Source organism: Bidens hawaiensis, unplaced genomic scaffold (genome assembly GCF_021521415.1).
Source record: "Bidens hawaiensis isolate Kalapana, Puna unplaced genomic scaffold, B.hawaiensis_p1.1 tig00034174_1, whole genome shotgun sequence".
NCBI classification, from domain to species: Eukaryota; Viridiplantae; Streptophyta; class Magnoliopsida; order Asterales; family Asteraceae; genus Bidens; species Bidens hawaiensis.
This window is the reverse complement of record NW_027495889.1, coordinates 46,702-118,790: the sequence shown is the minus strand read 5'-3', so window position 1 is coordinate 118,790 and position 72,089 is coordinate 46,702. Positions and strand designations below refer to the sequence as shown.

Below are 72,089 nucleotides of genomic sequence, written 5' to 3'. Positions count from 1 at the left end.
CAGTAGTCACATGAAGGAATGAGCAAGGCGGGAACAATCCCGCCTAAATGAGCCAGTCTGTATGATTCTGAAAGATCTTTTGTACTATACCTACCAAGGTATGGATAGGACAGACGATCTGACCAGAACAGCCCATGAGCCAATCACAGGGTGACAGCTCACCGACAACAGTGCGAGGAGGAGCACCCTCTAGTACTGTTTGTCACTATTAGCCGCTGCCTACTCACCAACCCTTACTGTGGGGCATGCGCAGCCTACAGTTGGTGGAATAGTGTTACTGTTGGCCGTAACCTATTCACCAACCAGCATGGCCTGCGTACAATCCACAGTAGGTGGGACGTGCATAGTCTACAGTTGGTGGAATAGTGCAGCCGACTTTGTTACTGTTGGCCGTAACCTACCCACCAACCAGTATGGCCTGTGCATAGTCCACTGTTGGTAGAACAGGAATACTATTCAGCCGGCTGTACCTTCTAGGAAACCTACCTTCGGCTATAAATACTCCAACACCTTGGAATGGTAAGACCATCTGCTATCCAGTTATCTAGCAATCTCTTAATATACACTTATATTCAGAGCAACCTAGTCTGATTCTCACGCCGGAGGGTGGTCACAAGGAGGAACCCCCCCCCTTCTCAGTGACGAGCTTACGGTGTTTGTTTTGCAGGTCTCCTGAAGAACAGCCTTCTCAGCTAGATCTCATCCGTGGGAAACATTACTTAACCCCCAGATTATCTATAATCTGTACCGGGTCACTTAGTGTTTCTTCATATGTAATGAAGAATTGGAAGATTACATCATCTTAAAGTGCTTCCAGTGCAAGTTTGCCCGTCATGATGTGTGTTGGTGTGCATGATAAAGTTGTCCAACTTGGTTGCTTTATCATAGTTTGTTAAAGAAACACAAATAGATGTGCTTGTACACACCTTCTAGTAATTGTTCCTTCTTTTTTGTTTCTTTGAATTGAAAAGTAAAGGGGCTAGTGCATGTGATTGGTCAATATGATAAACCAAATAAGGCATTCAATCTAACTTATTTTTCACTGTAAATCTATCTCATAATCTTATTTCTCTATATGAAGTTTCAACCTCTAACTTCCGAATGCGATGGCTAGATTAATTTGGTTTTTGTTTTTGTTTTTATTTTTATTTTCTTGTGACATACATGTTATATGAGTCGATACATTATGCTGAGAAGTGATTATTCCCACCTTGCAAGTAAAAATCAATATATAAACTATTGCATGAACTTTATTTGTTATGTATAATGGACTGTTAAAATATGTATTTTTACCACACAAAAATAAAAAAGAAATTTGTATAACACTATCATAAAAAAATAAGCTAATCACAATTATGTTTTTTTTATGTTACCAACATCAATATGTAATATTGATTAAAATAGCTTGGATAAAAAAAGCAACCTACGCCTTTAGGTCGGAGATTTTTTTTGGGAGAAACTTGCCATCCTTGGATAAAAAAATGCAACGTACATCAATAGTGATAAAAGATTGATCTTTTTTCCTGTTTACTTATTGTATTTGTTAAAAAATATGTCTTTGTAATAACCAAAGTTAGGAAAAGAAAATAAGAAAGTAATTAAAAATTGAACTATATATTTATAACTACCTATTTCAGATAACATAAAATCAAACCATCAAGAAAATTGACATACCACTTTATTACAATAATGGAATTGTTTTATATGCATGTGTTTAGGTTAAAGTATCAATATGCAAAAATAAAAAAAAAATTATTGAGGTTAAACACATCTTGTTCATGTCAGCACACGAGTTCGTGTCGTGTTCGAGCACATATTTCTGTCACATTTTTCAGGTTCGTGTTGTGTTTGTGTAAGGTTATCCGTGCCAGCCCGCGATATCATCTGTAAAAAGCAAGGCTGTTACTTCTGCATTCCATTTTCCGTTGTGAAGTACCTAATATATCATTTGTTCACTTTGTCAATTTCATATATAGAACATGTTAAAGGTAACTCCAATGACCCGTTCGAGGATCTGACCCGTGTAGGGACGCGTTGAGATCATGAAAAAGCCTATAACTATCATAATCTTTGCATTCTTGACTCAGTACCTAATCAGCAAATCATTTTAAAGTTCACATAGATCTACGCTTGCTCAATTTTTAATGTTAATGCTACCATATCATTTCAGGTTGATATAGGTCACGATTTATTGCCTAACGGGTCAAAGAAAATTTTAAAAAGAGTTGAAAGGGAAACAGGCTGGCGTAATTTAAAATGTGCATCTTGTATTAGTTTATCTTGAATTAATGTGAATTTACTATTGCAATTACATTTTAACTGATTAACTATTATTGAGAATTGACCAAAAAGTGTGCATATCAACCAAATCATACCGACCCGCACTAAAGCAAGTTGTTCACCTAGACTGGTTACCCACCCATTTTGGCACACTTGAGCCAGGATTGTTTTAATTTTTTTCTGGCCTAAAAGTTTGAAGCCAAAACGGCAAAACCGATAGTGGACGGATTTCAAAATTCGACCCATTCACACCCCTAAAGTAGTTTTAGGGAAAGAAATAACCGTTGAAATTACCGAGTCTAGAAGGTAGACAAACTCTTCCCTTGGCCTATAATTTGTATTGCTTTTCCCTCTTAACAATTTATAATGCAGCAATTCCAAAACTGTAAACGTCTGGTTTATCCGTCAAGTACCCTCCGATTGCATATTCTGGAGCCATGTACCATTTACAAACTTACACCATAAAGTTCTCATGCTTAAATAATAAAAGTAATTCGATAAGTTACTATATATTAAAAAAAAAACTCACATTGTTCATGCTATCTTGTGCTGATATGAGTATCCTTTCCATCATCCAATTTTGCTAAACCAAAGTCTGATAATTTAGCATTAATATCCTTGTCTAGAAGCACATTAGTGGCTTTTATGTCTTGATGAGTCATGAACAATTTTTAATCATAATTCCTCATGAAGATAGGCTAAACCACAAGCTATTCCCATGCATATCTCTTTTCTTCTAGACCAATTCAGTTTATATATAGATAAAATAACATAAGCTAATTATTCCCTTTAAAATGCTTAAAACCGAGGGGCGTGTTCAATATAAAAACAATTTTAATTACAAAACTGCAAGAACTGTATAATACACTTGTATATAGCGGATACATAATTGTCTTATGTATCATAGTTAACACAAAGGATAAATGTTTATGTGAGTTCTCTAATTAAAGTTGAGTATATATTGAACATCATCTGGTGAGATACTTACCAAAAAGGGAACGTGCAAGACAGTTATTTTCCAGTATTCATATATCAGCAATAACTCTTTTCTTTCAATGCAACATCCATAAAGTTTAACAAGTTTTGGATGTTGTAAAGTGGATATGATGCCTATATTAAGTGACAAATTCACGGTTCCCTGTTTAGATCTGGCGCATAATGGCTTAACAACAATTTCAGAACCATCTGAGAGTACACCCTGAAAATTTAATGGAAAAAATCATTCATTTAGTCACCTACAATTTATAAAAGAAAAAAATAGACAACATATGCTTTTTTACATTGTAAACTGGTCCAAAGCCTCCTTCACCAATCTTGTTTGCAGAATCAAAGTTATGTGTAGCGGATCCGATTTGTTGTAGACTAAAATAACCTATTTGTAATTCAAGCGCACGAAGTTCTTTGACAAAAATAACAATTTTAGCAGTTAATATTACAAAAGTATGGTTGAAAGCCAAATCATGTACACAATCTTTATATACTGTTTTACCTTTATCTTCTTTATCTCCACCTAAATACCTTTCTTCCAAAGTACAACTAAAATTAGCCCAACAAATGTGCATGAGCCAATCGCAATACCAGGCTATTACCAGCTCTAGCTACAATAGGAGAGTCCTAATTCTGTGTTGACGTCATACTCTGCAATAAAGAAGAATAAGTAGGCAAGTTTTTGTAATCCCATTTCAGCATCAAATTACATGAGTATAACAGCATATACTAACTTGGTGTTATTGCAATAGCGGATAAAACAGGCCCGGATACACCTGTATCTGGAATTGCAGCAGTCCCCTTCCCTGCCCAGTACAAGTGGATCTCCACTCTAACCATAATATTATCAAAATCGACGAATATACCCCTACCGACACCGTTGGCTTTTTCTACAATGCTGATGCCCTTCACTCGCAAAACGCCCTATCAAAAATAAACCCAAATTAGTATTAAACTAATATAGTTTTTAAACATATTTGACACACAAATGGTTTATAAAAACATAGATTTTTCTAACCTAACTCTCATATCTATGTTTGAGACCTTAACTACCAACCGACTTTCTAGTTTTTGACGACTGACTGCCTGATGGTGGTTATAGGTGTTAGATTATAAACCTAGTGTCACATTACATCATTATATAGTAACTTCATTGTAAATATGTTATTTTCACTGTACTATTTTCATACCGGTGAGTAATATAAGAAACCATAAGTTTGGAGATTTCCAATATACGTAACAACAACTGTAATAAATCTATTTAAGAGATTAAAATGTGTCTAAAATAATCTTTGGAAGAATTTCGGGCCATTCCCTTTATAGCTGCACTTTTAAATTTGACTCATTTGAGTAAAAACGTAAGCCACATTGACCTGTTCATAAGTAAACGGGTCAAACCTTAGACCTCTAATTCTCTAATTCTATATCATGATGTAGACAATATAGATTATTCTGTCCCGTATAATTACAACATTTTTAAGTGTAAGCGAGCCACACGCACGTAAGCTGCTAGAGATTGGCTCGCTAAAAGCTTGAATTGACCCGATTTAAACGAGCTCGAGCTTAAAATTAAACCACGAGCTTCACTTATCAAGCTTGAAATAACTCGAGTTATAAAATTTTTCTATAATCCACTAAATATATGTTTATATAATAATAATTATTATTCTACAGAAAATTATGATAAAATTAAGTAGTGATATATATTATGCTGTATATAAAAACTTTAAATATATATTAGAATAGATAATTAAAATAGTTATATATGTTATGCTAGATACTGGAAATAACAATTAGTAAAATAAATAATGATATATATTGTGCAACGTATAAAAATTGTAATCATAAATAAATATAATTAATTATAAACGTATAAAAATTAGTTAATAAATAAAAAATGAGCCGAGCTCAGGTTGAAAAACTACTCACGAGCTGAGCTCGAGCTTTAGAAATAGAGCTTGAAACGACGCAAGTTCGAGTTCTTATAAGTTGAACAAGCCGAGCTCGAGCTTAGGATCAAAAACATATAAAAGGGTAAAATGATATTAATTAGTTGAATAACCTGGCACCCTTATATATACCTCATGTTCTATTGTATTACTTGTTGTATCATACATTATTGATAGTGCTAAAGCCACTCTTTTTTTATCCCTCCAGAGTCAGATGGCATCCGGTCCTCAACTTCCTGCCAGCAGTCAACCAACTTTACAATAAAGTCCCAAATTAATGAATTCCACAGTAAACATTTCATCAAAGTCTATATAATTTCACATAAATGGTCAAAATTCCACGGTTTAATTCACCTTTAACCCAACTGCAGCCAATGATTCCGCAACAGGTTCTTTAATTTCATGGTCTAAGAGCATGCACAAAGATTATAATTACTTGTTAGTACAGGGAATTTACAAAAGGAAACCAGTGTTTTTTCGAATCGTTAGAATCAAAAAGTGACCAACTTTGATATATCTGAGATGTCCTAATCATTGAATAAAATCAAAAATAACAATTTTTATTTAATGTTTATTACCCAAAAAAACTATAAGATTAGTGAGTACTACATGGAGGCTGGAGCCATGTTCATTTCAAGAGAATTGCACATTAGCATAATTGTATTGTTTTTACTACCCAGTACATAAACAAACTGATTATACAATGTCATATAAAATATGAAATGGGTCAAAACAAGATTAGGTAAAAAAATGTATTAAACAAGTAAAACTACTTGAGAAGCCGATTAACGAACACTCGTCATATTAAATGAAATGCAGGTCACATAGACATAAATCAAGTTCTTAATTCAACAAACATATTTATATAGTAATCCAGTGCATATCTCATACCTAGGGTAACTAATTCTTTCATCTTATGAAGCCTGCAAATTGAAACAATGTCATTGTCTGCCAAAAAGAAAGAATTTTATTAAGTCTCCTATCCTACAGATAGAGTGAGTCTTAGCAACATATCAATAAATTAAGGACATAAAATTGTTATCGGTCAAGATTAGTGCGGCTAGCCTTCAAGATTGCTGATCAAACACCATCAATATCCTAAAACAACAAAAAGTACATGGTTAATTGAGATGAAATTTGAAACCTGAATAATCTAGAGTTCTTCCACAATCGGACCCAAATTTAAAAATTCATGAACCCTAAAATTTAAAAGAATTTAATCAGAGATGAAATTGAAACTTGAAAAACAATAGAAAACGAAATTGAAACCTAAACCTCAGAGATGCAAATTGATACCTGAATAATTTACGTAGGTGTTCCCAATTGGATGGGGGTGGAAGAGTTGGAAGCATTCAATTGAAACACAGGGTTCGAATAAATAATTGAATATGAAACGGACACCAATTAAAGGAGAAGGTGAGGGAACCTTGCCTAGGTTGGAGACTTAAACCAATGTAGCCGGACTTTTAAAGTTCGCCGGAAGTCATAAAGAAGTAATAAATAATACGGCGTCTTAAGAGAGAGAAGGAAGGGAGTTAAAGGGGTTGTCTATCTCTATTATAATGTAATATAGATATAGATAATATAGATATAGATATAGATTAGAACATGAACTATCAGTGTTTCTTTTTACACAACAATCATGCTCAATCAAAACACCATCACTTCAATTCGCTTCTCTACAAAAACAAGAGTATTATCATCTAGTAAACAAACTGAGGATCCAACTCTGCAATATCAACTGATCCCGATTCAATCGGTTTCATCAGGTACGCAGCCAACAGCTCTGAGACCAAAGCAGCAATATGTGGAATTCTCTTCAAATTCTTCACCAATGGAATGTCATCAGTCTCACCAATTGCTACAATCTTGGAGTTAATATCAGCCATTCGGTCCAGTTTCCTCTTGAACTCAGGGTTCTCTACATCCAGTACAGCTGGGAAGATCCTTGCTGTCGTACGGTTCGTCTGCAATACCACAACCAAAATGTAAAACCCTGAAACAGCCCAATAACTCGTGTACCCAAACGGGTCGATTTGGATAGACTCATGTTTTAAGATTACAATGTTTCAGGTTTAACCTGTTTACCCAAACGGGTCAATTTGAAAAGATTCATGTTTCAGGTTGACCTGTTAACACAAACGGGCAATTTTGATAGACTCGTGGTTCAAAATCACAATGTTGCAGGTTGACCCGTTTACCCAAACGAACCAATTTGGATAGACTCACGTTTCGAGAATCAAGATTATGAAGTTTCAGATTAACCCATTTACCCAAACGGGTTAATTTGGATAGACTCACGTTTCAAGATTACAATGTCGCATATTGACCCGTTTGGAATAGACTTGCGTTTCAAGATTACAATGTTGTAGTAAACACAAACCTCAATGATGACATGCATGTCAAACTCCTTTGTGTCCAGCCCAATACCTTCATAGAAAGCAGTTCTTTGCGTATCATTAAGATACATGGTAACATACACCTGCAACCCCAACACAAAATCAATAACAAAATCCTTTCGGGCTTTATTAAAAAACCAATAATTTAATAAAAGAAAAGGGCATACAGATAAGCAGAAGAATCTAGCCCAAAGTTTAGCTTTCCAGTCATTGAGAAACTGAGGCTGGGCCTTCATGAGTGCAGAAAAGAAGTCACCGTGTCTGTTTTCATCTTGACACCAGTTCTCAAAGTACTTGAAAATAGGGTAGCATTGGTACTCAGGGTTGGCTTTTAGGTGCCTGTATATGGTAATGTATCTCCAGTATCCGATCTTTTCCGACAGATATGTCGCGTAGAATATGAACTTGGGCTTGAAAAAGGTGTATTTTCTTGCTTTTGTCAAGAACCCTAAGTCCAATGCCAGGTTGAAGTCAGATAATCCCTTGTTTAGAAATCTGCAACAATTTATGCATTGTTAGAGTTTATATCAAATCTAAAAACGGGCCATGTTAGGTTTGGTTGACCCGTAAACACATTTCTGTACTTTTTCAATAATGTGTTAATTGTGTTTACAACATCATGCTAATAATAATCTAAATCTTTGTTTAACCGTTAAAAGTTGACTTTACGTGACTTTCAACCTGTTTGACCCGTTTGAGATAAAGAAAAACCCAAATAGCTCGTTTATAGGTAAACAGGTCGAAACTGCCGCATAAAGTTTTCGACTTTTCATTCACATTTAGTCGTTTACACACCCAGCATGACGAGCTTCATCTCTTGACATGAGGGAGAAGATCTCTGCAACCACCGGGTTTGTTTTCTGCATATCAAAACAAGATTTCGTTGTTAGTCTTGGATAAACATGCTTGACCCATTATAGATAAAACAAAACCCCAAATAACCCGTTTGAACCCACAAGTCCACAACTACCAAGAACAAATCTTGACTACCTTAGACACCAGTCAACACACAAACAATGAGATCAACTATGGTCAACCACAGCCTTTGATCCTAAAGCTATAAACTTTAAGCCATTTTCATCTCCTACATCTGGTAATCCATACTCTTTGTTCTACATATCAATGCAAATTGCAAGCATAAAAAATTTCTAAATAATAACAAAAATGCCAATAACTTAGAAGTCAACAATGATGGTCAACTACAGTCTTTAACCCTAAAGCCACAAACTTTATCCCAATTTCACCTCCTACATCTAGCAATCCACACTCATTGTTCCACAAATCAACACATACATCAAAATTTCAAAAACAATAACAAAAATTCCAATAATCTTGAAGTCAACACAAAAACCATGAGATCAACTATGGTCAACAACAGTCTTTAACCCTAAAGCTACAAACTTTATACCAATTTCACCTCCTACATCTAGCAATCCACACTCATTGTTCCACAAATCAACACATACATCAAGATTTCAAAAACAATAACAAAAATTCCAATAATCTTGAAGTCAACACACAAACCATGAGATCAACTATGGTCAACAACAGTCTTTAACCCTAAAGCTACAAACTTTATACCAATTTCACCTCCTACATCTAGCAATCCACACTCATTGTTCCAAATATCAACACATGCATCAAACTTTTCAAACCAATAACAAAAATCCCAACAATTTTGACAAGTCAAAATAACCAAAAAGTCAAAATAATAAGTTACCTTAAGTCTTCTACCAAGCTCCTTGTAAAGCAAAAAGCCAGAGAACTCAGCAGTACAAGACCTTTCAAGAAACTCAACAAAGATCTGTCTGAGAGGACCTTGAATCTCATCAGCAGCTTCTTTAAACTCCTTATTCCTCACAAAATGTGTCTGGTTATAATCAGTCTTGAACTCCTGCAACAGAGCCTCAAACTCAGCTTCATTCAGGTTCTTGTTCATCTCCACATTAAACAACTGCTCCATTTCATCGAAATCTGTTGTGTAGAACCTTGGCGCCAAAAGGGTTTCCTTAATAGCCTTCTTATTCTTCCCACCGCCGGTTTTCTTGGTGGGTGTGGTGGTGGTGGTGGTGGTGGTGGTGGTGGTGGACATGCGGATGGTGGTGGTGGTGGTGGTGAGGCGCCGTGGGAGGGTGGTGCGGGTGGTGGAGATGGTGGTGTGGTAGGTGGGTTTGAGTAGTGCCATTGTGGTGGTTAATGGTGGTGGTGTGAATAATAATATGATATATGATATATGATATATGATATATGATATTATGAATATTAATGTTTGTTTGTATAGAGATATGAAGGAAGTGAAAGTGAAGGTGATATGAAATCTCATCCAATGAAATCCAGGGTTATGAATGGAAAGGTGACACGTTGGATGGGTGAAGATGAAGCTGAGATTATTAGTTGTTCTTTGGTTTTCAAATAAATTTATAAATTTAATGATTACTATATTATGCGGCTGAGAAGTATTCAGTTATTTTCATGGCCCATTATTTCTTGGCAACATAAATAGTTTTAAAACCACTTGTTTTATACCTATGCCACGTAAACAGGGTCGGTTAAATGTTTTTAAAGGTCTAAAAGTGAGAAAATTACCCAAATAGACAAGTTTGAATAAAAATTTATCAAAATAGACATGTCTATTTAGCCTACGTCTCTCCAATTATTGGTTTTTTAACCAATAAACAACTGTCACGTCACTGAAGCCGGCTAAGGCGGCTAAGCCTTAGCCTCCACTTTATGGGCACAGGAATTTTATAAAAAGTAAACGGGTCCCACCTTTAACCAATAAAAATTCGACACGTGTCAAAGGCGGCTAAACTTAGCCTACATCTATGGTTATTTAGCCGGCATCTTTGACTCTTAGCCGGCTTCGGGATACATGTCTATTTAGTTAGGCGGCTCCAAAGATTCCTTCTTAGCCGGCTCCAACTCGGCTTGTAGGCTAAGGTTTCACTTAGCCGCCTTCAATCTTTTTATTTAGCCGTCTAATTTTAGCCGCCAAAATTAAATATTTTACCAACCTTATTAAATATTTAGCCGGCTTCACTTAGCCGTCTTCTTAGCCGGTGTAAATTTAACCGCCAAAATTGAATATTTTACCAACTTACCAACTCTATTAAATATTTAGCCGGCTTCACTTAGCCCTTTTCTTAGTCGGTGTAAATTTAGCCCCTAAAATTAAATATTTTACCTACTCACTTAATTATTTAGCCGGCTTCGCTTAGCCCCAATTTTTTTTCTCTTAGCCGGCACGTTTTAGCCATCAGCAATAAATACTTAACTACCCAAATTTAATTTTTAACCAACCATTTTTATAAAACTAACAACCACATTCCTTGCATATTATAAAACCATCTTCACCCTCTCAAAAGATACTCATTTTTTTAAAAAATATGTTTGTTGATAATATTACATCTAGCCTGTATAAAATTAGACAAATATTACATCCTTCTTTTTGTTGATAATATTATATCTAGTCTGTATAAAATTTCATCCTTCTTTTTTCTCTCGTCTTCCACAAATTCCTAAAAAAAGATAAGTGTCACACCCTCAAAATCCACTAACGGAGTTTTACCGTCAGAGGGTGTGAACTAACAGGATCGGAATAATTAGTTATAATCAAACCATAAAAGCGTTTAAATGAAAATAAGTGCGGAAGCGTAAAAAAACACCAAAAGACAAAAGTTGCGTCACGCATGACGACTTAAAACCCAATGACAACAGTTTAAAATCAGTTTGCATAAACAAAAGCGTTTCAACCAATGCATGATCCTATACCGCGCGCCCGCCTCGGCTACCTGAGAATAACATACTAAAAGTGTCAACACGAGGTTGGTGAGTTCACAAGTTTATATAAAATAAAGCGTTTAGCGTTTTGCGTTTAGCGTTTACCAGATAGTGTTAAATCAATTATATATCTATAGGTAGCTAGCCTATAAAGCAAGTATTACTTAGTGTTCGACACCGAAGCTGACTGTTTATCAAGTGCCTTGCCACCAGGTCATCCAGACCATGGTAATTTGTTAGCCAAAATTACACCCACTCGACCTCCAGTCGAGTTTAGCGTTGGGTGGGGTTTGTCAAACCCAGTAGTACTACTCAACAGTGACTCGCTATTTTCCAATACTAAACGGTTCGATGTGTAGGACTTCAATTGTTTCGTTTGCCACTTAGCCTTTACAAGTGATATATAATTTACTAACAAAATCTTAAAAGCGTTTTCGGAGTATGTTATCTCCCCCAAGTGAAAATGTGTTTAAAGAGTTTAAAAGGGTTAAGTGAAACTCACTGTTTGCGAAGAATTCCCAAAAACAAGTCACCAAGTGATGCGCGTCACAGAAAACTCTCACTAGCGTTCTATAACAACAAGGAGATTTTCTAAGTATCGGAACTATTATCGAGTCTCTAGACCCGGCGCATAATTCCTAAGCACAAGATACGTTTCGTGTTTCGTTTGTGAATCGTGTGTGAATTAACAAGTATATTTGTGATACGTTACACGTGTAAACAACTTCTCAAGCATCGAGTATAAACATAGCATACTTCTAGTAATGATCTAACACAAGGGTATTTTGGTCAAACACGTAGCAATTATCGATTATCAACATATTTCATGTACTTTCGCCTAACTCAGCAACTAGCTTTACCGAGACAGATTACTACTAGTAGAGATTACTCTAATTCACAGATTACAACTCATCAATTAATTCATCAAAAATCACCACAAGAGCATACATGTGTTAGGTTTCCAGAACATATTTTATTATATTTTTATTCCACATAGATTTCTCACAATGATCAAAACATTACAGCAAACTCATAACAGTCAAATTCATGCGCAACAGAATGTTATTTGTAATTCCCGTTAAATGAAAAATCCAATTAATGCAAGACCAATTGGGTTTGGTTCTTAACTCAACAAGTTAACTTCCAGAAGTGGAACCAACCCATTTGGTCTTGTAGTTCATGAGATATAATATTTGCAAAACAACCTAACAGCAGGTCTCACAATTCAGATTTGCACAACGTTTTTGTAAAATCATAAAAGTTAACCTTTACTTGTCCAAAAATTACAAGTTTATATTCCTTAGAAACTAGACTCAACCTAGTACACTGTAATATTAATAATCTCGACCAATTCTCAAATTCACACCCCGTTACAGTCAATTGAATATCAACAACACAATCTGTCCAGAAACTGTTTGCATCCAAACTCAAAATATTAACCGTCTATAGACCACAATCCGTTCATATGACATTCTAGACACCATAATTACTATCAATGCACATCAATTACACACCACATACATGATTAGGGTTTTACTTGAACTCAAAATCAAAGAAACAAGCGATTAACATGCAATAACATCGATTCTAGTTATCAAATCAACAACCAATACATAATTAAACATCATCTAATCAAAACAAAGCATATGAGCACCATATATATAATTTTCGGAATATAGGGTTTTAGATTAACCCATTCAAAATCAAAATTAAGCATAAAGGATGCATAGAATAGTTGTTTATACCTTCATAGCACCATAATCTTCAACAAAAAGCTTGAAATTGATTGTGTGTATGCCGACGGCAGCCAAGGGAGCCAGGGGGGGCGATCGGTCTTGAGGGAGAGAGGGGGAGTGTTAGGGTTTAGGTTAATATTATTATTTATAGTAACATGTTACATCTAGGTCCCTCAACCTCTAAATATTACTTATCTAGCTTAAACTAACTTGTTTACATCTTGAGTTAGTGTTTTAACCAATATTATCACATAACACATAAGTCTAACACATAATTATCACATAATTATTGTTTTGACGTTTTTCGTTTATTCACCAATGGTTAGCGTCAACTCGTTTGCGTTTCGGTGCGATTCCCGAAAGACTACACATGTAGTAATTGTCAAGCGTCATTTAAAACCTTAGTTTAAATGTAATGAGATGTGCGTTAAAGATCCAGTGATCTTAAGTTTGAATTGACGGAGTTTGAGTTAACGGAGTTAACCTGAAATTGACGAGTGTCACAATAAGCATACAAAATAATAAGCAAAATTTAAAGTAATATTAACCAAAGTATTAGAGTTATTTAATAAATAAATAAATAAATTTTACTGTTATTTTTCTTTGGTTTGCAATAAGATCATTCAATAATTTGAAGACTTTAGTAGATTTTGGCAATTTTTTATCGAGTGTCTTACCCTTTTTCTCCTGGACAGGCTGCTCAACGAGTTTGGAATGTATTTTAATGTACGGGTTCAGAATGTGGCTCATCTACAGGTTTTAAAAAACATATTTTTTTAAAAAATGAGTATCTTTTGAGAGGGTGAAGATGGTTTTATAATATGTAGGGAATGTGGTTGTTAGTTTTATAAAAATGGTTGGTGAAAAATTAAATTTGGGTAGTTAAGTATTTATTGCTGATGGCTAAAACGTGCCGGCTAAGAGAAAAAAAATTGACGGCTAAGCGAAGCCGGCTAAATAATTAAGTGAGTAGGTAAAATATTTAATTTTAGGGGCTAAATTTACACCGACTAAGAAAACGGCTAAGTGAAGCCGGCTAAATATTTAATAGAGGGGAAAATTACCAAAATAAACATGTTTGACCAAGAATTTACCAAACTAGACATGTCTATTTTAGCCTACATCTCTCCAATCATTGGTTTTTTGACAAATAAACAACTGACATGTCACCGAAGCCGACTAAGACGACTAAGCCTTAGCCTCCACTTTATGGACACGGAATTTTATGAAAAGTAAACGAGGTCCACCTTTAGCCAATAACAATTTGACACATGTCAAAGGCGGCTAAACTTAACATACATCTATGTTTATTTAGCCGGCATCTTTGACTCTTAGCCGGCTAAGTAAATAGACACGTATCCCGAAGCCGGCTAAGAGTCAAAGATGCTGGCTAAATAACCATAGATGTAGGCTAAGTTCAGCCGTCTTTGACACGTGTCGAATTCTTATTGGCTAAAGGTGGACCCCGCTTACTTTTTATAAAATTTTGTGCCCATAAAGTGGAGGCTAAGGCTTAGCCACCTTAGCCGGCTTCGGTGACATGTCAGTTTTTTATTGGTCAAAAAACCAATGATTGGAGAGATGTAGGCTAAAATAGACATGTATAGTTTGGTAAATTTTTAGTCAAACATGTTTATTTTGGTAATTTTCCCTAATATATAACCCCTATTTAAGAGAGGCCTTATAAACCGGAGGCCTATAGTCGTGGCCGCATTTAGCTTACCTACGAGACAGCCATGGACGGCTGGACGTAAACGTAACGGAAACTTGGTCAGCATCGTTTTGATTTGTTATGGGTTTTTGGTTCATACGATATTAAAAACATTGTTGGGTTGTTTATGTAACTTACTGGAACTTGAGGTGTATCATATTAAAAAGTTGTGGAATTGTGTAATTAATGAAAGTTGATTATTAGTTTATTACCGTATTAAAAAGTCGTGGGGTTAATTGTGTAACTAAATGAAAATTATAGTGAGTAGTAAATGGGTATGTGGGTTGATTGTGTAACTAAATGAAAGTTGGGGTACCATATGTAAATAGGTGTGCGGGATCGTTTATGTAATTATATGGAACTTTGGTTCCATATCAGCGTTAATATATCATAACGTGCCCTTTCGGTCTTATAAAGAAAAGCGTAAAATATTCCATACTGTATGCAACTGACTTGAAAACTCGCCGTAACAAGTCTCAAATCACACATTGAACAATGTTGGTGTGGTTTGGTTTCCAGGCAAGGTTCGGTTCAATTTTGAACAATGTATAACCGACCGAAACTGGATACAAGAAACTCGAATGACAGACCCTATAAACAGATTTCAGAATCATATAAAACAATTAAATCACAAGAAGATCATCATCCGTTTATACACAACTCAAACCAAAAACACTACTAGCCTATCTTTACATAACAAAAAAAATAAACAAAACATTACCACAACCAGACCAGACCACTTTAAAGTAGTACAACTCATTAAAACAGATTTCATGTCCATCTCATCTCTGAAACATTTTACCTAAATTCAATCACAGTTGGTTGATGATACAATAATAATAATAAATTAACAAACCCCCACAACAAAAGCTAATTTTCATGTATATATACCTATGTTCTCAACAAAATATACCACACAAAATTTATCCTTTTGTCGATCATTTCACCGTTCAGTTATTACCATTTTCTACTTACTTTCACCTTCACCCGACCACCTCCTTCCCGTTCTCATGGAGATGTCTTTTTAACCTTCTGATCCATATCTCATAATCCATAGGGTAAGGGGTCCCACATAAACTATCCACATAATCAGCAAACGCTTTCAAAACCGCAGATATGTCCCCGAGCTTCTGCTGAATCACCCGTTTTGACCAGAAACTATCTCTCCATTCCAACGCCCCTTCAACCGAATCCAATTCGGGTAACTTACCGCCCGATGAATAATAAAGCAAATAAACGAGACTTTCCGCATCCGACGCAGAACATAGCTTTCCTTCTTGAAGCGCGTATGTGGATGAAAAATGAAGATTCATAGCGGGCCGGTCCCGTTCCTCCAAAATGGCGTGGCCCCACCCGACTAACACAAAGTAAGGCTGATGGGATATGCCCGATGTCACATGAATAATATTCTCGGGTCTGATATCCCCGTGTCGAATGCCGGCAGTGCCAGCTGTCAACAGAGCCGATAAGCAATCGTGACAACATTTAATCGCTTCGTCTGACCCGAACTGACCCAACCGGACCATGTCGGCTACGGTTTTCCCAACCGGGCTCGTCACGAGCACCGGCGTCCCACACCACGGGTTCTCACAGTTCCCATTTGGACTCGGTTTTCGACACGGTCCCGGGTGAATAATCTTACCTGACATGATTAATTGTGGTAAATACTTGCTGGATAAACCGTTTTGTTTCATAACCGAAAACACTTTAGTTTGTCTTTGTACTTGATACCATAATTTCATATCTTCCCACGCGGGTTCAATCTGAGACGGGTGTGACCCGACATATAAAAACAAACTTTTTCCAGGGTCTTCGATTAAAGAAACGACATAGTACGGTGTTTCACCCCCGCTTAAAACTTCAATAATCTGATAGCTTTTTTGATAATGTGAATCTTCGACTGACAAAACAGACCCCACTTCTAGTTTAACCGGTTTTCGAGGCCCGGTGTTAACGGGTTCATCTTGTACTTCAACGATTTCTGATGAAACACGTTGGAGTTTAAATAACCCGTTCCCGTTTGTTCCAATCTCTAGTTCTCCCAACCGTCTTTCGGTTCTTCTTGCTTGAAGACGGGAACTATGATCAGCAGCTAAATCTTCAATCGAGTTTCGGGGCATTCCCACGTATTGCACCATTGTGTTAAAAGTAGCGAACAGCACCTGTAACGCACCAATATCCGCCCAATTTGCATTCCCGAGCTTATTCCAGATTCTATCAAACGGGGTCACCGAAATCCGTGAATAATTCATGATCCATTCAGCAGCGCACTGATAAATATTACTAATGTCAAAGTCAAACTTTGTCAAATCCCCTTCGATTTTCACAACACCACCATACTGACAATCGGTTAGAATAACGAAAACCGAATCCAAAACCGAAGGGTTTCTCGATCTTCGAAGACTTCTCGATAACAATATTCGTAATCCGTAAAACAGAGCTTCACCCAATGCAGACAGGGACGGAAATGTAATTTCGCCTTCCGTTGTAAGGCTTCCGATCTCGGGCCTTAAAAGTGCTATTTCAAGAATATCATGCCATTTACCGTGTGGGTGTCTCGGGTTGTTGACCATGACTGCAGTGGCACAAAGACCGCCAAGTTTTCCATTAGCAATGGCTTTTTCGGCTTGATAGAATTTGAAATTTGCGTCATAAAGACTTGCGACATTTAATGGCATGGGTTCATTTGGGTCCCAAAATGCATCCCATAATGCTTTTACACTCGCGTGTAGGAAATCTTCTAATGCAAGAAACGCGGTTGCTTCTATGGTGCTTGATGGTGATGTGTAAGCAGCATTGGGCATTCGAATTAGCTGCTGAAACGAAACGCTTTCTAATGCATAATCAAACTTTTGGAGATTGATTAAGTCAAAGGGAACATCAAAGTCATATGAGTTTTCTGATAAAGTTTGAAACCAGTCTTCAAGATTTGCAGAAAAGATCTGACTGTCGGTGAATCTATGAAGGAATTGTTCCCGAGCTCTACCGCCTGAAGAAACACTAGACTTTTTCGTCCCTGAGACTACTGATTCATGGTCCGTTGACCCACCTGCAAATGAGAGACTTGGTCAAATTTTCACATTTTGACTATCTGCTTATAGAATATCATTTTTCAAAAGACTTTGGTTAACCTCAAATTCAACAGAAACCCCACAATATAACCAAATATACAGTCAGACCAAAAATTGGACCTAAACCTAACCTCATTTAGCAGTTGACCTCAGTTTGTCGTTTGGTTGTAGGTTAACCTCTCTGAGGCAAAACATAAAGAATATATAACTGTATTGATTTCAAAATCATCAACGGCATTCACTAATCAACTTCCACGTCTAAAAAATGATAATATGATATTATATTTGGATTGAGTAAAGCAGAGCAAACAAACTTGATGGGAGCTTCAGGATTTGTTGCAAGAAAAATGAGTTGTGCCTCGAGCCGTAAAATAAAGGTCAGGATCACTTTAATTCATCAGAAAATTGATTGTTGTAATAAGCCATAAAAAATCATTAGTAATAAGAAATTAATACAACAAACATCACCCAGGGCCCACCTTGGAATCCTGGACTACTAGCATCATATACTTTTAAATCAAATGAGCATATAAGACGGATGTTAAAAAAATGATGCCTTGATACTTGCAAAAGACAACGGGTATTTTTTTTATTTTTTGTTTCACGAGACATGACCCAAAACTCGGTTAATGACCTAGTTTCAATATGGCCATCAATCTCAAAATTCTATTTTGTAATTAAGAGGAGAGCATAGCATAGTGCTTAGAGGTGTAAGCGAGCCAGGGCGCTTGCCTCGCTAAAAGCTCAATTCAAGTCGGGCTTAGATGAGCCTAAGCCTAAAGATAAGCTTGTTTAACAAATGAGCCCAAGCTACCCTTATCGAGCTCGAGCTAGTTCGAGAGCTTGAACGAGCCAATTACTTATATTGTTTTTATTTAATACTTTAAATATATATTATTACCTTTACTTTTACTAGGCATCTTCTGCTAGTGGTAGCTTCCTAAATCTGCAGTTTGGCGGCACTACCGCCACGCTAGTGCTACATATTTTGGTACTTTGCTTGGTATGCAGGTCTTATCTAGAGCCAAGGGTTTCACTAGAAGCAACCTTTATATCCCTTGGGATAGAGGTATGGTTTGCCTACATCCCACCCTCCTTAGACCCTACCAATAGTTTTTTCTATGAGTGTGATTTACTGGGTGAGTATGGTTGTTGTTGTTGTTGTATATAAAATCGATAAAAATAACTAAATAATATATGTTATGTTATATAAAAATTAAAATTGTAATTATAAATATACATAAAAAGTAAGTAATAAATGATAAATGAGCCAAGCCCTAGCGGAGTTCGAGCTTGAAAACCTACTCACGAGTCACGGCCTATGCTCAATCTTTAAAAATTAGCTCAAAAAATCATTAATTGTGACTCGGGTAATCTATTAAGACATAACTCCATGTGTTGAGTTTTCTAGCAACCCAGAGAGTAGTTCCAAAAGGCACAGTTGAGCTTGTTCATGAGCGGAGTCTGCGGGTCCTAATATCATTCTTGACAATTTAGTGGACCAAGTCCTAATAACATATCAAGGTTTGTTAATGGGCCAACTCTAGTGGCCTATTAAGCCGGTTGACAAACAAGGGAGAGAACACAAAATAAGCAACACAAAGTACAAAACTGGTTCGACTTTTCATCGCCATTTAGTTACAAAGCATGTTTGGCCTAAACTAACAACAAACTGTCTTTAAATGGAGCAATTTACTTGTAACTTAAATGAGACAAATGTTGGTCCTTGCAGACTTTCTAAGAAATTCAATTGTGTTATATGTTAATCGCTGTATCTTGTAAAGTATTTTTCCACATCCTTTGAACTCAAGGTTGGGCTTTCTCCAAACTCAAGTTGTAGAATTTTAATTATGTCTTGTTATTAATATCATCTTCCTATTAAAGTTTGTTTCAGTTAAGATACACCTATGAAATATGGGGTACTAACTACTAATATTAGAGAAAATCACGAACGTAATCATTTTTTCCAAGTGTGTTGTACCTCTGTAGTCATGTCAGAACAAACTCACATCTATAGCCACGACATATGTGGCTTTATATTCATGTATCTATTTATACCCACGTATCATTTTCAGTCCTAAAATTGTACATAAACCATGAGTTACTCAGCACACATCTCCCTTGCATATCATTTATCATGGGATATGAAAAGGCATAATTCAGGGATACACGAGTACAAAGGGCAAATACTTGAATTTGATTCCCATAGAATATGATTTTTTGTGTTATTTGTCGGATGTAAAAGCTGATACAGAACCAAAGATTCGCGTCTAGCATGCCTATATGCGTGAAACTGTTGGCATGACCATCAAGGTTAAAGGTTTAGCAAACTCAGAAAAATGGCTTCTTTTTTATTCTCTCTTAATATATGACAATAGTTAGCCATCATAAGAGCTAGAGAAACTTAGGTATGTGTTTGATTGTTGACTGATCAAGAATGTGTAAACATATATAAGAGCCTCATGTGCTTTTTCTCCTAAATTTATAACCATAGTAGCTACTAGCTAGTGACTAGTGTACAGCAAACAAGAAGAAATTCTAAAGGTATTCCTATGAAAGAGTGCAGGTGTCTGCTGCACACCCGATTGCAACATCTATTTCATGCCTTATAAAGTGTTTGGCTAATTGTTTGGTCTAGGTCAAGATTTGTTCTTATGTTTGTATCTAATCATGAAACAATTTGCTTTTATGCAACAGGGTAAACCTAATTTATGGATCTGTGTTTTCATACACATGGAACCAATAACACTTACAGAACATAAAAGAAGCCTAAATTCAGTTAGCTCACACAAAACTAACAAAAATCTTCAAACCTGTAAACAATTCAGCTTATTCAAAGATAACATAATTCATCAACTTAAGAATATACTAATTCTACACCGTCACACCATTTGCAGTCAAATTAAGTCAAGGAATTTTACTCTAATTGTCCGTGTTCATGAACCGTTCGCGAACAAGAAATTCCATTCGTGAACCATTTGCTTGTCCAATAAAAGCTTAATGGACGAAATGAACAAGGCCTTGTTCAGTTCGTTTCGGTTCGGTTTGTTCACAGCCCTAATATTCCTATTCAGCATAGTAAACCTAATCTATGGATCTATGTTGTCTTACACACGGAACCAAGAACACTTGCAGAACATAAAAAAAACCCCAATTTCAATTAACTCGAAAACAAAATCAATAAAATTCACCAAACCCAGAAACAATTCAGCTTATTCGAACACAACATAACCCACCAATTAAACAATTCAGAAAACCCTACGCTGTCAACGCACTAGCAGTCAAATTAGGTCAACAAGAATCACCCAAAAGTTAAATCGAGTAAAAGGGCAACCCCAATTTCGACCAAGAAACAGAAATTGAAAAGAAATTAAAGAGCTTTAAGGAATCTTGAAGTCAATTGGGTGTGTATATATAATAAATGGTGTACCTGCTTCCATGATGTGTAATAAATTGGGAATTGAGTTGATTTGCAGCAGCTGCAGTAGATGTTGGTGTGTGAAGAAGAAAATGCAGCATTACTTCGGTCCACCATCAAGCACGCCAAGATCGCACTGCTCTCGTCTGCTCCATCAATATTATTATTATTATTGTTTTTTTCTTTGTTTTTTTCTATGTATTTATGAAATGAGATGAAGATATGGTTGCGTTGTCAAATTGATTATTGTTTTGTTTTGGTTTTTTACTTTTTTTAAATTTATGTTTAGTGTATTTATTTTTTTACTTAAAACACTCTTTGATGATTTGTAGCAAGTTATGTTAATTTGACTAAAATGAATATCATATCTCACTTAATAAAAATAGAAAATTTTGAAAAGAAAAAAGAATCATATAAATCCTCTTTTTTTCACGTTATTAAATTAAATTGTGTGATACTCAATCATCTATCAGTCATTCATCTTCGTAGTTTTCGTCTTTTATGTCTACGTCAAGAAAGACTCATTCAGTCATTCATTCTGGTGATGGCTGGGTGTGGTAGTAGCAAATTGTTGATCGATTATCTTTTTTGTTTTCCTTATATGTAAGGTTTCATCTTTTTGGTTTATGGTTTTCATCTAATCACGGTTTTGTCTTCTTTGTTTTCATGATCAGCTAATAATCACGTTTATGTTAAAGTTTTAAATCGTAATGGACTAAAGTAATGCTTTGAAAATCTTCAACTCTGTATGTGACATGTAAATTCAACAAATGTCATGTACTCGAGTTATGGGTGTAACAGAGTAATCATGAAAGTGTCTCTTTTGAAAAATAATCAAAGTTTTACTAAACACTCGTTCATAAGTGCGTGTCAAATAATAAAAAATTCAAACCATATAAAGATTCATCTAAACCTAGATGATTACAAAAGTTTAGCTACTCATAGCGAAAATTAAAGTAAACTTAACCACGTCCATTACTAATAAGAGAGACCTAATGTCAAACCAAGTCGGGTAAACCTAAAGTCAAACCAAGTCGGGTAACACATTTAAACATTAACCTCGTTTATCTTCACTCAATCTTCAAAAGTCTTTTGTTATGTTCCCAAAACCCTCCAAAGTTATCCTATGACTTCTATTATTTATAGAGTTTCCCAAAGGTCTAGAAACACAGTCAATATACAGATCGTATTCCATTAATAATACATATGGTATTCTATCAATGTGTATCGTATTGGCTTGTTGAAAGGCGGTCGTCAACCATGTCGGCCCTTATGGTCATCAGCTATCAGTAGTTAACTAGCATGTGAAGTTATGAATATGGATCATATCTCCTCATGCTGACAATATAACATGTCGGCACTTATGGTCACCAGCTATCAATAGTCAACTAGTATATGATGTTATGAATATGGATTGTATCTCCTCATGATGACAGTATAACCTTCTTCTACAATTATCTTCTTTAACTCTTTATGCATCTTAGCTTCAAGTCGTCATTTATATCATCTTATATTATAGCATTCATTCTAAACCTAAAATTGAATAAGATACGCAATTGAGCATCAATTTATAATAAACTAAATAAAAAAACAATTCAAATTGTGAGAAAATGTTTGTTAATTATATATGTAATCTATTCTACATCATCAATCATGTGCCCTTTATAGTAAAACCGTCCAAAGTTTGGAAAAAAAGTTTGGCATGTCCTCTCCTCAGAAAGCGGTATTAGAATGTCTTCAGGCTCCTCATGCTCAATACTTTTTGACTGTCACCCCCATCGAAGGGTTAGGGCAGCACATGTCGGCAGTGCAGTACCGAGCAATTCTTAAATTTCGTTTAATGATTCCCCTATTCCCAGTCGATGAGCCATGCCATGTCTGTCGTAAGACGTGTTTAGATAATTTTGATGAACATGCGATTCATTGCAAAGAACTCCCGGGGTTTAAATATAGACATGATCTGGTCAGGGATCAGAGACGGAACTAGAGGGGGGTCAGGAGGGTCCGTTGACCCTCCGGCGGCCAAATATTCGGTTTAATAGTGATGTTGTTAGTGTACTTACACTGAAAAGAAGGGTAAAAACAAATTGATCAGACTAGATTCAATGCAAAATTTTTGCAATGAGGAGAGGTTTTTGAGCTTTTGGTTTGTAGAAGAAGGATAAGGTTTGTAGAGGAAGAAGATAAAATACAGATAGTAGGTGGGTCTTGTGAGTAAAAAGAGAATATTATTTAATTACTATTATTAGAAGGGTATTAAAATTAGATAAAAAAAAATAAATAATATCGTAATTTACATAAGTTTTATTGTTTTTAACTTTTATGTACTAATATTATGTAGTTTTGATTTTGATATATTTATTTATTTTAATTTAATTTTAATATATAGCATATTGTATAACTTTCATTTATTTGAAAATTTATCAATCTTATTTACCATTAATATGGTTATTTATATAACTACGCAACACCTTTTTGTCATGTTAAGAGAGTTCGTATCATAGGTTCGGACATAGTAAGGGAATAATAAATTTTATTGTGACCCTCCAGTTGAAAAGTTCTGGCTCCGTCACTGTCAGGAATGTCCTTTGTGATGTGTTAAAACGGCCGAGTGAAGGAAGGTCTACTCTTCGACTAGCGGACATTCTTGTGTTTGGATGGGCTGGAGGAAGCATATTTGTGTGGACCTTACTGAGGTGTCCCCTCTTGTCGGGCTTAGGGACACCGGGTTTGTTGCTAGGCAAGCCGTGCTAAAGGCAGAAGCAGGAAAAAATGCTAAGCATGAGAAGGCGTGTGTGGAGAATCAACTCGCATTCATTCCTTTTGCTTTTGATACATTTGGGTCTCTTGCTCCCGATACTGCTACGTTTCTAAAAAGAGTTCAGTGGGTCGTGCACAGTAACTCAACGACGCCGAAGAACGATAATTTTATTTTCAGTAGGATCTGTTTTGCCATTTAAAAGAGAGTGGCGGCGCAACTTGTTACCCGCTTACCTGCCTCATTATTGTAATTGTATCCTTTATGTAATAAGTAATTATAAAAATAGATGGAAACCAAGATGACCTTCAACCACTCATTAAATACATATCAAAAGGATGTGATGAAACACACTATAACACTCAATAAACAAAACAGCCTTACACAAGTTCCATCGTGAGTTAAAAATCTCGGCCATCAAGCTACGAAACTATACATCAAGTTTTATTGAATACATCAAGTGTAACTGAAAATTTATCAAGACGTTAAAGTTAGGTGTACAAAATTAAATTTTATTTGCCTTAAACCTTACTCAACACACATTGAAATGAGTCCGAAATTAACCATTGATTACTGCTTTAAGATCATTTGAGGCTGATACTCGCTAAAATTTTCTACGTATGTTACAACTCCTAAGACTTTGTAATATTGAAGATCATGCTAATTGCTAAAGTTTGAAGAACTAATGTTTTGTTTAATTCTAAATGTACATGTTTAGTAATGAAGTCCAAGATTGGTTTTGATGACAATGTTGATCCTTAACAATAAGTTAATTATGGTCAATAATGTCTGTCTAAAGGCTAAATTTCATATTAAGTGTCGAAGATTTTATGTCAGTCCTAATGTGACATGCCGTCTATGATACACTACAATACAAAATACTCAAGTATGCATTGTATATGTAGTAACGAAAGTTGTTATTGCCGGTTTTGTCTTAATTTGTTTGTTTTTGTAACCCAATTGCAATAGATATTTATGGTTAGCATTATGCTTTAAGTCAACGGTTTATATTGATTCTAAGCTATAGGATCGCCGATCATTATTGATCCTAGTTCATTATTCCTTTGTATCGTTGCAATCTTGAGTGTTATGTACTATTGAGCTCAAAGGTAAATTGTTCTTCTTGTTTTACTTAACTGTTTTTGCAATTCCTATAAGAGTTTGAGCGGTGTTAAGATTGATTCCACAAATCTTAGCGATAAACCGATTAACCGAAACATCTTGTTTGCTGCTTTCTTAGGGTAGAATAAAACCATGTTATTGACTCCCTCAAGAACTTACGCTCGAAAGGAGCTTTTTTTTGGCACTTAATACACAACTATAAGATTATAATAAGCAAGCAGGATGAAAAAAAAATATTACTGTATTTAATTATCAAAAATAAATAAAATTTGAACGGCATTTAATTATCAAGTTCAAATACGAATAAAAAATCTTCAATTAGCATAATAGACTGTGTAAAAACTTACAACTATCAAAACAAAAGGAGGAAATTTATAGTTCTTAAAATGTATAAAAAGATTTTATTGTATGATTTTGCCTAAAAAACAAATGCAAAAATATGTCATATTGCCATGTCCACTAAAAACGACATATTGTCTTATACCATTAGTGTTTAGAAGAGCGTATATATCACGACAAAATACTTTAATGAGATATGGAGAAATGATAACTTAATCAAACAAAATAAACAATGCATTAATGTATGAATTATTTAGATGAGAATTATGGGAAATAGACACAAAGCTTTTAAATCAATTTCATTTCAAACGAACTAAAAGTTGTGACAGCACGTTTATACAACTTGGAATAAAGTCAATGAACCAAAGTTTTTATTTGTGTGGTTGTTATAAACTTATAAATCAATAACATATCTAACGGCTTTGTCAATGTTGTTCAAATTTAACACCTCGTGTCTCTAAAACTAAATAGATTCTTAAATTAAAAACTACAAAAAGTATATATATAATTATATCTATTACATTAACTATGATGTACATACGATAATGAATATACAATAATGCCGTTCTCAATCCGATACATCCTCTTTTTAGTGTCATGCACAAACTAATTTCTAAGAAAAAAAATCGTTACACCCAAATTCGTTGTGGATACCGTGTACCTCATCAGCTAGCTTGTAGCATAATTTTGTTTTATGTAATTAACATGTTAGATTGATCAACCTCCGTTGCATTTACATCGATTATACAAAAAACGGAATATGTCACCTAACAATAATCACACTTCTTTATTGTTTCAGTAAGGTCACATAATTTTTTGGGCTATAATAATACATAAAATTATTATTATTTTAATAATAATCAGTTATTATATTCTTCTATTCTAACGTTGTGAATTTTTTAATGTCAAAAACATCACATATTATACACAAATAATTAATTCATTTCGAGTGACTATTTAAGAACAGCTGACCATGTATTGGAAAATATAATTCAACTTGTAATAGTGTGACATGTAGACCCATAAGCTTTATTATTATTAGAACGTACATAATATTTATCTTAATCACGTCTTCTTTAGTAATGATTAATAAAGTTGTAAAAAGTATTATATAGATCTTTAGAACGCTAGCTATCTACTGTTTATGTAATATTGTAGACAAATCTCACATGAGAGATTCATGTTTCATAAAGAATGCATTGTCTAAAATATCATCTAACACGTTTGTCCAATGAAAACTCCATAGTTAACTGTGCTCAATTGAGAGTAGTCATATGATGAATTATTCTCTGAGAAGTCGCAACCGAGGCAACCGACAATCCAGTGAGGGCATATCAAACAATAATAGTGATATGAGAGACCATATGTTACAATAAAGTGATTTACTAAATACAGTGTAAATTATTCAATCAAATATCTCACATTTTTACAAGGGTAGGTAATAACTCAAAAGCGCTAAAACGGGGTGAAGAAAAAAACAATGACTTAGAACAGGCTCAAGATGACGGAAGTTAGGCAGGGTTTGGTATTAACGCATCAACTGACCCTTTAAAACGTTTTCACACATTACTTATTGACCCGTAAGTGTCCTATGGTTGGCCTTAGCTAGATTATCTTAAGCACATAAAGATTATATGCTCGAGTCTAAGAAAAAATATACGAAATTTGTCATTGAAAAAAACTTATTGAACGTAACTCATCTAAAAAGCACAATATTTATATTATATATAAAGTTATAAGTTGAATTAAAAGGTGTTGGCTGCAGGGGATGCATGGAATGGTGATTTACTAATATATTAAACTTGTAGGGACACTTTGTGCCCTCACGATCGGATGCTTCTTCTTTCTCATTTATGAAATAAAAAAGGAAAAAAACGGAATAAATAATTTAATAGTACAAACAAATAAGTAAGAGTAGTGTACATATATAATCCCCAAGACTGTCACCTATAAACTATAAAGTTGTGGGTCTCGTTTATTTTAAAATTCTAGTTACATTTTCTTGCCCCAAAGTCTGTTGTTATGTCCTTTTGGTAGCTGGATTTAACTACTGAACACAACAACATAGCATATTATTTTTGCTTTGTCTATAAGTTGAAACACTAAGTTTTATGTGTATCGAAGGGACTACAAAATTAAAGGGATTTTTGATACGTGGTTAAGAGAGTGATATGTAGCCCGGGGGCGATGTTGTAGCCCACAAATCGCCCCACCCTGACACCCCCAATACTTGCTCACCACGTCACCAAGTCCATCAAACAAGTCGGTGACAAATATATGCCCCCCCCCCCCCCCCACCCACGGCTACACTTAGCCTAAGAGGTTGCTTGGTAATGGTATCCTAATGATTCAATTAATAACATGCCTTCAAATCGGTCAAATGCATACTATGTTTAGTTCACTTAAAAGATACATCTTAATGGGTAAGTTTTATATATATGCCGATTCATTCATGCTACCTCTTAATCAGTCAGGCCTCTTAATGGTTCAACACAAGATTATCAAACAACCTCTAAGCTTTTAAAAATGTATTCCAATTGTTCAAGGATATACTTGTAATATGCTCATAATCACTTGGTCTTTATAGCAATACACATGTGTCACGTCTAAAATACTATGCATACAACATACACTATTGTTAGGGTCCGGTCAAACACCCCCCCCCCCTCCACACACACACAAATAAGCTGCGGAAGGTAAATGAATACAAGACAATGATTGTATGTAGTTCGGTTCCGATGTGAAACCTACGCCCATAGGTTGCGACCATAAATTTCCGCTCTCACAACTCGTGATGATGAATTAAAGTACAAGAGCTGTTTAAATAGAGAATAAACTGTGGTTATAGTCTTTTAGAGTAAAAAACTTAAACGAGCCATACTAAGAGATACAATCGTTTCAAAAATACTCTCATATCTTCAATCTTTATTAAACCCGATAAAAACAGGCTTTCAAGTAACCGAACCCAAACTAAGACCCTAGCGAGTACAAAACCAACACACTATATACAACTCATCTTTAATGATAATAAGGTGTATTTCATGTTTATATTGTTTGTGGGAAGAATCACCATTTGAATTTTTTTTATCTAATGTGTTAGATGCCATGTTTCAAAAACAGTTAAATTAGATGTCAGGCAAGTGACTGTTACATTTTAGCCTAGTAAATAGACCAGGTGTAAAGGTCTCATTTTGGAGATGGAAACGAGGCAAACCACCCCCTTGTAGTTGTGAGGTTAGTTTCGTAATAAATCGTTTGTGAGAGAGAAGAAAGAAAATGACAATGATCGCAAAAAGAGTTCTCAGACTTTTTACCCGTACATCACTTCTTTACTTGCTGATTGAGACACCATGTATCGTATAACGACCTTAAGTAGAAAATTACTATACGAGGTCTATAAGATAAAGGCTTGTTTGTTTCTTAAAACCCACCAAAAACATAATAATATTCTTCATTCTTGGTAAACCCCCCGTGGACTGAAGTAATAATAATAATAATAATAATAATAATAATAATAATAATAATAATAATAATTAAAAAAGGTGAAAGGATACCGCGGGAATGTCGCTACAAAGTTGTAACATCCGCCGAATCAAAGAAAGAGAAAAAGAATGAATTGTATGTGCGGATAATGAATATGGTGTTCCTGCTACAGCTGTAAATTATTATTATTATTATTATTATTATTATTATTATTATTATTCCAACATTCCATTTCATTCAACATCATCACCCTGTTTCTTTTCTGGGTTTCTCCGTTCATCTTATTATTTTCAACATTCAATTCACTTTCACGGTTACTTACAACTAATCTTACAAAACCCATGATTTATTTCATCTTTCCCACATGGGTTTTCACTTAATTTCAACAATCACAACTTTTTACACTCTCTAAAACCTGTGATACTATAATGGCAGAAGAAGGGAATCATAAGAACCAAAGATTGTATCAAACCTGGAAAGGAAGCAATGTAAGTTGCCAATTGAAGAGGTAGGTCCCAGCAGAGCCCAGTTGGACCCGCAAGACTCACCTTGAAAAGGGACGTTTGCGCAAGGACCAACTGGTTCTGCAGGACCCACCATGCTCAGAGATGAAGACCTTACGCGCAGTACGCCAGCTGTTCCTGCAGGGAAAGCCTCCCAATGGTGAAGTATCCCGCCTGTCCCCGCAGCTGCGGATACAAGCCATCAGGGAAGGCTACCCGCACTAATAGCAAGGCTACACGCACTAGGCACTAACTCAATAATTCAGTGTCACCTGAAGGAATGAGCAAGGCGGGAATACTCCCGCCCAAATGAGCCAGTCTGTATGCTTCTGGAAGATCTTTTGTACTATACCTACCAAGGTATGGACAAAATAGACAAGATCTGACCAAAGCAGCCCATGAACCAATCACAGGGTGACAGCTCACCGACAAACAGTACGAGGAGCATGCTCTAGTACTGTTTGTCACTATTAGCCGCTGCCTACTCACCAACCCTTGTCGTGGCACGCACATAGCCTGCAGTTGGTGGAAAAGGAATAGTACACAGCCGGCCTGGTCACTATCAGCCGCTGCCTACCCACCAACCAGCATGGCACGTGCGTAGCCCATAGTTGGTAGAACAGGAATATTCTACAGCTGGCTGTACCTGCTTGGAAACCTACATTCGGCTATAAATACTCCAACACCTTGGAACGGTATCATGATCTGGTATTTTACCTTCACTAGCTATTTCTCTCAATATACACTTATATTCAGAGTAATCTAGTCTGATTCTCACGCCGGAGGGTGGTCACAAGGAGGAACCCCCCCTTCTCAGTGACGAGCTCACGGTGTCGGTTTTGCAGGTCATCTGAAGAACATCCTTCTTTGCCGGACCTAACCCTCGTGGGAAACATTACTTAACCCCCAGATTATCCGTAATCTGCCCGGGGTAGATTAGTGTTTCTTCATTGGCGCCATCCGTGCATAAAAGCTAGAACTAATTCTCAGTTTTTTCAAAATTTCAGAAGAAATGGTTAACGTTACTCCGGTCCCAAGGCCAGTAAGTGACCAAGAAACCCCGGTAACCACAACCCCAGCTACTGGGGGGAACACCGGCGGTTATAGAAATTTTACGAACACTACCCCGGTTACCCAAGCCGGGGCAAGTGCAGTAAACAATATTTCACTGGGGTTCACTGATGCCCAGTTGGAGAAACAGGCGAGGCTCCCTCGCCAAACACTCGATCAAGTTAAGGCGTGGGCCGAAGCACGTCAGAAAGAGTTCCAAGCTGAGTTGGATGAACGCTTGCGTTCACTCCAACAGGCTGGCGAATTCGGAAATACTCGACAACAGCTCAACATGAACAGTGAGTGCGAGTACTCGGACAATGATCGGGAGGAATCCGACACCGACGCAAACCCTCGCCACAGGGCGAAAGGGAAGCGTAAGGAAACGGACTTCCAACCAAGAAGGAATTTTGGAGAAACCTTCAAACCAAGGAACGCGGGAGGAAACCCACGTGACTTCTCCAAAACCTTTAGACCAACTGCCGCAAATGCGAGAAAGTCCAAGTTTGCAAGGGACATCGCGGAAGCAATCGCCCCGAGAAGTGCCAAACAGATGTCCAACATCGGTACTTATGATGGTCTATCCGACCCAGACGATCACTTGAACAGATTCATAGCGGGGGCAACCGTCAGTAACTGGACGGAACCCACGTGGTGTTATATGTTCCAAATGACGCTGGTTGGAGCGGCCAGGGCGTGGTTTGATCGTTTACCGGTCCACCACATCTATGATTGGGCAGACTTTCAACACAAGTTCAGCCAACACTTCAGTCAACAGAGGAAATATACTGAAGAGCAGTGGACGATCCTCAACTGCGTGAGAGAGGAAGATGAATCTTTACTAGACTTCATCACTCCCTTCAACTCCAAAAAGCTGAGTCTGGGCAACATAAGTGAAGATCCTGTTTACGCCGCTTTCATCCAGGGCGCCGAATACCCGGAGCTTATCCGCACGTTGACGGGTAAGGACGGCATGCCATCCACATGGGATGCCATCATGACGGCAGCCAAGCGCTTTGCCGAGACGGAGAAGCAACTGGGTAGGGATCTTCCCCAGAGTACACATCTCTACACGCAGAGGACCAGAGAAAACAATGTTCGGATCGCCCGGCAGAACAAGAAGAGGAAGCTAGGTATTTGGCAGTCAAGGGTAAACTTTGACACCTCATCCAGATCTCGCCCACTTGTTGGCGGAAGGGATAACAAGCACCCGTCAAGCCGAAAACACCGGTGGACGCCACTCACCAAAAGCGTCACGGAGATATTTGCCACCGAAAAATTGCCATGGCCAAAAGCTCCAATGATCCGACAACGACCTAATGCGGATCAGAGCAAATTCTGTGACTTCCACGGGACAAAGGGTCACAGTACAGAGGAGTGTACATCCTTGAAGAATGTTGTTGAAACATTCGTCAAGGATGGAAGACTTGCACACCTTGTGGCATCAATCAAGAATGGAGGAAGGAATGATAACCGGTATAAAGGCAATGGACGAAAGCCCGTTAACATCAGCATCCACTTGGTTCATGGCAACATCAGAGGAAGAAAAAGACGAACGACAGAACCATGCGAATGGAAGGAAGCTGAGGTACGCTTCCCGCGAGTGCCAGGAGGACCCAGCAAGGAAGGCCCCATCGTCATCAAAAGCCAGCTGGGGCATTACATAACTTCCCGCACTCTTGCGGACAACGGCGCCTCGTCAACGGTTATGTATAGGCAGTTCTTCGACAAGCTAGACGACGAAGACAAAGAACGCCTGGAAACGGTTTACGCCTCAATGGAAGGGTTCGACGGCAGCACAAACACCCCCCTGGGTATCCTATCTTTCCCCGTCATTCTCACGGACGGGAAATACTCCCGCACAGAAGACGTGGACTTCGTCGTAATGAGGAAGCCACATCACACATACGACATTCTCTTCGGGAGAGACGGGATGGCAAGATTCAACGCCGTGGTATCTTCAGTCCACGGCATGATGGGATGGCCAACTGCTCAGGGTGTAGCGATGATCACCGGTATCCCCCAGGTATGCATCGCATCCGTCTCATCTAAACCCAAACCAAAGATGGCTAAACCAACCATTACCGAACCAGAAAAATGGGCCCTCAATGGCAGATACCTTGACCAGGCTGTTACAATTGGCCCAACAATCGCTGATCCTACGCGCACCTTACTCAAACGCTTATTACAAAGAAACGCTGACATCTTCGCGTGGACACCAGCTGACATGACTGGTGTACCTCGAAGTAAAGCAGAGCATAAGCTCAAGTGTGACCAGGCTTTTACGCCAGTCATACAAAAGCGCAGAGTAATGGGGGCGGAACAGGCAAACGCGTGTAGAACCCAAGTCAAGGAACTCCTTGACGCGGGCATCGTACGCGTTAGTAGATATCAAACATGGGTTGCAAATCCCGTTATGGTACCGAAGGCTAACAAACAATGGCGCATGTGTATAGATTTCAAAGATTTAAACAAAGCATGCCCCAAAGATTGTTACCCGTTACCCGAAATTGACCTCAAAGTGGATTCATTAGCACCGTTTCGCCTTAAATGCTTCCTTGATGCATATAAGGGGTACCATCAAATCCACATGGCTGTAGATGATCAGGACAAAACCGCATTTTGGACGCCCGATGGCACATTTTGTTATCAAATGATGCCATTCGGACTTAAGAATGCAGGGTCCACATACCAACGCCTGATGGACAAAGAGTTTCATGCCCAAATTGGGAGAAACTTGGAAGTCTACATGGATGATTTGGTCATCAAAAGCCCTGAGCCAGAAGCGATGTTGAAAGACATCGAGGAAACTTTCAACACGCTCAGAAAGATAAAGATGAAGCTCAACCCGAGCAAGTGTTCCTTTGGGATGGAAGAAGGGAAGTTCTTGGGAGTCATTGTTACTAAAGATGGCTTCAGAGCGAACCCTGAAAAGGTCGAAGCCATTATTAAAATGGAATCACCTACTACCATCAAGCAAGCTCAGACACTGAATGGACGCCTAGTCGCACTTAACCGCTTTTTGTCAAACCATGCGGATAGGTCGTTCCCATTCGTGTCAACATTGAGAAACTGTTTAAAGAAAACGCACTTCCGCTGGACACCAGAAGCGGAAGCAGCTTTTCAGGAAATACGGTCATGCTTAATCGAACTCCCAACGCTCACAGCACCAGAAGCGGGGGAGGAATTAATCATATACCTGCTAGTAGAGCGGAAAGGTATCCAGATGCCTATATACTATGTTAGCCGTGTCCTAACAGACGTAGAAACCCGGTACTCCACCTTGGAAAAATTAGTCTTAGCACTTGTACAAGCTTCACGCAGACTGAGACGATATTTCCAGGGTCACCCAATCACCATTCTCACCAACTTCAAACTCGCAAACGTTCTAGGCAAACCCGAATTATCGGGACGTCTAGCCAAATGGGCAATTGAGTTGGGGGAATATGCGATAAAGTACAAGCCAAGACCAGTTATGAAAGGCCAGGTCCTGGCCGACTTTATTGCAGAAGTCCCCGCTTCGCGGGAGAAAGAGTGCCAGAAGGAGGCTCAACCCTCCCCAGCACAGGACATCAATGATGTCTGGCGACTCTACACTGATGGAGCAGCCAGCAACGAGGGTTCAGGCGCAGGGTTGAAATTAACCAACCCAGCAGGCCAAGAATACACTTACGCTATTCGACTGGACTTTCCAAGTACGAATAACGAAGCCGAGTACGAAGCATTCTTGGCAGGGCTGAGAATTGCGCGTAAAATGGGAGTGAAAAACTTGGAAGCCCACGTAGATTCCATGTTAGTAACCAATCAGATAAACGGAACGTACACGGCCGTGAACGACACAATGACCCTGTACCTTGCACAAGCAAAAACCCTTATGCGCGATTTTAATGATTGTAAAGTTATACACGTCAAGCGTAGCGAAAACAAATCTGCGGATGTGTTAAGCAAGCTTGCATCATTAGCCTTCACCCATTTGGGAAAGGACATCCGCATTGAACTCCTTGAAGCACCATCAGTCCCGCACAAGGAAATTTGTGTCATCCAAACCGGTACAGAAACGTGGATGACACCAATAATAAATTACCTTGCAGCGGGTATACTACCAGAGTCAAAAACACAGGCAAGAAAAATACGTTGTAAAGCATTAAACTATCAACTCATCGATGACATCCTTTACAGACGTAATTTTCTTGGCCCACTCTTAAGATGCGTGGACAATCAAGATGCTGACTACCTCCTAAGGGAAGTACACGAAGGCATCTGTGGAGTACACGCAGGTCCACGCGCTGTTGTAGCTAAGCTAAACAACGCGGGATACTTTTGGCCGGGGATGCATACGGATGCGCTGGCATACATCAGAAAATGTAGGTCTTGCCAGCTCTACGCACCCAACACGCATCGCCCGAAGAATGAACTTGTTCCAGTCACCTCTTCATGGCCATTTCAGAAGTGGGCCATCGATGTGACAGGCCCATTTCCTACAGCAGCAGGAAACGTTCAGTTCCTAGTGGTAGCCATCGACTACTTCACCAAGTGGATAGAAGCAAAACCCTTAGCCCAAACAACCGCAAAACATATTAAAAAATTTATTTGGGAATTTATTATTTGTCATTTTGGACTTCCACAGACTTTGGTGAGCGATAATGGCACCAACTTTGCTGACAAGAAGCTACAAAAGTGGCTAGAAGAACTTCAAATCACCCACACCATTACCTCAGTGGCACACCCGCAAGGTAACGGTGAGGTGGAAAGAGCAAATAAAAGCATCGTCGAAGGCATAAAGAAAAGACTCCTGGAACACAGATCCGGCTGGGTAGACGAAGTTCCACACGTCCTTTGGGCAAACAGAACGCTGAAAAAGGCCAGTACGGGAGAAACCCCGTTCAGCCTCACTTATGGCACTGAAGCCATGGTCCCAGTCGAAATTGGTTTGCCCTCACCAAGGGTCTTAATTCAGCCAGAAGACAATGATGCGGAAAGACGGTTAGACCTTATGCTAACCGAGGAACGCAGAGACTTAGCCGCAGCGCGTGAAGAAAACTACAAGCGACAAATGCAAAAGTACTACAACACGCGGGTAAAACTCTGCAACTTCAATGTAGGAGACTACATATTGCGTAACAACGAGGCTTCAAACCAAGAGCGCCCAGGAAAACTGGCACCGGTCTGGGAAGGACCATACATTATCAAAGAAGTTTTGGGAAAAGGCGCATACCGGCTCGAAAGGCTCGATGGCACTCCTATCCCAAGAACATGGAACGGAGCTCAATTACGCAAATGTTACATGTAGATCAATTCCAAATTTGTAAAGAAAAGGCCTAGAGCCACTTCTAATGGAAATGATTCTCCTTTCACATTGTGTTGATAGCCTTACCTTTATACTTATGAACTTCCCACGCGGCTATGCCGGTATTCACCGCATAAATATGGGAAGAAGTAAGTCGTTGCGTGTGGAAGGCGGCAAAACCCGCATAAACACATAAAACGGTAAAAATTTATAAGGAAAACCTTCACGCAGGTCAGCTATAGGTGAATTTTGGTCATCCCAATAAATGAAAGTGACGGTCCTACCCGCACAATCATGATAAGGGAAACTGAACATTGACCTATTGGCAACCGCGCGTCGAAAGGTTAACTTATTCAAAACACTTAGAAAATTTCAAAGGAAAAGATGAGGAAAACTTCCACGCAGGTCAGATATAGGTAAAGTTTAGCCATCCTACTAAGTGCAAGTGACGGTCTTATCCGCACAATCACGAAAGAGGAAGCAAAACTTTAACTTATTATTTGCCACGTTGAAAAGTTAACTTATCTAAGTACTAAAGAAATTGCTAAGTTAAATCAAAATATGCGTGAAATAAACAAGGCAAGGCATTAGCAAATAATCTTTATTCCATCGAAATTCAAATATTATAAAGATTGCTGGGTACATACCCGCATACAAAAGAAGCTATACAAAAATAAAAATCTACTCTAATGGTGGAAAGGGATCTAAAGGATCAAGCTTCAGGACCACTTTCACTTGGACCCGCACCATCAGTAGAGTGTGGCGGTTCAAGGAAAGCTTTAAGGATAGCTAGCCCATCATCAGCAGCAGCAATCTCGTTCACCTTCTCCACCACCGGATGCGGGAAGGCAGCATACTGATTCACTGCTTGGTCATACGCAGCTTCAGTATCCGCATTGTAAAGAGGGAAGTTGGAAGGCGGGATGCCTTGTTCAACAAACCCTAGACCAAGCAGGAAGCCAGCCTTTTCCCCATCCTCATGAGAAGCGTTGAGGGCTGCGCTCATCGCATCGTCATATGATGTGTTCGTGAACACCCGATGCACAACCTACAAAACAGAAGTTTGTCAAAAACTCAAGAGTAAGGAAAAGCGTAAAGAAGTTAGAAGTTAGGAAGCTGCGCATACCTGCGACAACGCTTCTCGAAGAAGCCATTCCTTGGCAACCAGAGCCTCCTGGAGGGCAGCTTAAGCTTCATTACGGGCGCGTTGGGCTTCGTTCTTTGTGAGGTTGGCAAGCAACACATCTTTGGCTGCAGCCTCTTCGACGCCCTTTAGCTTACGCTCAGTGTGGTCAAGCACCCCCCTCTGGTCCAAGATCTCTTGGAGCTTCTTGGCATCTTCCATGGCCAAGGCATCATGAGCCTGCTGGAGCCTCTCTAATTTGGCTTTAAGTTCCTCATTTTCGATGCGTAGAGGCTCAGCAGCAGCTTCAGCCTTGGTGGCCCTCTCGGTTGCGTTCCTTGCAGTTTCCTTGGCCAGCCGAAGCTGTTCGTTAAAAGCTTGGGCAGCCTTGGAACGGGCCTCCAGACGAGCCTGAACGTCAACCTCAAGGGCCTTGAAGGCCTTCTCCTTTTCCGCAGCAACGGCGGCAAGCTTCGCGTTCTCCTCCAGGATAGCCCGCGCCTGAGCCACTTCAAGGCTACGCGCCGTCTTCAACTTGTCGTTTTCACGACAAAGTAGCTCGACGTGCGGCTGCATCCGGGCGAGAAGGATTCGGAGCTCGTTGGACAGCCTACCCTCCTGGTAGCTGGCCATGGCCTCCCCCAGCGCACCGCTTGGGGCGGCGTGACGCGCCCATTCGACGCAGTCCTCAGCAGTCCGGAGGGTCGTTCCCCGGCGGATCTTCCACCGAGGAGCGTACACCTCGTTGGAATCACGAACTGCAATAAAACAAAAAACAGTTAAGAGAAAGAAATGATGAAAGGGATATAGGCCAAAATAACCCTACGCACCTGTAGGGTCGACAACAGGCCGATAGCCACCAAACCCATCACCTGAACCTAAGGGATATCCATCCAAAAGGTCAAGGAGACGGGAAGGAGGCAAGGATTGGCTAGACGCCCCAACCCCAAACGTACCTGAAGGACTGGCCGTAGTCGCAGGCGCCGGAGGAGACACGGTGGAGGCTGCCGCGGTGGAAACCAACGGAGGTGAACTCACCGGAGGTGAACTCACAACCGTGGCCGCGGCTGCGGAAGAACCCGCAAGAGAAATCACCGCCGGCTCAGTGACGGATTCGGTGAAAATGGCACCGACAGCCGGCGGGGATAAGGTTACAGCTGGAACAGTTGGCTCAACGGGATGAGCAACTGAACCAGTACTGCAAGCAGGCGTAGCCGCCTGGGTCATCGCCTCGGGTAGGTTGACCAAACCTACCTTCATGGGTCCAGAACCGCTCCTCCCCGCATCGCTTTGGAATGCAGTTGCATCCACGCCTGCATGAAGACAAGACATTAAAAACATTGCCAGAAAGATATGAAGTTAAAGCTATTAAGTTTACACTTACGAGTCCTCTTGAGCTTGAAGGTGCGAACAGGCGGGGACGAACCCGATGGAGCCGGCCTCTTCACGCCGGTCACCGTCGTCGTCCGGGGCTGCTCGGAGGTGACAGCCGTCTGAACCTCCGGAACAGTGGTCTCACCACCAGGGTTCCCCGCCACCTCCTCACTTTCGGTCTCTGAGTCAGACCGATTCACCGGATCGGCAGTGGAGGCAACATTCGCCTTGCCCTTCCCGCCGGCAGCCTTCTTCTTCCTCGCCAAGAAAGGACCATCTGCGGATTCCTCATCAGAAGATGACAAAATTAGAGGAATTCCCGCAGAGGTTTCAGCATTGACAGGGCGAGGGTTAAAAAGTTCTTTACCTGGCCGCCTGGCGCTCAGGATCTTGTGGCCTGGCGGGTAGACCTCCACGAACCGATCCGCCGTTTGCTCAAGGATGGGCAACTCGTTCTCGTCAAGAGCGCGAGTACCCATCCGAGCGGGACCACCAGCCTCCCGCGGCTGTAGGAGAGACTGCAAGTCGTTTCCCTCTGAAAATAAAGAGATGGTTAGAACAAAAACCCTAACCTAGCAAATAAAATAAAGCATACCGTAAGGGACAGAGTTCAAACCGTATTCGAGGACGATCGGCACTTGCGGAGTCTCAGAGCCGGCATCCTTCCATACCCGGCTCATCCCGAGTATCACCATCCCGGACTCCGCAAACCGGTAAACCGGAGTCTGGATCCGGGAGATCTTGGATAACCATTCCGCCTCCTGGTAGTTGGAGGCTGAAGGTTGGGGAGTGCTCTCTCGTTCTTGAATGTCATCGCAATATGGACGACACGGGCAGAGATATAGAAGAACTCCCGCTTCCAAGACCGAAGACTGCGCTCGGTGGCGCAAATCTTCAGACCCTTGATCCGGTTGACCAGGGTGTACCACCCTTGGATGCACCTCTAGGAGTAGAAGGTCATCAGGCGGTCGACATGGGGCTCTACACCCATAATGAGGCACACCCACTCGAAATGGCGGATCTTCGCGATCGCCATTGGGTGTACCTCCGTCAAGTGTACACCGTGTCTCTCCAGAACACGGTACACAAACTTCGTCAATGGGAACCTCAGATTCCCATAGACGAAGAATGCAGCGTACACCCCTATCTTGCCATTGGGGGCATCGTACACCGTCTGATGAGGCTCCGGAAACTCAGGCTCGAAAGGCTCGAGCATGAACTTCCGGACGATGTACTGGTAGAGGTCAATAGGAAGAGCGCACTGGCACTCGCCAGCAGTGCTCTTGTCGTCCTTTTCGGACGTCGACGTCGGGTTCTCGACGAACAACTCAGACTCCTCGGCAGCGGCCTCAAAATCACGGGTAGAAGACATGTTTTGGATGTACAGAACAACGATTTCAGAAGAATGCTCGACGGAATAGTGAGTATTCGCCGGAAATCGTTTAGAAGATGAAGAGAGAAGTGAAAGTGTGGACTAAGGTGCACCCTCTCGCCCTTTATATACTCATCGCAATTAATGCGATGAATTTAATGCGGAAGAGAGAGAAATCGCAGGTGCAATGAAACTATGACACGTGGCAAAGAGCAAGCTGGCAACAGCTGTTGAAAGGACGCGTGCCATTAATTTCGCGGCCACGCGCCCGAAAAATCGCGCCATCGCGCCTGAAAAAGCGCCTGGAATGACCATATACTGTCACGTCGCCATAACTTCCTGCACGTCCTGACACTGTCAGAAGAAACCGTCGGACGACGTTTCAACAGTTTGGACTGTTCTTATCCTTTCACCAACTCTTCGAATTTCAAAAAGATTCAAAAGTAAGCGGGAAAATACCCCTTACCTTGGCAACAAAGTAACTATAAGACAGGTGCGAGTACAGTGTCAAGGCAAAACCCTTCACATACTTAGCACCCGCAGGGAATTGAATCCAGGAATACCTTGGAAGTAAAGTAACTATAAGACGAGTGCGGGTACAGTGTCAAGGCGAAACCCTTCACATACCTAGCACTCCGCAGGGAATTGAAACCAAGAAGGATCTTCTGGGCCATGCTTGCGGAAACGGGAATAACATCCCCGCATAGTGGGAACGTCGAGAACTAGATTGTTTGAAGCTCCAAGATGGAATTGGTTGTTTTAACATAATTGATCACTATGTTCAAAACTACCAAAACCTCATGGAGAATCTACACAAGTGGAACTCAACGCTCCTGACTTGCGAGGAGGTTACACACCTACCCGCATCATACCCAAAGATCAAGCAGAAAAGTCGGGAATTTCTGCGTGACATTAGGGAAACCGCGGGAAGAATCCCCACGGACAACCTTAAAACCAAATACTTTTCAAAACCCCTTAAGTCCAAAGCTCACCTCACTTATTAACAATTCATGAGAAGAACATTGGACTGGGGGGACTTGAAGAGGTAGGTCCCAGCAGAGCCCAGTTGGACCCGCAAGACTCACCTTGAAAAGGGACGTTTGCGCAAGGACCAACTGGTTCCGCAGGACCCACCATGCTCAGAGATGAAGACCTTACGCGCAGTACGCCAGCTGTTCCTGCAGGGAAAGCCTCCCAATGGTGAAGTATCCCGCCTGTCCCCGCAGCTGCGGATACAAGCCATCAGGGAAGGCTACCCGCACTAATAGCAAGGCTACACGCACTAGGCACTAACTCAATAATTCAGTGTCACCTGAAGGAATGAGCAAGGCGGGAATACTCCCGCCCAAATGAGCCAGTCTGTATGCTTCTGGAAGATCTTTTGTACTATACCTACCAAGGTATGGACAAAATAGACAAGATCTGACCAAAGCAGCCCATGAACCAATCACAGGGTGACAGCTCACCGACAAACAGTACGAGGAGCATGCTCTAGTACTGTTTGTCACTATTAGCCGCTGCCTACTCACCAACCCTTGTCGTGGCACGCACATAGCCTGCAGTTGGTGGAAAAGGAATAGTACACAGCCGGCCTGGTCACTATCAGCCGCTGCCTACCCACCAACCAGCATGGCACGTGCGTAGCCCATAGTTGGTAGAACAGGAATATTCTACAGCTGGCTGTACCTGCTTGGAAACCTACATTCGGCTATAAATACTCCAACACCTTGGAACGGTATCATGATCTGGTATTTTACCTTCACTAGCTATTTCTCTCAATATACACTTATATTCAGAGTAATCTAGTCTGATTCTCACGCCGGAGGGTGGTCACAAGGAGGAACCCCCCCTTCTCAGTGACGAGCTCACGGTGTCGGTTTTGCAGGTCATCTGAAGAACATCCTTCTTTGCCGGACCTAACCCTCGTGGGAAACATTACTTAACCCCCAGATTATCCGTAATCTGCCCGGGGTAGATTAGTGTTTCCTCACCAATTCTTTTCATTTTGTAATCATCTGGAACACTAAATGATGATGCGTCTGTCTTTTCAAATGATTTATTATTATTATTATTATTATTATTAAAATTATTTAGTCAAGTTATCTAACATCAATTATTTTGATTTTAATTGAATGGAAATGATGTAATTGCAAAAGGGTAATTGGTAAATCTTTTCATTTGAGCTTCTAGTTGTTAAAAAAATCAACTTGGCTTTACTTTTCAAGATAATTTTATAACATCATGTATGTGTGATTTCAAGAAATGTTGTATAAATCTTGTGTTGCTAAATCATATTTACCTTATTAACTGAATTTTCAAAATCTGTACAAGAAAAGCTTGTACCTTTTTTTAAATAAAGTTTTAACTTCAAATTTGAAATAAAGCCTTTACTTTTCAAGATAATTTGATTATATCATGTATGATTTCAAGAAATATTGTAGTATATATCAAGTGTCCTTAAATCATTTTTAGCTAAACCGCCATAATCTATACAAGAAAGCTTGTACCTTTTTCAACTTCAAATTTGAAATAAAGCTAGATACTTTTCAAGTTAATTTTGATAAAATCATGTATGGTTTGAGTAAATATTGTGCAAATTTAGTGTTTCTAAATCATGTTTACCTAAACTGAAGTTTTCTCAAATTCCGAACAAGAAAAGCTTGTACCGTTTTAAAGAAAATTCAACTTCAAATGTGATATATAAAGCCGGATACTTTTCAAGATAATTTGATAAGATCATGTATGATTTCAAGATCTTATTTGCACAAAATATATCATTTTACAATCTTGAAAGACATTTGGTTTGATTCAAGATTCACTAATGGATCTTGTTATTGATAGTTTGAAATAATGGCGTCACGTTTTCTATTATTTGAAACTTAACTAGTCTTTTATATTATAATGATCTCAGAGATTCTTTTGCGGGGGACGGTTGATCTTCGGTCCTGATGTGTCTTCTATATTTTTGACCGTAGTCATGATTGGAGGACCTGCTTTATCCTTTTGCATTAAAGTTTATCACACCATTAATGTGAATGAGAAAGATGGTAAAGATAGTTTTTACTGGTACATTGTACTGTTTGTGGCAGCACTTCTCACTTGTTTGGTAAGCAAAGTCTTATTTTTTTAACTTAATATATGAAATGATTATATTATTATCTCAAATATTCCCTTGCTTAATAGTTGCAAGAAAACACATGCTTTATGAGAAAATAAAAAATTCTTATCTAACCCTCATTTTTACACTGTTTTAAATACTTTCAATCTACATTTCTTGTTTTTAACAATATGAAAAATATAATTATAGATGTTTTAGATGATGACTGTATTTTTTATGAAATTTATTACAAAATTCATAAAAGGTTATTGTTAAGAGGAAACATATTAGAATGGATTTTATAAATCTATGTATTTTATTGAATTACTTTTCTAAATAATGCAGGACATATTATTTCTTTTCTTGACATCAAGTAGAGATCCGGGAATAATCCCACGAAATACAAAGCCACCTGAATCTGAGGAAGCATTTGATATGAACACACCTTCAATGGAGTGGGTCAATGACCGAACTCCGCATTTGAGATTACCAAAAACTAAAGAAGTGACTGTGAACGGTCATTCGGTCAATGTCAAATATTGTGACACGTGTATGCTTTATCGTGCACCCCGGGCCTCACATTGCTCCATCTGCAACAACTGTGTTCAAAAGTTTGACCATCATTGTCCGTGGGTCGGTCAATGCATTGGGCTGGTAAGTTGATTGAATTGTAACAATTATTTTATGTTTTATCTTTAACGGGTCAAGCGGTCAACACCAAAAAGTTGAGCTAAAATGAAAGCAGGTTGAATGGGTCAAAAGCTGCTCAAAGTGTGTTTTTGAATTTTGATGCTTGCGGCCTCCTGAATGTTTTATAGTTAACGGACCAAATGGTCAAGCGGGTCGAAGTTGTTCGAAGTGTGTTTCAGAATTCTGAATTCTAATGCATGCAACATCCTAAATGTCTTTATCTAGGACGGGCCATACACTGCTCAAAGTGTTTTTTTGAATTTTAATGCATACAACCTCTTGAATATTGTATCTCTAACGTGTCAAAGTGTGTTATTAAATTTTGATGCTTACAAAACCTCTTATATGTTTTATCTCTAATGGGTCAAATGGTCAAACGGGTAGAAAGTTATGCAAACAAATTTACCTGACAAATGCATTAAACAACCCGAATTATTTTATTGAAAAACTCACATCATTATAACAAATAACATAATTATTAATTGTATCTGATTCACTAATCATTTCTGATATAACGTTAATGTTATTATTGCAGCGTAACTATCGGTTCTTCTACATGTTTATCTTTACATCAACTGTCTTGTGCTTATACGTGTTCGGCTTTTCATGGGTCCACATTGTTCAAAACAAAGAGGGTGTTTTGAAGGCTTTGCAAAAAGACATATTATCAGATGTTCTTATTGTATACTGCTTTATCACTGTTTGGTTTGTGGGCGGGCTTTCGGTTTTCCACTTTTATCTCATTTGCACAAACCAGGTGATCATTTATTTCAAAACTATATAAATTTTGTATACAATATTTGTTTTTTATAATTTTACTTAAATTTATGAGGGAAAGGCGTGTGTGCTCTTGCTATGTATTATGTGTATATATACACACACACACACACACACATATAGGGTAAGGATCCTAAAAGAACCCTTTGCAAATTGAGAACTTTGAGAACCATTTTGGACCACTAAAACACCTTTAAAAAATCATAAAACAAAAAATTTTAAAAAAGTAAAAAAAAACCAAAATTCTTATATTTCATTCCGGTTTCATTAAAAAAAACGTCGTATTATACACATATATATATAATTTTATTTAATCTTTAGTTACGTAATATACACATATGTGCAGTCTCATTTATCTTAAATTATACATATGTGTATAAAAAAACATGTAAATGTACATATATGTATACATATGTGTCTATAATTTAGCTAAACCGAGTTTTTTTTATGAAACTGGGATGATAAAATAAAAATTTTGGTTTTTTTACTTTTTTCATTTTTGTGTTTTTTTTTAATTTTATGAATTTTTTTTTATTTTGGGTTTTTTTTGTGGTCCAAAATGGTTCTCATAGTTCTCAATTTCAAAAAAGTTCTCTCGTGATACTGATCCTATATGTGTGTGTGTGTGTTCATACTCAGAAAACTTTGCTATTGATACAGACAACATATGAAAATTTCCGATACCGGTACGATAAGAAGGAGAATCCATATCACAAGGGAATGGGAAAGAACCTTCAAGAAGTCTTTCTATCAAAAATCCCTCCTTCATTGAATAACTTCCGGGCTTTTGCGTGGGAAATGTAGACCTTGATATTCAGCCGTCTCCCTTTATTTTTGAACCCGAGAAACGTGATGAGGAAGTAATCGCTCGTGAAACTGAAACTATTCATCAAGTATAGAGGTGATCATTGTTATTTTTACTTGCTTGCAGTTTTGACTCATTTACATATGAATTGTTTTCATCTCAAACGGGCCAGCTCGGGTTGAAAATTGCATAAGGTGTATTTTTAATGCTTACAACAGCCTAAACCATTTTTCCCTAAAATTTTAATTCTTGCAATAGTAATGTAGTATGTGTAATCATATTTTATTGTATTAATAAATTTAAAAAAAATTGAAAAATGATAAAATAATGTCTGCTCTAAATTAGAAGATATGACGTTGAATTGTTTGTGTTTGCAGTGGCATTTTCGGGTGTCGTGTGAACGCGGAAGACGAATGCAGACACTTTTTATAGATCAAATACAATTCGGTTGTAAATTCAGCCTGTTAACGTTCTTCTGTGATCAAACACATTCAGTACAGATTATTTACAGTGTTCGGGTTTTTTTGTTTCATTTTTTGTTCTATTTGAAGACATTGAATTGGACCATTGTATGTGTATGATATGAATTTTCAGTGACTATTATCTGCATTGTGTTTTTTGGGCACTAGCGATTGCTTAAAGCTATTTTCACAGGTGTCTAAATGAACACTTTTAAGTCAAGTCAGCGAACAATACACTCATACACTATCAAATGTACATAAGATCATTCTTGACAATATTAACCAACCAACCAACCAACAAACTGCTTGAAACAATCCGTCACATTACCTAGATATTAAACAAACTACAACCGAAAAGTAGCAAAACACTAGCCTTTCACTTTCATTGCTGCAGAACAGCTTCAATGACTCAGACCATGATCACAAACGAAAAACATTAACCATTGTTCCAAATTCATTAGCCATCAGAGAGGAGCTGAGGATGTTCTTTGGAGCTGATGCTTTGGTTTAGCTGGTGGGACCCACGGTATCACCTTCTCCACCTCCTGCAAATACAGATGTACCAGTGTTATACTTAAACATTAGAGGTCACTAAATCGATGGTCATGTAACGGGTTTGGGTTGCGTTGACCAGTGTAACATTTTTTCCGTGTTACAATTTTGCAATCAGTTTCTCAAATATGATTACAAAGATTATGTTATTTCAATCACAATATACTATTTTGTATCTTTTGAGATTTAAGTGTTAAAACTGCACTTCATACAATTACTTTCAACGCATTTTGGCCCATTTCACTTAGCACTAACATGAACAGCCAGCAAAATTGTATAAACTTGAACGCCAATCATCACACAAACTACATATTTTAAGTTTTAAACCAACATGTTCACTTGCTTCATATTCATAAGCAACAATATTAGCTTCTCTATGCTTAGTTAAAGCTCAACATCCACATAAAAAAGCAGTGTAAATAAATTCTCATTTTCATATCAACATCCTTAACGAGCTTTCAAAGTGACATTAAATATGTAGTTAGATCCATCACCAAAATCAATAACAAGCAAAAAAAGGCGGTTGCATAACAAAAAATATGTTGCCTTAAATGTGTCAAATTATATACTCCCTCCGTCCCATTAGAAGTGTCCACATTTCCTTTTTTATTTGTCCCATTACAAATGTCCACTTTTAAAATTTATTAGTCAATTTACAAATTTACCCTTAAAACACATACAACTAACATTAATAAACAATATTTATGAACCCAATTTCCAAGGCCATTATTGTCATTTGGTAAGCAAAAAAAAAAACAATAATTTAATCTACCATAAACTTTGTGTTTTTCAACTTAAGACACTTTGACCGGGACGGAGGGAGTAAATTGTAACACGCAATACAGAGAAAGAATCCAAAAAACAGACATACCTTCTCCCTCCTGAGTCTTTCATTCTCCTCTTCCAAACGCGAAACTTTGCTCTCCAGCTCATGTGTATAAGCCTGTTCAGCCATACATCACATGTTCACAACACAAAAAGCAAAAACAAAGCATTAACCAACTGAAATAACTACCTGTTTCCTTGCTCGTGAGCGCGCAGCAGACTACCTATTCTTTATCATCCTCTTCTGCCTCCTTTCCACCGTCTTCTCCATCACATCTCCAGAAGCGTATCTTTTCCTTCCCGACAGATGTCGGTCCGATAAACCACTCATTAACGAGGTAGGCGACATATAACCGACATCCATCAAAGGCTGCTGAACTTGATAACGACCCGCCATTACCACATTCTGCTGCGGAATCACAGGAGCTTGGTAACTTCCCATCCACTGCGTTTCTTTATTCTCAAGATCCCGTTCTTGGATTCTCTTCCCGCGAGAAGATTCCGCAACAATCCCGGCTTTCACCAAGAAATCTTCAAGCGTCATCTCACCGAGGGTCGGTTGTCTCTTCCCATCACCCTTACTAATATTATCATCATTACCATTCCCATCATCATCATTATCATCACGAGCATTCTTTTTCCTTTTTTGCCCCTGCTGAATATCCTGCCACACCTCATCAACCGTCTTCTTCGTGACACCCGCATCAAGCTGCGAGAGTCCCGGCGCGTTACTGCTCATCCCATGATTAGCTTCAGCAGTACACACACTCTTCAAAAGCTCATCAAGATTCATACTATTAAAAGGCTTCCCTAAATCCCCTAATTGCTGTTGAACTTCATCCAATGTCAAATTATACAACGATCCTTGCCTCGATAACCCGTCCAACATCGATTTCCCCGTTCCACCGTTCGATCCCATCGTTTGAGTCCCCATCAAACCCTAATTACCACTAATCCCACAAATCCCACAAAACCCACAAATTAAAATCCAAGATTCCAAATACCCACAAAAAGATTCACACTTTACTTCATACCAAACCCTAATTATCACTAAACCCACAAATAAAAATTCAAGATTTCAAATACCCACAAAAAGATTTAAACTTTACATCAAATCAAACACTAAAGAGTGAAGAATTACACCTTGGAGGTCTGATTTAGGTCTAATTTATGCCATGCATGAACATCAGTAGCAGCTATGGTAAATGTGTATGAACAAGGGAAGAAATTAGGGATTCGAAGTGCAATCAAGCATCTGTAATAGTGAATATGTTGAATTTGATTGATTGAAGGTTAAAGATGAAGAATTTGGACATACCGTACGCTCTGTGTGTTCAGATATTTGAGTCAATTATATAAATTTAGTATCGCCATGGAAGGACGGACGGGCCTTTAATATTATTGTCGATATAATAATAATGTGACTTTTGATTTATAAAATAAGACAGAATTACACCTTCAAAATAAAACGAATTACGGTTCGTGTCCTTTTCTAAGTTTTCTTGCAGGCGGTGTACTTTAAACTTTTTTTTCCTACAAGTTTTATCCTTTACGCTAACTGGGTTAGAAAAAGTCAGTTAAATCCCATCACGTGAGGCGCATGTGAGGGTACTTTTGTCCTTTCATATATCTCTGCAACTAAACCCTGTATCATTCTTCCCCCTCCCTTTCAATCGATTCAATTCCCCGGCGATTAAAAACCCGACAGTTAAACCCTAAACCCTCGTATCCGACTCGACTCAACAACCCGACAGTTAATACCTTAAATTGCACATCATTCTCAAAACTTAAAAACGTAAGATGGATGATCCTCCTCCTCCTCGATTCTACATTCGTGAAGCTGATGAACAATCAAATGTTGATGCGTTTTATGGTAAGTTAAAACTTTAGGGTTTATAATTGGGTTTATTTAACTAACAGCTATTTAATCTTGTTTGTGTAGTAAATAATCCACATTTGTTCACGATCAAGATGCACCATGGTGGTAGTTTCACTAAATTTCCTGGACGGGTTTATAAAAGAGCCGTTGTCCATTTTGTTGACATGCTAGATATTGACAAGTTTTCAGTTCACGAGCTTGATCGAATCTTGCTTGAATTATCCTATCCTACAGATAAGGTTAGATTCTACCATTATGTAGTACCGGGTTCAGAATTGGATTGGGGGCTTAGAGCTTTGGGAAGTGATGATGATGTTAGGGGATTTGCTAAGTATATTGGAGCTTTTAATCAGTTAATGAATGTGTATGTTGAGCATGAGTTCACCTCTGTACATACATACTTCTGCTCACCCTCAAAGTTTACCATTGAAGAGATAACAAATGAGGAGTTTCTTGCAAGTGAGGTCGTACTAGATAAAGCAAACTCAGTTAAGAAAAGGTTGTTGTTGGAATGGCAAGATAGCACAAATGAGGTTGTTGTTCAAAAGGTAGTTGTGGAACAAGACAAACAGGATGCAAATGTGAATGTTCAAGAAGAGAATAATGTTGGTGTTGTTGAACAACAAGACCAGATTGATATATGTCATGAGGATCCAGAATTTGACCCTATGTTTGGAGAGGATGCTTTTGGTGTGCAACCTACAAATGAGGTGGAGATTGATTACAATGGTGATGTAGATGGAGGTGGGGATGGAGGTGGATATGGTGTGCAGCCTACAAATGAGGTGGATATGGATTACAATGGAGGTGGGGATGGAGGTGGGGATGGAGGTGGATATGGTGTGCAGCCTACAAATGAGGTGGATATGGATTACAATGGAGGTGGGGATGGAGGTGGGGATGAAGATAGTGAAGATTCTTCAATCTCAGATGAAGAAAGTGGATATGAGTCTTCAAGTTCAGATGAAAGTGGAACTGGTGATAGTAGGGATTCTAACTATGAAATGAGAGATGAGAGTTCTGATGATGATGAACATCTAGAGGGTTGTCCAGTTAAGAAACCAAAGAATGTGAAGAAATCTAAGAACAAAAAGAAATCTAAAAATGTTAAGAAAACTAGGGATGGTGATGAAGATTCAGAAAGTGATTCAGATAGTGACTTCAACTATGAAGATGGTGAAACACATGATGTAGATGTAGATATGAGGGATTTCAGACTGCATACTGATTTTGAAGTTGAACAGCAGGATGCAAATTGTAGTTTAGAGGTTTTGGACATAGAAATGGATGATGTGATGTTGGATAATGATAGGATGTATAATGAGAAACAAAGAAATGAGGGGGGCATGGATTATCTTTTCCATGTGGGACAAGTTTTTGGTACAAAAGCAGAGGTGAAGGATATGATCAAGGCACATGCAGTTGAAACAAGAAGACAAATTAGGATAAGAAAAGATGATTTGGTAAGGGTCAGGGCTGTGTGTGATGGAGATATGGAAGATGGGTCCCACATGCAGGGGGTTGGATCTAGCAGTGCTAATAAAGATGAGGGACCAGTCCAGAAAAGTATTGGGGGTAGGGGAAAAAGGAAAGACCCACTTGCTATTAGATGCCCTTGGGTACTGTTGTTGTCATACCAAAAGAGAACAGCTTCATGGAAAATTACAAGGTTGATAAATGAACATAAATGCCTTCAATCTAGGGAAATTTATGCTTGCACAGCCGGGTTCCTCTCAAACCATTTGGTTACTGATCTTCTAGATGACCCAAAGCTGAAAGTTAAATCCATCAAAGAAAGGTTTCAAAGGAGGTTTGAAGTTGGTGTGTCTGAGATGAAAGCTTATAGGGCAAAGATGTTGGCCAGGGAACATATAATTGGAAACTTCAGAGGCCAATATGGGTTATTGAGGGATTATATTGAAGAGTTGAAGAGGACTAATCCAGATACAACAGTGAAGCTTGAATTAGAAGAATGCTCAGATCGAACATCTGAGACAAGATAATTCAAGAGGATATACATCTGTTTGGGGTCTTTGAAAAAGGGGTTCAAAGCAATAGGTAGGGATCTGTTGGGACTGGATGGGGCTTTCCTTAAAAGTGCTTGGCCTGGTCAACTTTTAATAGCAGTTGCTCTAGATCCAAACAATGGATACTACCCTGTTGCATATGCTGTAGTTGAAGCTGAAACATTGAACTCTTGGGAATGGTTCTTGGAATGCCTTGGTGATGACTTGGATATAAACAACAGATCCAAGTTTACCTTTATGAGTGACAGGCAAAAGGGTCTTATACAGGCTGTAGATAAGTTGTTTCCTTCTGCAGAGCATAGGTTTTGTGTGAGGCACATTGAAGATAACCTAAGATCACTCTTCAAAGGAAAGCTTTTAAGGGATGCTCTTTGGAAGCTGGCTAGATGTACATCACCTACACAATATGAGAGAGAGATGAACAACCTAAAAAACTTGAACAAAAGGTGTCATCTTTGGGTATCTAAGATCCCACCAGAAACATGGTCAAGGTCACACTTCTCTGGTAAGTTTTTAATTTTGTATCCTTTATTCTCTCATAACTTTCAAGTTTTGTCCTTTATCTGTTGTGTTTTGTTATAATAGGTAGAGCAATGTCTGATGTGTTGACCAACAACATGTGTGAATGTTTCAATTCAAAGCTGGTAGATGGAAGGGACAAGCCTATTATCACATTGCTGGAATACATCAGAGAATATGTGATGAGGAAGATTGTTACTGTGTTGAAGGTAATTGATAGGTCATCAGGGTTACTAACACCATATGCTACACAAATTATGGAGTCAGTGAAGAAGGAAGCAAGCAGGTGAGTTGTATGTGAATATTTACTTGTCTTGTAAATGATGTGAATGGTTTACATATTTGGATGATAGGTACTCTGTGCATTGGAATGGTGAGGATCATTATCAGGTAACAGGTCCATATGGTGATCAGTGTGTAGTGAACATGAGCACAAGTACATGTGCATGTAGGAGATGGGAGATAACTGGGATACCTTGTAGACATGTGGTGGCATGTATTTGGGTGAAGGGTGCACATGACAGATCCGTTGGCAGGCCAGAAACATTTGTCAAACCAATTTACACAATGGATAGGTGGAAGGCAGTGTATAGCTACAAGGTGTATCCCATCAATGGTATGAGTATGTGGCCCACATCACAAGTCCCAATCCAGATCACAGCTCCTAAATTAAAAAAGCAAACTGGAAGGCCAAAGAAATCAAGGAAAAAGTCAGCAGTGGAAAGGGAAGATGGTGGTTCAAGGAAAAAGTCAAAGGTTGATGCAAAGGGCAAGGGAAAGGCTGTGGAGGGTGAAGGCCAGAAAGTGAAGGCAGTGAGAAAGACAAAGCCAAAAGGATCAAACACTTGTGGGACATGTGGTCAAAAGGGTCACAACAAGAGATCATGCATGAAAAATCTTGCTGATTAATGTGCCTACTGTTTGACTGTTTTTGTAGTTTTTATGACTTTATGGTATGGATATTTTTAAGTTGTTAGACTTTTTTTGAAGTTTTTCATGGTATGGATGTATTAAGTTGTTGTCTGGACTAATGTTGCTTTAATTTGTTGACTTTAATATGGTTGATTAATGTTTAGTAGTTGTTAAATGACAAGTAGCTTTTAATATGGTTATTCATTATTTAACTTGGTTGTTGTTTGCATTTATGGTTGTTGGTAATGGTTGCGCATAACTGCAGATGGATCAGATGTTACTTATTTTAAGGGTTTGGACATATTTGCCCTTGGATCAGATTTTACATAATTTAATGGTTTGGCAGATGGATGTTTGTGCAAATGACTCATTCATCTTTTTGTGCATATGGATCTGCAGATGGATGGATCAGATGTTACTTATTTTAAGGGTTTGAACATATTTGCCCTTGGATCAGATTTTACATAATTTAATGGTTTGGCAGATGGATGTTTGTGCAGATGACTCATTCATCTTTTTGTGCATATGGATCTGCAGATGGATGGATCAGATGTTACTTATTTTAAGGGTTTGGACATATTTGCCCTTGGATCAGATTTTACATAATTTAATGGTTTGGCAGATGGATGTTTGTGCAGATGACTCATTCATCTTTTTGTGCATATGGATCTGCAGATGGATGGATCAGATGTTACTTATTTTAAGGGTTTGGACATATTTGCCATTGGATCAGATTTTACATAATTTAATGGTTTGGCAGATGGATGTTTGTGCAGATGACTCATTCATCTTTTTGTGCATTTGGATCTGCAGATAGATGGATCAGATGTTACTTATTTTAAGGGTTTGGACATATTTGCCCTTGGATCAGATTTTACATAATTTAATGGTTTGGCAGATGGATGTTTGTGCAGATGACTCATTCATCTTTTTGTGCATATGGATATGCAGATGGATGGATCAGATGTTACTTATTTTAAGGGTTTGGACATATTTGCCCTTGGATCAGATTTTACTTAATTTAATGGTTTGGCAGATGGATGTTTGTGCAGATGACTCATAATGGTAGATGACTTTACTCATTCTCTTGGTTTTACTCATTCTCTTGGTTTGTGCAGATGACTCATAATGGCAGATGGATGATTTTACTCATTCTCTTGGTTTGTGCAGATGACTCATAATGGGGGCTTAGAGCTTTGGGAATTGGATTGGGGGCTTAGAGCTTTGGCAGATGGATCTCTTGGTTTATGGATGTTGTAGATGGATGTGTAGATAGTGCACAATGTGCAGATTGTGCATGATGTGCAGATTCTGTATAATGTGTAGATTGTGCATAATGTGTAGATAGTGCACAATGTGCAGATTGTGCATCATGTGTAGATAGTGCACAATGTGCAGATTGTGTATACAATCCATCCAAAAGTCCAAAATAAACTAACCAAATATCCAAATTAAATCCAAAATAAACTGATGATACATTGCTTAAAAGGGATCCAAAATTACATCCAAAATAAAGTCAAAATACATAATACTTAAACTGCATAAAGTCCTAAATTAACTAATAAAGTCAAAATACAAATAGTCAACAACTTCAAATTCAGTCAACTAGTTACATTTTCATTGCAATTACAATTGCAATGAAAATGATCCAACTAATGACCAATCTGTTCTTCATCTTCCTTGCTTGTTCTTTATAACTCTCTAAACTTTGTTCAACCATGTTTTTCGATTTCAATAAGCCCGGGATAATCTCCAATGCCCGTTCACACATTGGTGGGTCACGCCATCCAAGAAAGGGGCAATCCGATGTCTGGAAAATAGGAGAAACATGAAGTATAAACAATTGACTGGAACTTAAATCGAATTACACACTTACCATGTCCGGACAAGAGAAAAACCGACGACCTGGATTTCTATCAGTCCATGAAGTTCGAACAACTGCTACCTTGCCACAAACACAGTAAGCCATCATCAATTGAGCCCTGGTATTTGAATTTCGCATCGAGCCCTAATTGATTGAAGCCCTAATTGAGTCGAGTCGGATACGAGGGTTTAGGGTTTAACTGTCGGGTTTTTAATCGCCGGGGAATTGAATCGATTGAAGGTGGGGTTGGGTTAAAAAGAGGGGGAAGAGTGATACAGGGTTTAGTTGCAGAGATATATGAAAGGACAAAAGTACCCTCACATGCGCCTCACGTGATGGGATTTAACTGACTTTTTCTAACCCAGTTAGCGTAAAGGACAAAACTTGTAGGAAAAAAAAGTTTAAAGTACACCGCCTGCAAGGAAACTTAGAAAAGGACACGAACCGTAATTCGTCTTATTTTAAAGGACAAAATTTGTAATTCTGTCATAAAAGAATATAAACTTTTGTTTCGTCCAGGAATAATAATGTCATTGGAGATGGTTATTTAGGGTCCGGAATTAAGCAATGATTAAATATCTTTCGTCTCTTTTAACCGCGCTTGAAAGTACCCTAATATTCAAGTAAGTATTTCTGGGAAGGGATGTTAAACATTTATACTGATTTGGATGTTTTAGGTTATGATTGATAGTAGGGATGAACAAAATCGGTACCAGTATCGAATCGGTACCAAAGTTGAGTTTCGGTACCGGTACGGGACGGGACCGGTATTTCCTGAATTTTTACATTCAATCCCGGTAACGTCCCGGTATCGAACCGAATATTTCGATATCGGCTGGTACCAAGGATTCGCAATTTTCGAGACCAGGACCGGTCGGTACCGGTACAGTCCCGATCTCATCCCTAATTGATAGTACGTGTCTTAACATGTTTAGCAGGTTAGAGACTACGCAGTTAACACATGTATCAAACGTAAGAATGGCTCGTTTAACACTTGAATTTGATGGTTTGAGTGTGACAGTTTTATGTTTTATGTACCATGAATGAGGAATGATGTACTCTAGCGAGTCTAGCCCCCTAATTTTATTATTTTTAGAAAAGTGTAAGGCTACATATTGTAATTTTTTACTAAACAAGTCTTATTGTATTTAAATATGCCAGCACTATTTTTAAATTAACTCATCTAAAAACACCATTAAAAAGGAAATGAGAAAAACTCCTGAGAAGGTTTTGAAGTTTCGAACTTAAAATCCATATGACCACGGATTAAATGTTTTTTATTTGGATAATTTTTAGGTAAAATTTATTTGAAAATTTTTAAATTGATAAAATAAGGTTCTTTGTCTTTGTTTGAAAAATATCTCATAAAAGCATTACTTTTTATTTATGCACTTCTTTAAAGTTTTGTCCCATCACCATACTTTCATAGTAACATTTTATAATAAGTGACACTATATATAAGTGATTCATTGCACACAGGTCATTCTTGCTTTTCTGAATAGAAAAACAAAGCACGATGATTTTGTGAATAAAACTCCTCCCACGACACATTTTAAAATATTACTAACTAGATTTAGAAATTTACCCTTTATTAATTTACTTTTACTAATTAATCTTTCTTATTTATGTTGAACCCATAAATACCCCTATAGCTTTTATGCCTTTCATAAATTATTAAGATTTATCGATATCATGTAAAATACAATTGTCATCATATTTGTATGATTTCAATATATCTCAATGGCAAAAAGGTCGGACTTCTATTTATTTTCCAAATTGATTGAGCAAACTCGTATGGCTGCATTATTCAAAAATAAAAAATATGTTTTGACAACTCCTCCATTATATTATATTTAAAAACCAATTCTATTATGTTGATAGGGTACCCTTGTTTTCTATTACTTGTTTCATTAACATCATAGTTATAATATTAAATTGCTGTAACATTACTAGTCAGTTTGTTTTAATGATTTCAAATTTTAAGTGAACCCCATTCATACACCATTTCCTTAGATAACCATTCATAGGTTAACAACTTAAAAGGGTACAAAATGTTGTTAGGGATATAACAACTTAGTGTACTGCGTGTTAAAAGGTTTAATTGTTTAATTACATAAGTTGAGTGAACTTGTTGCCATAAAAAAATTTGTTTAATTACCTCCACCACATTTCATTAAACTTGATAGACCATTAATTCATTTCAATGAACAAGCTACAGAAACACGTCTCTGGCTTTGAAACTGGAATGTAAATTGACTAAATAATAGTCAAACTGGCAATTCAAACGAATCCGGATCAACCAAAAACCTTTTTAAGTTTTATCATTAACATATCCATACAACACTTGGTTAAATAGACATACAATACAACCTTACAAGTTTAAACATACAACAATTATGTAACCATCATCACTGATCTCCTAATCCACTTTAGTCTCATCCTCAACCGTTGATGTTCTTTCTGAAACTAACTGTCCAACCTTCACATACTTCTCCTCAAACTTAGCCTCCCAGTCTTCCAACACTTCAAGCTCGGATGCACTAAGACCTTCGATGTTCCCGGTTAGGTCAGAAGGCTCAAATGACATTAAAGCCAAGGCTCGACTTGCATCCCTACCAGCAAATAATGCATATGGTCCGCCAGAACCGTAGAACATCCTGAAACAACACCATAGTATTCTTTAACTAATATCCATATACCATAATACCATACCCCCCCCCCCCCCCCTAAAATGAAAGTTGTGTTTGAACTCTTTGGACTAGGAATTTTTTCAAGTGGGTTCACTATTAGGGTCGGTTCAGAGGTTCGGGTTGGTTAAGGTTTATCACATAATAAAAATACAATACAATTAACAAAAAACAAACATCGTCATTAGAAGTTAAAAAAATACATAATACAAATACGATGGTCAAATATATTTGTTTGCAAATTTATTCATCTATTCCAACCTTTCTCTTATCAAATCTATTTGCTTGTAAGATGCACCGACAACATTTATTAAATTTGATACTTCTTTAAAAAAATTAAAAATTTAATGATGTTTGGTTGCAAAAGCAACAACAAGAAGTTCAAGTTGGTGAGCAAAACAACGAACGTCACTAATTGTCTAATTCAATTAACAAATTTCAGCATGACCATTCATTCATTCTAATTTCAACAAAGAAACAAAAATATTCGAATCAAAGTCAAAACATCAAATAACAGTCTTGAAGACGCAAGCTTTTTTGGCTCAGGAATAGGATCATGACTAATCTTGGGTGTGGGACTGATTAGTGTGCCTTCATAACACTTTGCAAAATAGACTTGAACAAATGCTATTTGTTTGAACCAGTGAGGTGTGAAAGCTCAGGGAGAACTAGCACCGACTTAGGGGTGTTCAAAAAAATCCGAATCCAATTTACTCGAAATTTCGGATATCCGAAAGTTAAAATGTAGTTATTTACTAAATTTAAATATGTATACAATTTTGAAAACCCTAAAGTCCAAAACCCCCTTTATTTGTTATCACCCGCTTATTTTTTCACTCGATTCTCGCCGTCGTCGGAGGTCACTTCACATCTCGCCACTGCCTCTCGCTGACCCTACCCTTAATCTGAAATCTCCCAAAAGTCATCCACGTATCACCATCGGACCACAAGTTAACGATAAATTATTTTAATTTCAAACGTTTTCTTTTTATATTTCATTCAGGTGATAATTTAAGTGAAAATTTAAAAAATTGTTGCGTGTTAAAATTATTTTGTTTTTGATTTGATCCTTCGAAAGTTTCCATAACTGTTGTGGTTCTTGGATTTGTAGGTGCATTATCATAATAGCAAATCCAAGAACCTCAACAGTTATGGAAACCTTCGAAGGATCAAATCAAAAACAAATTTAACATGTAACAATTTTCTAAATATTCATTTTAACAATCACCTGGATGAAATCTAAATAAGAAAACATTTGAAATTAAAATCATTTCTTGTTAACTGGTGGTCTGATCTCTGATGGCGAACCGTGGGCGACAGGTGAGAGATTCATATTATGTGTAGGGTCACCGAGAGGCAGTGGTGAGATGTGAAGTGACCTCCGATGAAGGCGAGAATCGAGTGAAAAATTGAACGCGTAATAACAAGTAAAGGGGGTTTTGGACTTTAGGATTTTCAAAATCATATATATTTAAATTATTAAATAATTAAAAAAAACTATAATTTAACTTTCGGATATCATAATCCAAATTATCTGGGTTTTTTGAACACCCCTAATTTTATGACTAGCTAAAGAAAGTGAAAGGAAATGTCGGCCTATGAGTACAAATAACCATTAAGGAATGAAGGGTCAAGGGGAGGCGGATGAGGGCAACGCGACAGAGGGCGGTGGCCGGATAATGGTGGTTGTGTTGGGGGTTGAGGGAATTGAACAATGTGGCTGTGTTGGTGGTTGATGTAGATGAACGATATGGCTACAGGCTGCTGTAAGTTGCGACTTGCAATGTCATGAGCAAAGGGTATAAGCCCTAACTAGTTAACCAAATTTTTTTAAAAAGAACAAAAAAAACGCTGAAAATATTTGAAAAGAACCAATTTGTGTGTTCACTCTCATATTTTAATTTTTATACAGGCGTTTTATATAAAATTCGAAACTCAGCGGGTTCCTGTGAACTCGCACGGTTGTATGTAGATCCACCCCTATTTGGAGTAACTAGAGGAGGTAATTTCAAACCATTTATATGTTATGTTTATCTATTTTCAATGTACTGCTAAAATTATATAAAAAGGACCAGGCTATACGCACACTATGGATTTATTACCCACACACCATTGGCACGTTATAAGAATCGTATAACATTTTCAACATATCATGTCAGCAGTATAGGGTTATACAGCATACATGATATGTTTAAGAAAACATGTGTCATCAGTATCGGGTTATACAGCACACATGATATAATTTATATCTTAGTTATCAGCAGTATATCTAATATAAAGCCCGTATATAGATATAAAATAAGGTTTTATAAGAGTTGTAACACAACCAGCATAACTTTACTGAAACCGACTTTTGTGACAATTGTGTTGTGTTAGAAACTATATACCCTGCATATGATGTGACGGACGTGATGGTGACGTATGAGCTAAAAAAGCATATCAAAACTGACAAAATGTGTCTTTTTACATTGTTATTGTAACCATGAAACTTTTCTAAATTACATTTGACTCATTAACTAGTGTAACTTGCTCGCCCAAAAAAGTTCTAATTGACATGTTGCCCGTCCCACTCAACCCGCCCATTTTGCCACTCCACGTGCTGCGTCGTATCAATATCAATAATTGCAATATTGTTGAAAAGAAGCGTTCAACATTGCGCTATTTTAGATATCTTCCATGATTTCATTTACATTCAAAGTTGGGTTGTTCACGAACCGAGCCAAACCGAACACAGGCTTGCTCATACTTGGTTTGGTTTCAAAGCGAGCTGAACCGAGCATATTGAATTTTAAGAAACGAGAGATATTTTTATACTTGAACTTGGTTTGGTTTGAAACCGAGCGGCTTGGCCTGGCTTGATTTCTTACAAAGTTTTTAGTTTTTTAATTTCCAAAAGTAAAAAAATATCATTAATTCAAGACTTTCAACTCCAAATTGTCTGGACTTCCAACCCTAAAATGTCTAAAACTCAAAGTTAACAAGAAAACATATATAAAATTGAACTTTAAAGCCAACACAAAAGATGAAAATCTCAAAAACTTTAGCAAATACTTTATTTTTATTTATATACATAAAATATATATACAAAAATAATAAATAAAAATTTATTCAAGCAAAATCGAACCGAACCTAACCTAACTGAGTGAGGCTTTGTTCATGCTTGGTTTGTTTTCAAACCGGACCGAGCCGAACGACTCATTTTCAAACCGAGCCGAAATCGAGCAAGCATTTTTCGAGGGAGCGACGACCAGTTTGAACAGCCCTAATTCAAAGTAGAAGCCCCTAGATAACTAGATACAAAAAAAACACCATTATGTTCATTTTTCAACTCATATATTTATCTTTCTGAGCGTGTTGAAAGTTTCTTCGATGTCTTTCAACATCGCTTCTGCGTCAGGGCTTTTGATGACCAAGTCATCCATGTAGACTTCCAAGTTCCTCCCAATTTGGGCATGAAACTGGTTGTCCATCAGGCGTTGGTATGTGGACCCAGCATTCTTAAGTCCAAATGGCATCATTTGATAACAAAATGTACCATCGGGCGTCCGAAAAGCGGTTTTGTCCTGATCACCAACGGCCATGTGGATTTGATGGTATCCCTTATACGCATCTAGGAAGCATTTAAGGCGAAACGGTGCTAACGAATCCACCTTAAGATCAATTTCGGGTAACGGATAACAATCTTTGGGGCATGCTTTGTTTAAGTCCTTGAAATCTATGCACATGCGCCATTGTTTGTTATTCTTCGGTACCATAACGGGATTTGCAACCCATGTTTGATATCTGCTAACGCGTACGATGCCTGCGTCAAGGAGTTCCTTGACTTGGGTTCTACACGCGTTAGTTTGTTCTGGCCCCATTACTCTGCGCTTTTGTACGACTGGCGTAACAGCCGGATCGCATTTGAGCTTATGCTCTGCCTTACTTCGGGGTACACCAGTCATGTCAGCTGGTGTCCACGCGAAGATGTCAGCGTTTTTCTGTAGTAAGCGTTTGAGTACGGTGCGTGTGGGATCAACAACTGTTGGGCCAATGGTAACGGCCTGGTCAGGGTATTTGCCGTTGAAGGCCCATCTTTCCGGTTCGGTGATGGGTGGTTTAGCCATCTTTGGATTGGGTTTAGATGAGACAGATGCGATGCATACCTGGGGAATGCCGGTGATCATCGCTACACCCTCAGCTGTTGGCCATCCCATCATGCCATGGACTGAAGATACCACGGCGTTGAATCTTGCCATCCCGTCTCTTCCGAAGAGAATGTCGTATGTGTGGTGTGGCTTCCTCATCACGACAAAATCCACGTCTTCAGTGCGTGAGTGATTCCCGTCCGTAAGAGTGACGGGGAAAGATAGGATGCCCAGGGGGGTGTTGGTGCTGCCGTCGAACCCTTCCATCGAGGCGTAGATCATTTCCAGGCGTTCCTTGTCTTCGTCATCTAGCTTGTCGAAGAACTGCCTGTACATCACCGTTGACGAGGCGCCGTTATCAGCAAGAGTGCGGGAAGTGATGTAGTGCCCCAGCTGGCTTTTGATGACAATAGGGCCTTCTTTGCTGGGTCCTCCTGGCACTCGCGGGAAGCGCACCTCAGCTTCCTTCCACGCGCATGGTTCTGTCGCTCGCCTTTTTCTTCCTCTGATGTTGCCATGAACCATGTTGATGCTGATGTCAACGGGCTTTCGTCCGTTGCCCCTGTACCGGTTATCATTCCTTCCTCCCTTCTTGATTGATGCCACAAGGTGTGCAAGTCTTCCATCCTTGACGAATGTTTCAACAATATCCTTCAAGGATGTACACTCCTCCGTACTATGACCTTTTGTCCCGTGGAAGTCACAGGATTTGCCTTGATCCGCATTAGGTCGCTGCCGGATCATTGGAGCTTTTGGCCATGGTAGTTTTTCGGTGGCAAATATCTCTGTGACGCTTTTGGTGAGTGGCGTCCACCGGTGTTTTCGGCTTGAAGGGTGTGTGTTATCCCTTCCGCCAACAAGAGGGCGAGAGCTGGATGAGGTGTCAAAGTTTACCTTTGACTGCCAAATACCTAGCTTCCTCTTTTTGTTCTGCCGGGCGATCCGAACATTGTTTTCTCAAGTCCTTTGCGTGTAGAGGTGTGTACTCTAGGGAAGATCCCTCCCCAGTTGCTTCTCCGTCTCGGCAAAGCGCTTGGCCGCCGTCATGATGGCATCCCATGTGGACGGCATGCCGTCCTTACCCGTCAATGTGCGGATAAGCTCTGGGTATTCGGCGCCCTGGATGAAAGCGGCGCGAACAAGATCTTCACTTATGTTGCCCAGGCTCAGCTTTTTGGAGTTGAAGCGAGTGATAAAGTCTAGTAAAGATTCATCCTCCTCTCTAACGCAGTTGAGGATCGTCCACTGTTCTTCAGTATATTTCCTCTGTTGGCTGAAGTGTTGGCTGAACTTGTTCTGAAAGTCCGCCCAATCATAGATGTGGTGGACCGGTAAACGATCGAACCATGCCCTGGCCGCTCCAACCAGAGTCATCTGGAACATATAACACCACGTGGGTTCCGTCCAATTACTGATGGTTCCCCCCGCAATGAATCTGTTCAAGTGGTCGTCTGGGTCGGATAGACCATCGTAAGTGCCGATGCTGGACATTTGTTTGGCACTTCTCGGGGCGATTGCTTCCGCAATGTCCCTTGCAAACTTGGACTTTTCTGTATTTGCAGCAGTTGGTTTATATGTTTTGGAGAAGTCACGTGGGTTTCTCCCCGCGTTCGTTGGTTTAAAGGTTTCTCCAAAATTCCTTGTCGGTTGGAAGTCCGCTTCCTTACGCTTCCCTTTTGCCTTATGGTGAGGGTTTGTGTCGGTATCGGATTCTTCCCGCTCATCGTCCGAGTACTCACACTCACTGTTCATGTTGAGATGTTGGCGAGTACTGCCGAATTCGTCAGCCTGTTGAAGTGAACGCAAGCGTTCATCCAACTCAGCTTGGAACTCTTTCTGACGTGCTTCGGCCCACGCCTTAACTTGATCGAGTGTTTGGCGAGGGACCCTCGTCCGCTTCTCCAACTGGGCATCAGTGAACCCCAGTGAAATATTGTTTACTGCACTTGTCCCGGCTTGGGTAACCGGGGTAGTGTTCGTAAAATTTGTATAACCGCCGGTGTTCCCCCCAGTTGCTGGGGTTGTGGTTACCGGGGTTTCTTGGTCGCTTACTGGCCTTGGGACCGGAGTAACGTTAACCATTTCTTCAGAAATTTTAAAAAAAAAACTAAGAATTAGTTCTAGCTTTTATGCACGGATGGCGCCAATGAAGAAACACTAAGTGACCCCGGGCAGATTACGGATAATCTGGGGGTTAAGTAATGTTTCCCACGAGGATGAGGTCCAGGAAAGAAAGTTGTTCTTCAGGTGACCTGCAAAACAGACACCGTAAGCTCGTCACTGAAAAGGGGGGTTCCTCCTTGTGACCACCCTTCGGCGTGAGAATCAGACTAGATTGCTCTGAATATAAGTGTATATTAAGAGATTGCTAGAGAAGATAAGATAATGAGATATCGGATGATGTCCTTACCATTCCAAGGTGTTGGAGTATTTATAGCCGAAGGTAGGTTTCCTAGAAGGTACAGCCGGCTGAATAGTATTCCTGTTCTACCAACAGTGGGCTACACACAAGCCATGCTGGTTGGTGGATAGGCTGCGGCTGACAGTGACAAGGTCGGCTGTATACTGTTCCTTTACTGCCAGCTATGCACTGTTCCACCAACTGTAGGCTGCGCACGTCCCATAGTAAGGGTTGGTGAGTAGGCAGCGGCTAATAGTGAAACAGTACTAGAGGGTGCTCCTCCTCGTACTGTTGTCGGTGAGCTGTCACCCTGTGATTGGTTCATGGGCTGCTCTGGTCAGATCGTCTGTTTTGCCCATACCTTTGTAGGTATAGTACAAAAGATCTTCCAGAAGCATACGGACTGGCTCATTTGGGCGGGAGTATTCCCGCCTTGCTCATTCCTTCAGGTGACTACTGAAGTAGCTAGTGCCTTGTGCGTGTAGCCTTGCTATCAGTGCGGGTAGCCTTCCCTGATGGCTTGTATCCGCAACTGCGGGAACAAGCGGGGTACTTCACCATTGGGAGGCTTTCCCTGCGGGTACAGCTGGCGTACTGCGCGTAAGGTCTTCTCTGAGCATGGTGGGTCCTGCGGAAGCAGTTGGTCGTTGCGCAGACGTCCCTGTTCAAGGTGAGTCTTGCGGGTCCAACTGGGCTCTGCTGGAACCTACCTCTTCACAGTCCTAACTACAAAACGATATATTTTTTAAAAAGCCCTAATTTATCAAAACTTGACAAATGAATAAATCTAAAAATATGAAGAGTTGTAGTGACCTGAAGCGAGAAACATCATAGATCTTTCCTTTAATAGCCATCAATAAAGGTTTATTCGGATCCGAACCGTTGTACGGTCTCAACTCCTCCTCTGTAATGTCTCCAATTTGAACCGGTTCACGCAGTGTGAACTGCTGGTCACGCTTGACGGCCACGAACATGGTGGAGACGAGCTTGTAGACGACCACCGCCATCGCCGAGATGGTGAAGAAGGCCGTCGGTGATAGTCCCGTGTAGTCAGTGATGGCATCAGTTATTGTTGTGTATAACGCCATCGAAATGAATGAATGAATGAACCTAGTTGAGGTGTTTGGTTTAGTTGTGTTGTAAAAGTAATTAACTAAAAGCCCTTTTGGTTACCAAGTAATTAAATCTTGGCTACCATCTACCAAGTGGGTGACGACGACGTCACACCAAGTTCGACTTGTTTGTTGATTAGTATGGTCATATGACGTGTATGAAATGTCATTATTGTGTAGGTAGTGTTAAACCTTAAACAAGTGAATCAAGAACACCAAACATAATATTATATAAAACGTTTATACGACTCTTTTCTATTAATAAAAAACAAAGAGTTAAGTGTCATATGTGGTTTATCCAATTACACAACTTTAGTATCGTTTTTGAATTTATTGCAAATGGCTACCTCACATTTCTAAAACTTGCAACTTTAGTATTTTTTTCCAACACCGTTTATTTTTATCTGTTAAATCAGGGGTACTATAGTAACTTAGTTATTTTCTTTATTTTATCCTTTTCTTTTAAACAAAATCCACCCTTTCATCATCATCATCATCATCATCATCCATCCCTCATCCCCTTTCACCAAATTTAACAAAAACCCTAGCCTACCATCATCCGCCACTACCACCGCCAGCCGACCACCACCACCCACCGCACACCCTCTCTCTCTCTTGTATGATGCTGGATGAACGAGGGCAGCACTCGGCCGGTCTGAATTCGCTAAATCGAAAAGCATGGGAGGACGACGGATTGGGTTTTCAATGTCGAGCAGTTGAGGTGTTGAGTAGCAGTGAGATGTGAAAGGAATCAAGTTTAAGGTTGTTCTATGAGTTTGGGGTTAGGGTTTCAATCACCTGCCGTCAGGGTCAAAACTGACTAGACTTGAGGCAAGTTTCGCCGATTAGCATCAATATTATTTGTTTGGGGTTAGTTTTCACGGCTGATAAAGACCCTTTTATGGTATAAATGCCTTGGCCGCCTAGATTGAAGGTGACTTTTGATGGTTCCGGCTACCGTGAAATCGTATACCCTTTGTCAAATGGGCTATTCTTGCTTGATTTCCGTTGATTAACATCAATTTTATGTTTATTTTCTGCAAGTTCAAGGTTGAAATTTGGGGTTTGTTGAGATCTATGGTGATGGGAGTTGTGTGGTGGCTCATATGGTTAAATTTCAGACTTTCATTTCAAATTGAAAGAAACATGGGTGATACTGAGATAGTTTAGGATAGGGTGATAGATGATGTTGACTTTTTGAAATTACATCGATGACCAGGGGTGGGAAATCTTGTGTGTTAGGAAGGTTTTTTTGGTTAGGAAAGTATAAAAGGGTGGATTTTGTTTAAAAGAAAAGGATAAAATAAAGAAAATAACTAAGTTACTATAATTTAACGGACAAAAATAAACGGTGTTAGAAAAAAGTACTAAAGTTGCAAGTTTTAGAAATGTGAGGTAGCCATTTGCAATAAATTCAAAAACGGTACTAAAGTTGCGTAATTGGATAAACCACAGGTACCAAAATGGCATTTAACTCAAAAACAAAAACAAAATATTTTCTACTTCTAAAAATAAACCTTTTAATTGGTTTATATTACACCCACGTTCTAATCATACTCAAACTAGAAAACATACCGAAAGTCTCAAATTACACTTCTAGTTTATTTAATAATAAATGAAAGATAATTAAACTTGGTCCCTGAACTTTGGATCTCCATCAAACCATCTCTTGAGATTTTCCGTACCACTACCACCCTTATACTTTTCGTGTTAATCATTCGAGTCCTTCAAGTTGGTGTTGCTCCAAGTGTGTATCAATGATGTTTTTATTAGTATCTTTTTATCTTGATAAAAATGTCTTCTATGAGGAGTTTTTGGTTGTTTTTAGGTGGCTATGTGTCACTCTTTTATGTTTTCCACTATTGGTGGATACTAATTCTTGGTTGTTTTAAGCTATCGTTCATATGCATGAACAAGAAACAATGAGTTCGTGGTGGAGTCTATATGTATGTTTTTTTTAATTATATGAAGAGGTAGGTCCCAGCAGAGACCAGTTGGTCCCGCAAGACTCACCTTGAATAGGGACGTCTGCGCAAAGGCCATCTGCTCCCGCAGGACCCACCATGCTCATAGAATCTTACGCGCAGTACGCAAGCTGTACACGCAGGGAAAGCCTCCCAGTGGTGAAGTACCCCGCCTGTTCCCGCAGTTGCGGATACAAGCCATCAGGGAAGGCTACCCGCAGACAGCAGGGCTACACGCACAAGGCAATAGCTACTTCAGTAGTCACATGAAGGAATGAGCAAGGCGGGAACAATCCCGCCAAAATGAGCCAGTCTGTATGATTCTGAAAGATCTTTTGTACTATACCTACCAAGGTATGGATAGGACAGACGATCTGACCAGAACAACCCATGAGCCAATCACAGGGTGACAGCTCACCGACAACAGTACGAGGAGGAGCACCCTCTAGTACTGTTTGTCACTATTAGCCGCTGCCTACTCACCAACTCTTACTGACGGGCGTGCGTAGCCTACAGTTGGTAGAATAGTGTTACTGTTCGCCGTAACCTATTCACCAACCAGTATGGCCTGCGTATAATCCACAGTAGGTGGGACGTGCATAATCTACAGTTGGTGGAATAGTGCAGCCGACTTTGTTACTGTTGGCCGTAACTTATCCACCAACCAGTATGGCCTGTGCATAATCCACTGTTGGTAGAACAGGAATACTATTCAGCCGGCTGTACCTGCTTGGAAACCTACCTTCGGCTATAAATACTCCAACATCTTGGAATGGTAAGATCATCTGCTATCCAGTTATCTAGCAATCTCTTAATATACACTTATATTCAGAGCAATCTAGTCTGATTCTCACGCCGGAGGGTGGTCACAAGGAGGAACCCCCCCCCTTCTCAGTGACGAGCTTACGGTGTTTGTTTTGCAGGTCTCCTGAAGAACAGCCTTCTCAGCTAGATCTCATCCGTGGGAAACATTACTTAACCCCCAGATTATCTATAATCTGTCCAGGGTTCACTTAGTGTTTCTTCATTGGCGCCATCCGTGGGACAAAAGCTAGAACTATTTTAGTTTTTTCACAATTTCTGAAGAAATGGTTAACGTTACTCCGGTCCAAAGGCCAGTAACCGACCAGGAAACCCCGGTAACAACCCCAGCAACTGGGGGGAACACCGGCGGTTATACAATCCTTACGAACACTACCCCGACTACCCAAGCCGGGGCAAGTGCAGTAAATATTCCACTGGGGTTCACCGATACCCAGCTGGAAAAACGAACGAGGGTCCCTCGCCAAACACTAGATCAAGTGAAGGCGTGGGCCGAAGCACGGCAAAGAGAATTCCAAGCCGAATTGGATGAACGCTTGCGTTCAGCTCAACAGGCTGACGAATTCGCCAGTACTCGCCAACACCTCAATATGAGCAGTGACTGCGAGTACTCGGACGACGAGTTGGAGTCCGATACCGACGCAAACCCTCGCCATAAGGCGAAAGGGAAGCATAAGGAAACGGACGTCCAACCAAAAAGGAATTTTGGGGAAGCTTTTAAACCAATCGCGGAGAGAAACCCGCGTGACTTCTCCAAAACCTTTAGACCAACTGCTACAAATGCAGGAAAGTCAAAATTCGCAAGGGACATTGCGGAAGCAATCGCCCCGAGAAGTGCCAAACAAATGTCCAACATTGGCACTTATGATGGTCTATCCGACCCAGACGACCATTTGAACAGGTTCATTGCGGGGGCTACCGTCAGCAACTGGACGGAACCCACGTGGTGCTACATGTTCCAGATGACTCTGGTCGGAGCGGCCAGGGCATGGTTCGATCGTTTACCGATCCACCACATATATGACTGGGCGGACTTTCAGAACAAGTTCAGCCAGCACTTCAGCCAACAGAGGAAGTACACTGAAGAGCAGTGGACGATCCTCAACTGCGTGAGAGAGGAGGATGAATCTTTACTAGACTTCATCACTCGCTTCAACTCCAAAAAGCTAAGTCTCGGCAACATAAGTGAGGATCTGGTTCGCGCCGCCTTCATCCAAGGCGCCGAATACCCAGAACTTATCCGCACATTGACGGGTAAGGATGGCATGCCATCAACTTGGGATGCCATCATGACGGCGGCAAAACGCTTTGCCGAGACGGAAAAGCAACTGGGAAGGGATCTTCCCCAGAGTACACACCTCTACACGCAGAGGACAAGAGAGAACAATGTCCGGATCGCCCGGCAGAACAAAAAGAGGAGGCTAGGTATTTGGCAGTCAAGGGTAAACTTTGACACCTCATCCAGCTCTCGCCCTCTTGTTGGCGGAAGGGACAACACACACCCTTCAAACCGAAAACACCGGTGGACGCCACTCACGAAGAGCGTCACGGAGATATTTGCCACGGAAAAATTGCCATGGCCAAAAGCCCCATTGATCCGGCAGAAACCTAATGCGGATCAAAGCAAATCCTGTGATTTCCACGGGACAAAGGGTCATGGTACTGAAGAGTGCACATCCTTGAAGGATATTATTGAGACATTTGTCAAGGATGGAAGACTTGCACATCTCGTGGCATCAATCAGGGAGGAAGGAATGACAACCGGTACAGAGGTAACGGACGAAAGCCCGTCGACATCAGCATCAACATGGTTCATGGCAAGGTCAGAGGAAGGAAAAGACGAGTGACAGAACCATGCGCGTGGAAGGAAGCTGAGGTGCGCTTCCCGCGAGTGCCAGGAGGGCCCAGCAAAGAAGGCCCCATCGTCATCAGAAGCCAGCTGGGGCATTACATCACTTCCCGCACTCTTGCTGACAACGGCGCTTCGTCGACAGTGATGTACAGGCAGTTCTTTGATAAGCTGGATGATGAAGACAAAGAACGCTTGGAAACGGTCTACGCTTCAATGGAAGGGTTTGACGGCAGTACAGAAACCCCCTGGGTATCCTATCTTTCCCCGTTACTCTTACCGATGGGAATCATTCACGCACAGAAGACGTGGATTTTGTCGTGATGAAAAAGCCACACCACACGTACGACATCCTATTCGGAAGAGACGGGATGGCAAGATTCAACGCCGTGGTGTCTTCAGTCCACGGCATGATGGGATGGCCAACAGCTGAGGGTGTAGCGATGATCACTGGCATTCCCCAGGTATGCATCGCATCTGTCTCATCTAAACCCAAACCGAAAAAGGCTAAACCAACCATCACCGAACCGGAAAAATGGGCCTTCAATGGCAAATACCCCGACCAGGCCGTTACCATTGGACCAACAATTGTTGATCCCACCCGCACCCTACTCAAACGCTTACTGCAGAAAAACGCTGACATCTTTGCGTGGGCACCAGCTGACATGACTGGTGTACCCCGAAGTAAGGCGGAGCATAAACTCAAGTGCGATCCGGCTGTTACGCCAGTCGTACAAAAGCGCAGAGTAATGGGGCCTGAACAAACTAACGCGTGTAGAACCCAAGTCAAGGAACTCCTTGATGCAGGCATCGTACGCGTTAGCAGATATCAAACATGGGTTGCAAATCCCGTAATGGTACCGAAGAATGACAAACAATGGCGCATGTGCATAGATTTCAAAGATTTGAACAAAGCATGCCCCAAAGATTGTTATCCGTTACCAGAAATTGATCTTAAGGTGGATTCGTTGGTACCATTTCGCCTTAAATGCTTCTTGGATGCGTATAAGGGGTACCATCAAATCCACATGGCCGTAGATGATCAGGACAAAACCGCATTTCGGACGCCCGATGGTACATTTTGTTATAAAATGATGCCATTCGGACTTAAGAATGCAGGGTCCACGTACCAACGACTGATGGACAAAGAGTTTCATGCCCAAATCGGGAGAAACTTGGAAGTCTATATGGATGATTTGGTCATCAAAAGCCCCGAGCCAGAAGCGATGTTGAAAGACATTGAAGAAACTTTCAACACGCTCAGAAAGATAAACATGAAGCTCAACCCGAGCAAGTGTTCATTTGGGATGGAAGAAGGGAAGTTCTTGGGAGTCATTGTTACTAAAGATGGCTTCAGAGCGAACCCTGAAAAGGTCGAAGCCATTATTAAAATGGAATCACCTACCACCATCAAACAGGCTCAGACACTGAATGGACGACTAGTCGCACTTAATCGCTTTTTGGCAAACCATGCGGATAAGTCATTTCCTTTCGTGTCAACATTGAGAAACTGCTTAAAGAAAACGCACTTCCGCTGGACACCAGAAGCGGAAGCAGCTTTTCAGGAGATTCGGTCACGCCTGATCGAACTCCCAACACTTACAGCACCACAAGCGGGAGAGGAGTTAATCCTATACCTTTCCGCAACAGATAGAGCAACCGGGGCAGTCCTGCTAATAGAACGAAAAGGCATCCAGATGCCAATCTATTATGTTAGCCGTGTACTAACAGACGTAGAAACCCGGTACTCTACCCTCGAAAAATTGGTCTTAGCACTCATACACGCTTCACGCAGGTTAAGACGATATTTCCAGGGTCACCCAATCACCATTCTCACCAACTTCAAACTCTCAAACGTTCTAGGCAAACCCGAATTATCGGGACGTCTAGCCAAATGGGCAATTGAATTGGGAGAATATGCAATTAAGTACAAGCCAAGACCAGCCATAAAGGGCCAGGTCCTGGCCGATTTTATTGCAGAAGTCCCCGCTTCACGGGAGAAAGAGTGCCAGGAGGAGGCTCAACCCTCCCCAGCACAGGACATCAATGATGTCTGGCGACTCTACACTGATGGAGCAGCCAGTAACGAGGGTTCAGGCGCAGGGTTAAAATTAACCAACCCAGCAGACCAAGAATATACTTACGCTATTCGGTTGGATTTTCCAAGTACGAATAACGAAGCCGAATATGAAGCATTCTTGGCCGGTTTGAGAATTGCGCGTAAGATGGGAGTGAAAAACTTGGAAGCCCACGTGGATTCCATGCTGGTGGCCAACCAAATAAATGGGACGTACACGGCTGTGAACGACACAATGGCCCTGTACCTCGCCCAGGCAAAAACCCTTATGCGTGATTTTAGTGATTGTAAAGTCATACACGTCAAGCGCAGCGAAAACAAATCTGCGGATGCGTTAAGCAAGCTTGCATCACTAGCCTTTACCCACTTGGGAAAGGACATCCGCATTGAACTCCTCGAAGCACCATCAGTCCCGCACAAGGAAATTTGTGTCATCCAAACTGGTACAGAAACGTGGATGACACCAATAATAAATTACCTTGCAGCAGGAACACTACCAGAATCAAAAACACAGGCAAGAAAACTACGCTGTAAAGCACTGAATTATCAGCTCGTCAATGACATCCTTTACAGACGTAACTTTCTTGGCCCACTCTTGAGATGCGTGGACAACCAAGATGCTGACTACCTCCTAAGGGAGGTACACGAAGGCATCTGTGGAGTACACGCAGGTCCTCGCGCTGTTGTAGCCAAGCTAAACAACGCGGGATACTTTTGGCCGGGGATGCATACGGATGCACTGGCATACATCAGAAAATGCAGGTCTTGCCAGCTTTACGCACCCAACACGCACCGCCCGAAGAATGAACTTGTCCCAGTCACTTCTTCATGGCCATTTCAGAAGTGGGCCATCGATGTGACAGGCCCATTTCCTACAGCAGCAGGAAATGTTCAGTTCCT

The 72,089-nt window shown here is 39.6% G+C and overlaps 4 protein-coding genes and 2 pseudogenes across 6 annotated transcripts; 1 reads left to right on the top strand and 5 right to left on the bottom strand.

Moving 5' to 3' along the window:
* Positions 1-1,858: 1,858 nt before the first annotated feature.
* LOC143585805 (putative LRR receptor-like serine/threonine-protein kinase At1g53440) lies at positions 1,859-5,384 on the bottom strand. Its single transcript, XM_077067502.1, has 6 exons — positions 5,349-5,384; positions 4,002-4,191; positions 3,770-3,802; positions 3,561-3,679; positions 3,269-3,478; positions 1,859-1,936 (listed from the first exon to the last, which is right to left on the bottom strand). Exons 1-6 carry the CDS (start codon positions 5,382-5,384, stop codon positions 1,859-1,861), a joined length of 666 nt encoding a protein of 221 aa, XP_076923617.1.
* Positions 5,385-6,862: 1,478 nt separating this feature from the next.
* LOC143585811 (magnesium-protoporphyrin IX monomethyl ester [oxidative] cyclase, chloroplastic-like) lies at positions 6,863-9,842 on the bottom strand. Its single transcript, XM_077067505.1, has 5 exons — positions 9,336-9,842; positions 8,411-8,475; positions 7,783-8,110; positions 7,600-7,698; positions 6,863-7,183 (listed from the first exon to the last, which is right to left on the bottom strand). The coding sequence occupies exons 1-5, from the start codon at positions 9,798-9,800 to the stop codon at positions 6,920-6,922; spliced, it is 1,221 nt and encodes a 406-aa protein (XP_076923620.1). The 5' UTR covers positions 9,801-9,842; the 3' UTR covers positions 6,863-6,919.
* A 5,563-nt stretch (positions 9,843-15,405) lies between these two features.
* LOC143585810 (uncharacterized) lies at positions 15,406-21,559 on the bottom strand. Its single transcript, XM_077067504.1, has 2 exons — positions 21,344-21,559; positions 15,406-17,891 (listed from the first exon to the last, which is right to left on the bottom strand). The coding sequence occupies exons 1-2, from the start codon at positions 21,351-21,353 to the stop codon at positions 15,826-15,828; spliced, it is 2,076 nt and encodes a 691-aa protein (XP_076923619.1). The 5' UTR covers positions 21,354-21,559; the 3' UTR covers positions 15,406-15,825.
* Positions 21,560-29,222: 7,663 nt separating this feature from the next.
* LOC143585807 (putative protein S-acyltransferase 4) lies at positions 29,223-45,709 on the top strand (annotated as a pseudogene). The gene is made up of 6 exons (XR_013144602.1): positions 29,223-29,521; positions 42,654-42,848; positions 43,185-43,493; positions 44,065-44,286; positions 44,967-45,207; positions 45,489-45,709. The product of XR_013144602.1 is annotated as a putative protein S-acyltransferase 4 (transcript).
* A 49-nt stretch (positions 45,710-45,758) lies between these two features.
* Positions 45,759-48,386, bottom strand: LOC143585809 (ABSCISIC ACID-INSENSITIVE 5-like protein 2; annotated as a pseudogene). Its single transcript, XR_013144603.1, has 3 exons — positions 47,140-48,386; positions 46,996-47,067; positions 45,759-46,117 (listed from the first exon to the last, which is right to left on the bottom strand). The product of XR_013144603.1 is annotated as an ABSCISIC ACID-INSENSITIVE 5-like protein 2 (transcript).
* An 8,061-nt stretch (positions 48,387-56,447) lies between these two features.
* On the bottom strand, positions 56,448-64,495 carry LOC143585814 (membrane steroid-binding protein 2-like). Its single transcript, XM_077067510.1, has 2 exons — positions 64,179-64,495; positions 56,448-56,807 (listed from the first exon to the last, which is right to left on the bottom strand). Exons 1-2 carry the CDS (start codon positions 64,451-64,453, stop codon positions 56,570-56,572), a joined length of 513 nt encoding a protein of 170 aa, XP_076923625.1. The 5' UTR covers positions 64,454-64,495; the 3' UTR covers positions 56,448-56,569.
* Between the last annotated feature and the right edge of the window lie 7,594 nt (positions 64,496-72,089).

Excerpts from the sequence above, each read along its gene's own strand:
- LOC143585814 (XM_077067510.1), bottom strand. The coding sequence starts at position 64,453 with ATGGCGTTATACACAACAATAACTGATGCCATCACTGACTACACGGGA. Across the intron at positions 56,808-64,178 it reads TATGATGTTTCTCGCTTCAG|GATGTTCTACGGTTCTGGCG; the intron begins GTCACTACAACT and ends GTGTTGTTTCAG.
- LOC143585811 (XM_077067505.1), bottom strand. The coding sequence starts at position 9,800 with ATGGCACTACTCAAACCCACCTACCACACCACCATCTCCACCACCCGC. Across the intron at positions 8,111-8,410 it reads GATGAAGCTCGTCATGCTGG|ATTTCTAAACAAGGGATTAT; the intron begins GTGTGTAAACGA and ends AAATTGTTGCAG. Across the intron at positions 7,699-7,782 it reads CTAGATTCTTCTGCTTATCT|GTGTATGTTACCATGTATCT; the intron begins GTATGCCCTTTT and ends TTGGGGTTGCAG.
- LOC143585805 (XM_077067502.1), bottom strand. The coding sequence starts at position 5,384 with ATGTATGATACAACAAGTAATACAATAGAACATGAG. Across the intron at positions 4,192-5,348 it reads GTAATACAATAGAACATGAG|GGCGTTTTGCGAGTGAAGGG; the intron begins GTATATATAAGG and ends TATTTTTGATAG. Across the intron at positions 1,937-3,268 it reads TCTTGCACGTTCCCTTTTTG|GTACTTCACAACGGAAAATG; the intron begins GTAAGTATCTCA and ends ATGATATATTAG.